Consider the following 72,089-nt stretch of genomic DNA (forward strand, 5'->3'; position numbering starts at 1 on the left):
GCTTCTTATCGATTGTTGAGCTTTGCACTTTGCTGTAGCATAAAACAGTGAACGTTTCTTTGCCCACCCAGAAACTTAATGCTTTAATATCCATTTTACAGAGACAGTTTTTCAAACTTAGCAAATAGGAACTTTTGAGATGAATATGTACTGAATTTATATAGCTTTAAACTGAGAGTAGGCTGAGATTAGATATTAGGAAGAAATTCTTTACTGTGAAGGTGGTGAGTCCCTGGCACAGGTTGCCCAGAGAAGTTGTGGATGCCCCATCCCTGGAATTGTTCAAGGCCAGGTTGGACGGGGCTTGGAGCAACCTGGGATAGTGGAAGGTGTTCCTGCCCATGACAGAGGGTTGGAACTGGATGGTCTTTAGGGTCCTTTCCAACCCAAACCATTCCATGATTCTATGAATACACACATGCATATGGATATATAAATTTATCATGATTTGAAAGTCAGTATCTCTCATCTTTCAAGTTTTTTCCCCATCTTAAGTGGTCCATAGTAGTGCTGTTCCAGGGGATAGACTTGTTTATATATGTGCACGAGGAGGGAATAAAATTTTCCAAAGAGTGAAAGAGATGCTGTGGTGGTGATACTCTTACTTTCTGAAGCTGGAATAAGGCAGTGTGTTATCTCCCAAAATCACCAGAAAACAGAGAGGGGACACTCTCTCCATTGAAGAAATATTTGCTGGAGGTTTCAAAACACCAGCAGTATCAGCTCCTTGGGGATGCAGGCAAAGGCAGGTTCAGAATAGCTCTTCATAAACCACCAAGAGGAAATTTAAAGCAGCTGCTACACTACTTCCAGGTAACATGTAAAATAAACTCTACAAGGAACGCAGGCAAAACATTTTTGGCTGTTTTGCAGACGAGCAATAATGATTTGTTCTTTGTGTGTTTCGAAGACTTCCTGAATGAGGTTCTCATGTAACAATAATAAAGCAAAAGAGCGATGTGCTATCATTGTGCCTGCAGAAATTCCTCGGCATCCCTGTGTTTGCAGTGGCTGTGGATGCTGTTTGCCTGTCTCTCCTCAAGCTGCCACTTCCAAGGGTGCAATTCCTGGACAGTATGTGCTTGTAGGGCAGACAAAATGAGGTACAGCTTTAAACTCAGTCTCTCATATTCCCTCTTGTTCCAGGTGTTGGGGAGCATTCAGTTCCCCGATTGTGCTCCCTCAGATCTCTGCCTGCCCCTTCTCTTTGCTTTGGTACCTCCAGCTGCTTGGTACCAGTCCCAGGTGCCATTATCACCTCACTGGTGTCCTTCCTGCTGCCATCTTCTCTATAGTTTGATAGTGAATTTGACCAATTTAATGACCAATTTGACCAAACAAATTCTTTGTTTACAGCAGTTTGGATGGTGAAAGGCCTTGCACGTCAGTGTGTCTCAGCCTTGTAGTTAGATCATGATCATTTTTATCTACGAAATTATGAGGAACATGAGAAAAATTCTGTCAGGCCTTTCATGACAGGCATAAACAAAGTCTGAAGGTTTGCATTCACACACCATCCCTTCCCTTCATGAACTCAGTTGTTTCCTACCAGCTGCCTCTGAGCCTCAGGAGGCTCATATGACATTTGGATTAAGCTCTGCAATAACAATATTGACTGAAGTGTCTTACTGGTCAGAGAATCAAGGCTGTCCTGTTCTGTAAATACTATATCAGCATGTTGTTATTATCTTATATTTTAAACCCTCCTGATATAAAGTGGATTTGTCTTTCTGTTGCATATTAGACACTCACAGTCTTTCCTTTATCTGAGTGAGGGCTGTCAGATGCTCTTTCCTCTGTGCCATGTTCACCTTCCTGTGGAGCAAGCTGGGAGCATGCTGCCACCTCATGGCAGGCCACAGTTTAATTAGAAATGACAAACACTACAGGACAAATTAGGATTGTTATGTAAATTTGACCCACCCAAAGATAAGTCAAAAACCAATAATATTTCGTCCTGTGTTTTAAAACTAAGAACTTTCTTTGCTTTCCATGTAACAGATAACGAGGCTGTAAGTGGTAGAATTGTGGCTGAACCTACTGTATATCCCTCTACATGTACAATTTTTTGTACTTTTAGAAAAATAAAGGACTTGACTACTCAGTATTAATATTAAAGATGTCTGGGATATTGCAGCAAATCCCACTGAACATTACTATCAGTACAGTTCACTCCCCAGAAAAATATCTTTCTTTGCTTTCAGCAGCAGATATTAGTATACATGGTAGAGAAAACCATAATTAAATCTATTAAGGTGACTCGTTACAGAGCACAAATGTCTGAACACTTGAGAGAAAAAGGAAACATTTTGTCTTTCTCCTCTGAGGGTAGATAACACTCTGTCTTTCTATTCTTATTTAAGAATTCTCAGTCTGTGAGTCTGTTCAACCATCTGACGTTCTGGTGTTCAGCTGGGATTTGATCCTGCACCCAGCTCTAGGATATCCACCTGCCATCATGACAGATTACTCCTTAAAATCGTGATCCCTTGGAGTCTTGTTGTCATTGGGGGTATTTCAGCTCAGGACCCGAGGTGGGGAAAAAATGTCTTCATAATCCCTGTTTTGCTTTGGAGATGTTTATTTTGAGACAGTGCTTTGGCCCTGTGTTCCTGGTGGCACCGTTCAGCAGACTGGAAATTTGGGACATCACTCCAAAGCACCATCAAACTCAGGGTCCTGCCTCCAGCAGCAGCCACGGGCTGAGCTGGTGGCAGCCCTAGAAAATATCTACCCAACTTCCTTGTGTTTTGGGAATGTGCTGGTGCTTTAGAGACTGTGCCAGCCACAGGGGAGTTCTTTCTGCTTTGGATGGAATCAACATCCCTGGAAGTGTTCAAAAACCATGTGGATATGGCACTTGAGGACATGGTTTAATAGTAAACATGGTTGTGGTGCTGGGTTGATGGTTGGGCTTGATGATCTTGAAGGTCTTTTCCAGCCTCTGTTATTCTATAATTGTCTGTAGTGTGTATCTGCTAACCTGAGAAGGGAGGAAAGGCTGACTCGTGTGTCACAGTGGTCATTTTTATAAATTTTTGTGAAATAGTGTACACCTGTGTTTCCACTCTTCTTAAAGAGATAATGGATGGAGTTTGCAATATCTAAAGTGACACAAATTAACTGAAAAACCCACTTAACCTTCTTGTAATTTAAACTCTGAATGCATTGGCAAGCTGTGTTTCTGTGGCAGAAAATAACCTTGGCGTAGTCTTTCAGTCAAATATTTTACCCTTCTTATTAATATAAATTCAGCCTTTGATATGTTTGCAGGCAAGAATATATTTTCTGGAAAGGTGGTTCACTGCTCACCAGCAGTTTGTAGCTGTGTATTAATCCTTCCAATTCCAGGCTGAGCTACTCAGATTTGCACCTACCATTCTTCTGCACCTTCCTCAATGGATTCAGTGCTGTCTGGCAAAGGAAACACTCAGAAACAGCACGAATTTTCTCATAGTACATTGGCAGGTGAGGACCTTGTGTGCTCTTTCTGATGAATATTGTGGATGGAAGAAGGATTCTGATGCTGAAATCCTCTGTAATGTCAAGAACTGTCTGGGACTGGAAGCATCGTGGGGGGTTTTCTCCTTAAATTTGTGTTCTCTGTTTGTTCAACATTTTATTCTTCCTTCCCTTCATCCTCTTATTTTTTTATTCCCAGACTATCATATAGTACAAAAGTGCTAAAAAACTTTACATTCCCCTTTCTCATGGAGAACCTCAGTTTTAAGGCTTAGTGTTCATCCCTTGGCACCTAAATGTCCTCTGCATGCTCTAGTATTGTATGAAACACACATCAGAAATAGCATTTTCTGTATGTATATGCTGCTATATTTATCATCTTTCAATGACTTCTAGTTCTTCTCAGAGGTCACAATGACATCATTTCATACAGAGTAGACTTGATGTGGACAGTGGTTGTTCTAAATAGTTTTTCCTTACCACGAGCCTCTTTGTATCAATTTTAGGACATCGTGCTGTCACAGTCATTCAAATAGAATGTTCCTGCAGCTTGACTTAGTCTTTTTATACTTTCTACAATAAAAATTACTGGAGGTTTTTCATTATAGCTGAGGAGAGGAGAAAGCATTGCGGGAGGCAGTGGTTGTTCCCCCAGGATTCTGCCATATGAATAAAAGATTTGGGTGCATTTCCATACGATGCTCTGTCTTTCTGTTAGCTACTTAAAGAAAATCTATTCTGATTCTGATGTAGTGAATGAAGATGTTGGCATTTCCCAATCCAGCTTGAGGGCTGAAGAGCAGGAGTTCTTAATGGCTTACTGTCAGAGTTGTTGGCTCTGCTGGATCTATGGCTCCGGAGGCCCCGGCCTGGCGCTGTAATTGTGGATCAGACATGGAAGATTAGAGATTGCAGCAGATTCATGGGCTTTATTGCTTCACCATTACCCACAGTGATTCAGCAGGTACCAGGAAGACCTGCACATCAATCCTTTTAATAGATGCCAGCTCTTTCTCCAAAGCTCTGCTTGGCTCAACTGAAAAAAAAAAAATAAATAAAAGAGGCTAAATTAGCACTGTTAGGGGTTTTTTTCTACTGAGACAATCTGGAACTAGATTGTCCTCTGTGTGGATCACAATGTTGTTAGGATAGCTCCACATTTTCCTTTAACAACTGACATCAGTGGAATATTCCAGATGGCAGGAATGGTACAGTGGCAGTGGAACAGTGCACAACATGACACCAGTCCCTCCACACTTTGGTTGGACCTGTCACCCTCATGTTGTTGATCTAAACATAGTGAGTTGGGTTATAACCCACATAACTCCTACAACATATATAAATTTTAGTCTGTTTTTTCTTCAATGGGACTTTGAGAATTCTAGTGAAGTGGAGGTGCTCAGGACCTCTGAAACCTGGAAGCCATTGCTCTGTGGAAAAGTGATATAACAAATTTTAAAAAAGGAAGACTGATGTAACTTCTCTGTGCAGCATTTTTAGAAGGAATATAATTTGTCCTATTAGAACGCGAGGCTTTTAAGAGTTATGAAGCTGAACATAACATTTGAAAAAATTGGGTAAATGCTGTCATTATTATATCCCTGATACTTTGAGATTCATTGTATAAAAAAGATTGTACAGAAATAAAAGGAATATAATATTCATTTTACTCTTTCCCATTTTAAGGGGACTGTATCGTACTGCTTAGAAAATGGACATGTAACAGAACTGCTACAATGAATACAGGCCAAGATGTGGGGTATTGTAAAAATGTGGGGAAAATGGGAACTTGTTTTAAATAATGTTTTTATCCGCAGGACTGATTCTTACAGCTTTCTAAAATGGTGTGTTTTATTTTGTGAGCAATTTTTCTCATCTTCACTGATGTTAAGTCTGGGGAAGACTTTTCTTTTGTAGAGGTAAGGAACCTGCTGTGAACAAAGCTGTCAAAGGATGTTTTTTTACGAGGTATTGAAATAATTTGGAAACCCAAGTGTGAACAAATCTCTCCCTTCCCTTTTTTTATTCTGTTTTGTTACAGAGCTGGCTCTAAGATTGCATATGGTAAACAGTAGAGGTTGACCTGATGGCAGCCAATAACCAAACTCTTACTGATTTCATTATGGTCGTGATTTCAACTGAGATGTTACTCTAAAGCCTCTGGGTTCTTCTCTTTCCTACTGACCTAGGTTGGATCTTTTTTGATGTTTTGAAGGCTGGTTGGTGTATTCTTGAGTATGTGCCACAGCACAAGATATTGAAGTGTGTTGTAGCTGAAAAATCTCCTTCCCTAAATAGAGGATGAGAAGAATTTTGAAATTCTGTGAAGTATTAGATAAAAGACATGGAAAACTAACAAAAAAAAGAAGGTGAAAGGCTGTGGGTCTCCCTCCTTTCCCTCTGTTTCTAGTGCTGTTGAAGTCTCAGAGAGACAGTTGAGCAGGGTTTGCTTAGCTCCTTGCTGGGTGCCAGGGTGGAGCAAAAGCAGAAAACAGAACAACTTTTAAATATGTTGATCCCAAGGTAAATTACGCCTTGATAATTTTGCAGGACTTGTGTGTTATAATTCTTTAATATCATGTGTATATTCACGTCAGGCCAATGGCATCAGGATATCAACTGTTTGCAACTACTTCCACTGACTTCACTATCAGCTGAGTGAACAGAATGTGGAGCATTTTGCTTCTTATCTCACCCATCTCCTGCATTTCCTGCAATTTTTATAGTGGAAACAAGACTGCCCGAGGGCAGCTTGCAGCTGAATGTAACGGTGAAAGGAAGGGGAGATGCTGATAATTCATCCACACTTGACAATATTCTGTCTATACCTCCTGCAATATGTATCACACAAGTGATTCCTTTTCTGGAGCTCTGTGGTGAGGGGGGCTCAGTGGGGTTGTTATCCACAACCTGACTTTTTCCAATGCCTGACTGTCTACTTCTGGTAGTAGCTACTTGCCCATGTCAGAGTTTGTTCTTGCAATCCTCGCATTTTCAATCTCATCTCCCTGACATCTTTTTTTTTGTTAAATTTACTGAAGAAAATAACCATTCCATTTATCTTGTTGTCCCTGTTGAATCGTTTAATTAACTTACTAAAGAGTGAAAAATTAAGTTTCTTCATTTGTGGTGGACCAGTGATCAAAGTTCAGGTTGCTAATGAAATTAGCTGTGTGGCTGTGGCTTGGGCAAGATAATAAAATGGGTGAATCTGCACAGTTTCCATGAAATCTTAACTTGGTACCCAATTTAACACAAATATAAAGTATTTGCCCTCTCTAAGTATTTACCTTTCAGTGTTTACTCATCTCTACTGTGAGCTTCCTCAGTTTCATTCAGTCCTACCTGGGAAAATCTAGCAAGTCACTGCCAGATTTTTTAAGGCTCTGAAGTCTTCAACAGACACAGAGCAGGCTCTACTGTTTTAATCCAATTTTTCCTGTAAGCACGACAAGCTTTCTTCTCCTTTACCTTTAAAGGAAAAATTGCTGAGATATGTGTATTGGGAATCAGTTATTCACCAACTTTTGCTGATGATGCAATTTACCAATTGCCTACAATTAGTCCTAAATTTTCTCTTTCCCCTGACACTACTGTCCTATAAATTTTCATCATAAATTCTGAATAAACACTACTAAAATCCCCTTGATAATAAGCGGGATTAATAGCAGCAAAACCCAAATTACTGTTGTGTGCTTTATAAATTAGCACAAAGGGGAAAGACAGCTGAAAACTGCTTATTTGTACACTGGGGCTGGTTCTCCACTGCTTTGCAATTTATCTGGCCATTTTTAGTTGTATAGTGTTGTAAGTAGACCTGAATGGTGGCTATTCCAGTAGCACAACTTGTTAATTAATACCAGGACCCTGTTGTGTGGATGCTGTACAAATGCTTCATGAAGAGCAGGCCAAATTGCAAAAAGCTTGTGAGAAGAGACAAAGCTGTGTCAGATCAACAACAAAGTTGTGGGGAAAGTCTGTTTTGCTGCTCCCTGTAATGGGCACAGGGGATCAAGGCACAAAGCTAAGTCATCTTTGGGTGTTGGGAAAGAGTTTTATGTGGTCATGCTGGACAGCAAGCTTGAACATTTCTGCAAGAAAGAGCTTCTACAAAGCTATTTTAGAGGAGTCTTTCACAACCGTGCCCAATTCAGCAATTCCATCTTCACTAGCAATTTCTTTCAGACCATCTTGCAGAAGCCTCACTGACATTCATTTCACTGAGCAGTTATTTCAGGCATTCCTTAGTCAGAACATTGTCAAGTGCCCTCATTCTATCCAGAAAAGAATTTAGAAAGGCCTTTTTTTAATTATGTTCTGAAGTCAAACACTTTCTCCGAAAGGTGTTTTTTTTTTGTTTAATGAATGCAGCATTATTATAAAATCTTTTAAGTTGAAAGGGACCCCCAAGGATCATGGAGTCCCACTCTTAAGTGAATGGCCCATAAAGGGATCAAAACCACAACCTTGGCATTTTTAGCACCATGCTCTGACCAACTGAGCTGATCTCAGGGTCAAAACCAAGATATTTTTTTTCCTTGACCAAGTCGTCAAAACTTTGAGAAACTTCGCAGTTGCTACTCGTGAGGATAGTAGTGTTTGGCTTTATAAAAAAAAAAAAATAACAAAGACCTAAAGAAATTCCTCCAAATCAAATGCTTTGGGGACTGATTTTGTGGAATGATTCCCCACTATAAATAGCTTGTATGATATGCTGGGTTGAAGAAAGATAATGTAGGGAAAAATAATTTCTCAGTGTAATTTTCTTTGTGGATTCCTCTCCTGGCAGTTTAAGGATACCCTTGGTCATATTTTCACCTGATATAGCTGCTGCATTTCTAATAGAATGTTGAATTATTGTGTTAAGATCTCACAAGCCCAAAGTTTTGACTTACAGTGCCTTCTACCCACCTTAATAAGAATGTGTTGGCAGCAGCATCCCAAGAGTGTCCATAAGAGAGATTCCTCTCTGTTTGCCTCCTGGGAACAAAATTCATGTGGACTTTTAGAATTTTTGTTGAGTTTGTAAAGCACAGCAGGTCTACTCTTCCAAAGAGCTCTGGAATCTCTCATACAAACTGTTCTCTTTTGCTATTCTCTTTTGCTGCTTATGAATAACAATCTTTAATAATACTACGAATTCACGATACGTACAAAGTATTCCCTGGGGTCTCAAGATTTCAGTCTGAATCCTGCTTGTCTGAAAAAGTTATCCTAGTTACTGGTCTAGAGTACTTTTGTGGGGGCTGGTGAAGAGAATTTGGTCTGCTGAAGTTTGGTGGTTCTTTTCCAGTTGTGCTCTGGGATAGTGTTTCTGGAAGTGATGAATATTTTCTTTAGTCCATTTCTTGGAGGAAATGGAAATATCACTGTTGATTTCAGAGGAAGCAGGTCAGCTGATGTTGAACATTTGGGAATATTCCTCTGCCTCTTTCCAGATGGTCTGGTATTTCATTCTCCTTGCCTATGCCGGGTTGTTTACATGACGTTTATGTACCGTGTCAGAGCACCTTGCAATCACTAATACCTCTCAACCAGCTTCTGTTTGAACACCAGTGGTGTTTGGTCATTCCTACCCTTGACCAAATGTTGTATCTGTGGGCGAGAGAGCCCCAGTGTGTGACCTGAATATAACTATTGAATGAATGAGGTAAATAAGAAGGATATCTAGTCACATTTGAAATAATATCTTCACTATATTCAGGGCCTCTTTAAGCACTTCTCTTTTTCTTGAAATTGAAGTCTGTTGCTAGAACAAGATAATTCTCTATATTTCAAAGGAAGCTGTGGATTCTGATTTCTGTGGTGGTTATCTACAAAATATTACCATGAAGGACTGACTGTTTCATATTAGAGCTTGAAGTTACACCAAATGTGACAGCAAGAATGGTTTCTTCTACTTAAACATGACTCTAAGGGCTTGACAGTACTGATTGTTGTTCTTGGATAGCTTTTCTGAAATAAGTATGAAGCCTTCAGTTGCTGTTTGAAGGCTAATTCTCCATGAAGTGTTTTTCTTTTAGTTAGAAAGCAGAATTCAATTTTTAAATCCTTCTCTGTGAGAGGTTTCCAGTCAATGAACTCCAGCCTGTGGACTCCCTGTATGAGGCAGAACTGCACGCAGAGAACTTGCTGAATTGGGTCTGTTGTGTCAAACTTCCTTCCTCTCACCTTTCAGAGTGATTCTGAAAACTCACTTAGTGCACAGAGCTTGTTGGCTGCAGAGCCCACCCCACGCCGTGTGCTCGCTCTCTCTGCAATCTGCTGCTCTCTATTGGAACAGCAGCCTCCCATTAACAGCCTTCTGGGGCAGGGACATCTTTTGTCACTTGTTTTGCTCAGCTCATCTACCGCAGAGTTCCTTGTCCCTCTCTTTGGAACACAGGCTGTGGATTTATTTATTTCTGAAAGGACCATAGTTACTATAAACCAAGGAGGTGTCGTGGCGAAAGAACTCAAAGTTTTGTACAAGCAGACAAAGAGCTTTGGTTTTCTCATTTCCTTATGTTTTGCCTCAGCCTGTGTCTTACAGCCCAAAACATGTGTGTCCAGTGAGAAGGTCTCAACTATGGCTCTTCCACGAGTTCAGGGTTAAAGTCTCTTGTATTGCCTCAGGCTCAGCTGGTAATCAATCAAACACCAACAATCATCAATCAAACACTGTGTTTGATCATCAATCAAACACTAACATGGCTTTGGCTACATCAGGCAATGTAATGGTTATAACACACAACATCTTGGTGGCCTTACCCTTTCTGGTGAGAAGGACACACAGTTATTTGGAGAGTCTGCCTTAATAGACTCTCACTCACATTGTGGTCAGTTGTTACAAGAAAATAAGATAGAGGAATGTGTTCTATTACCCCACAGTATCTTGGGTCATGATTTTGTCTGTATGTGTTGCCACTTCACTTCTGAGTTAAGTGACTGTGGGGTAGTTTTTTTTAAGTGTATTTTCTTTGTTTTCATGCTGGAGAAATAGTGTGACTCTTCTGTCTATGAAAGAGCCCAGTAGCATACAGAATGTTTTTTGACACAAGAACTACCCTCACATGTAATTTTATATTCTGAGGGATCACTCCTTTACTCTAATGTGACACATTTCAGGTGAGAGGCTTTGGTTGGATGAGATTTTTTTCTCTTCTTGTATATTGAATACATACAGCCAGACAAAGTTGGTATGGTTTACACATAGTAATATCTTCAAATATTTAAACCTCCAAACTTCTGAAACATTTGTATTTCTGTAAAGTCACCCACAATGATCTGAAATATTTTTCTGCTATATAGAAGGTAACAAGATGTAATTATGTATAGCTGAGCTCAGAATAGTTTGCCCATTGTCCATTGTGCTAAAAATGTGAATTCTTTTCCCCTTTGTACGCGTTCTCATTCTTTTTAAATTATTGAATAAACTATTTTTATTATCTTTTTAAGCTCTTTATCTAATCCTATTCACTGGCTTTACTGTGGCCATTGCCTAGTCTTTTCTAGGATGGATCCCTTTTTCTCTTAAGTCTTTTATTAATGCAGCACATATGTGTATTCTTTAATTTCCTTTCCTTGGGTTGCATTTTTTCTTGCTGTCCCCTTTTTCTCATCTCCCACTCATTGTGATAAATACCATTTTTGCATTCTGTTTGTAAATCCCAGTCTTCACAAAAGGCAAAGATACCCATTTGACATCATGAAGAGAATGTCGGTGTTTAAACATCAAGGGCTTCATTTTGTAAAGGTTGAGAGTGCTTAATTCTCCAATAGTTCCACACTGCAATAGAGGTGCTCACTTCTGCAAATTTGGTCTTATCTTCTGTCTTTCTAGCTGATAATAAACTGATAATGAATGCAGGATTTTGCTGGATAAATATATTAATCATTTAACCATTGTGCAAGTCTCCAAAACTTGAAAATATCAAATGGAATATGAAATCTTGCATCCTTCTTGGGACATATTTTCTCTGAGTCAGGTACTAGTCCTACAAAAACACATATAAATGTCACCCTTCATTTTAAAATGAGTGGATGTGAGCTGTGAACACCATTAGCACAGCAGTTAGTCTTTCTAGAATTAGCAGTATTATCCTCTCCTAATACACAGAAATCAGCAAACTCCTCAGATTAGGGAAATACTGTGCCTGTTTTTTGGGAATGCTGTTGGTGTTGGGTAAATAGAATTTGTCTGGCTGTGAGCACAGGGCTTCCATGCCCTTGGAGTAGGACTTGATTAAAACTCCATCATGTAGTGTATTCACAGGAGTGATAATCAGGCAGCCCTGGACCTCAGTGACACAGCTCCAATATTTGTTTTGATTGTTTTTTATCCTTTCCACTTTAGCTGCTTTGCCCTCCAGTTATTTATTTTTGATCCTGAAAAATCATGGATTTCTGACATTGCTCCAGCAAAAGACTTTTTAGCATATGCTGGACTTCAAGCATATCAGTGGAATTTGATATCAGTGTGTACTTACCAGCCGATTTTTAGCTGCAATACAGTAATTTCCAGTGTTACATTCTGGTAGGACCCATAACAAGGCCAAGACTCTGATAAATGTAAATACCATAATAGATACCAGCAGATGTTTGGGAGTTAGAGGGAATGGAGAGTTGGGACATTATCATTAAAATATATCTCCAGCTTTATTCCTGCTGAAATGTTCTTTGTCTGAAACGAGCATTTGCTGTGGCAATCTCTGCTGCTGAGCTCTGCCAAAACCCTTCATTCTCCTGCTCCTCAGTGCCCGTGTTCTCCTTCCAGATCTATCTTTTCTTGAGCAGAGTGATTAGTTATATCAGTAATAACACATTTTTTTCCTCAGCCTCGTAGGTCACACTCAGGTGACACTCCCATTCTGTGTGGTTTTATTTGCTTACTGAAATAAAGGAGATTTATTTATTTCTGAAAGGACAATAGTTACTATAAATCTCTCCAAACAGCTTTTTTCCCCCCGCTCTTAATGATACCTGGATTAATGAAATATTTGTTTTGTGTATTTTTAACTTCGTAAATGCATTAGCAATTAAGGTTTTTTACCTCACATTCCCTCCCTGTCACACACTTCATTAATTCCACACACCACATTCTTTCCAGCTTTATTCTAAATTGCTGTATCATTTACTCAGATAAGTTAAGTTGCCATAGAAGCTTTGTAAAGTGTTTGGTCTTTTCATACCCTTTGGCAACATGCTTTTGCTTTTAAATAACAGCTTATTTTTCTCTTGTGTTCTCTGTCTCCTCTTCTGATAGATCAGCTTGAACTAGTTGTCATGGTATGAATAGGTTTGTATAACAGGTACTGAGACATGTGGAGACATAAAACAAGCCCCCAGTCTGAAACTACTTAGCAGCAGCATCTAGGGTCAAGTAGTGAGGGGAAAATAGGATTTGCAAGCACTTTGAATTTATGAAATTAATTTTCCCTGGTCCTCTCAGTTGTCTGTTTAACCTGTTCTCTACAGCTATTAAAATAATGATATTTTTGCTGTTGACAGAAAAGGAATCTTGTAAATATTTGAGCAAATAGGATTATGTGGAGATTTAAATAGCCATCTTTCAAGGCTTTTTGATTTTTAGTCTTCTTGTTTCAAAAGGTTTTCCATCTGTTAAGCTCTGCTTCAGAAAAGCACTTAAGCACATGCTTAAATCCATCAGTAGGAGGAAGACCCATAAGCCTGGATTTAACTAGATGCATATTTCTAAATCGAGGCATTAAGCTCTTTGCTCAACATGCAGAAAATTCCATCTTTTTAATCACAGTGCTAGTGTGCTTCTCTGCCAAAATGCACCACCATATGTAAATATTTACTATGGAATGAGCTGTAGTTCAGAGGGGAAGGTATGTTTTTTTCATGGAAAATAACAATTTGGGATGTACAGCCTGACATAACCCATGTTGATTAGGGGGGTGGAGCACCTCTCCTATGAGGAAAGGCTGAGAGAATTGGGATTGTTCAACCTGGAGAAGAGAAGGCTTTGGGGTGATTGAATTGGGGCCTTCCAGGGCATGAAGGGAGCTACAAGAAAGGTGGAGACTACTTACAAGAGTGTGTAGTGACAGGATAAGAGGGAATGGCTTCAAACAGAGAGTGGGTTTAGATGAGAGGAAGAAATTCTTCCCTGGGAGGGTGGTGGGACCCTGGTACAGGTTGCCCAGAGAAGCTGTGGCTGCCCCATCCCTGGAGGTGTCCAAGGCCAGGTTGGATGGGGCTCTGACCAACCTGGGCTACAGAAGGTGTCCCTGCCCAGGGCAGGGGTGGACTGGATGATCTCTAAGGTCCCTTCCAACCCAAACCCTTCACTGATTCTCTGATTCTGTGATATCTGATGGTGGCACCTTATAAATATTAGAACAAAAGGCTTTGCAGAACAAACAGATCTGAAACCACAGAAATATCCAACAATGATGCATTTCTTGTATCAGTCATCCAATACATTATTAACTTCCCTCTGAGCAGGAGGAGAGGTACCATGTCTGTGCCCAGGGAGCAAAAGTCAAAATATTCCCAGAGCAGCAGAGGAATGTATTTTCCAGGTACTGGTATTGCCTCTATTTGCAAAGTGTCTAAATGAAGAAATCTGAATGTATCTGTATTCAAATCTAGAATTAGAGCCAACAATACACCCTATTAGGTCTTCCTGTGAGGTTGCTTTCAGTTTATAGCTTAGCAACTTTACAGGGTCTTTTCACCGCGAGCCCAAGAGGAGTCATCACAAAACCCCACAGGCCTGGAATAGCAGAGCAGTAAGATATTTATTTTTTCATTATGAAAAGGAGAAATTGTTTCTAATAATCCGGTGTGTACTCAATTTCTTTTATTTTTATTTTTTTAAATTCAGTATGGAGCTAAAAAAACCAGCTATGTGACAATTTAATGGCACAATTCACTCCTGCTTGTACTTTTATAGGATTAATTAGCATCTAAACAATATTTTTTTTCTTGTTGCAGCCCTAAGCTCAGCTTATATAGAGCCAATTATATCTCTGCATTTCAGTGTGTTAGAAGCTCTTGGCACAGCAGTGTTCTCATGGAGGTCAGCAATGGTAATAAGCTGTTCTTAAGGACTTTTTCCACTATTTGCATTTTGACAGTTACTGTGCATTGTATTTATGCTGACAGGTCCTGTCAGCACCCACAGATATTAAACCACCTGTGTCCTTATTTTGCCTGTGCTTGGTTGCCATAGTTGAGACATTCATGGGGACCTGTGTAACCAAAAGCACAGTTGTTTGTATTAGTACTAAATAAGCAACATTATGGAGGTAGTGCCACTTAAATCAGGCTCTTGTCTTGCCTCAGTAGAAATCCAGGAACGCTTGAGGTGACTCTCTTTTGCTCTGAATGATGCTCAGTTTTGTAAAGTGCAGATAACATTTGATATTAGAGTGGTTGGTGTTCATGTGTGCTGGAATAGACCAAAGGTGGACTGTTAATTGGGACTCTGATTTTCAAATCCTGACACAATAATATATGTTACCTCTATGTTCTTCATCTCTGAAAGTGCCCACAGTATGAGTTAGGCAGGGGTAAGACCAGGTGCTGTGATACTCTCTGACCCATAGAGCTCTAAAATGTAGTGTTGGTTCTGTTCCTTGTGAGCTGTAGCAGCGTCCTTAAGCAATTTAGAAGTTACACTGGAGATCATAAGAAATACCAATTCTAATAGTGATTTAAAGAAATCTACAGTTTTGGGTGAAATGGATATTTGGCAAAACAGTCATTCAGTAGTTGGGGAACTCAGAGTTCATTCTGAAGAGCCAGTCCACAGTAATGGTCTGAGTGAGGAAATTATTTATTTAGAGTGAGGATCTTCAGAGCATGGGATGATCTGCTTTCTTGCTTTATATGCCTTAATAATAAATTCCACTTGAAGTGATCATCAATAATTACGCTAGATGAGAATTTTTCCACTCTTTAGTTATAAGATGTCACAGTTTCTTAACAGATACCATGTTTAATTACAGACAAGTTAATTACTCCCTGGTCATGATTTACTGTGGCTACTGGCTGCTATTTCCACTTGATTGCTGCCACATCTCAGAATGACAATGAAAAATTATGTTCCAAATTGGATGTGAAAGGAAAGAGAAATCCAGTTTAAAACTCAAAACTGGAAGAGCAGCATACCTTGGTAAACTCCAGAATGGAAAGGCTGGAGTAAAATTGTACTCTCTACACACCCCACCCCATTCTGATGAGTAATTGAAACTGCACTAATTACCAAGCCCATGAATTCAGAGAACCACATTCATATTTGTCCACCTGCTGACCTGTTTATCTGGTATCAAGCTACTGCATCCTGTCGTAGATTATGAATTCCCTGAAACAGGGTCTACATTTGTATCCATTCCTACCATGCCAGCATCACTCTCAAGTGTCGAGCCAATTATTCAGCAACTGCTCTTGGGCCTCTGCCACCACAACCAGAATCACAGTTTCAGATTTCCCTACCTTTGGGAGCTGATAAAAACGCTTTTGGGAAAGCAAGGAACAAACATTTGTGCTGTAACTCAACCTAACGTGGCTACTGGAGAGTTTCCACCCGTGGTCAACTGTTGGTGCTGAAATCCTGGCTCTGCTCCATTTCTGTGCCTGTTCCCTCAGCTCTGTACATGCTTCTGGCTCACCAGAGTCTGGTTTATTCTGGTCTCTCCCTGCTGCAGACTTGAGTTTTCTCTTGATTTCCCCACGTGAGGGATCAGCATCGGTCCGTGTTAGGGTAAAAGTTTGGAAAATGCAGACAGACATTTGTTGTGTCATCAAAATTTTGCAATTCCAAGAGATTTGTCCAGTGAGACCATGTGGATACCAGTCTGTTTGACTTATTCTCTCCTCACTAGGTTTCTTGAGAATTATTTTGAAAACTTATTAATAAGAGTGTCAGCTCCAGCCATCACTGATGGTAACAATGACAAAAATGTGTCATAAAAAAAGCTGAAAACTTCCTTCACCTTGAGATTCACAAGGACGTTTATGCACACGTTCCCTCTTCTAAAACAGACCATGAATTTCATCTTCCAGATTTGTTCTCATTGCACACAAGCATTCATGGAGAAAACGTTTATACAACGCTTGGAACAACTTGGGCACATTTCACATCAAGAAGGGAAGTTGGAGCTTGTTAATCACTCCAACAATGAAGTCAATTAGAGAAATGTGTCTTGTTAGGTATCTGCTAGGATCCTACTCAATGGCTCATTACTTGTAAGAAAGCAATCTGATATCATTTATAGTGCCATGTGAAAGAGTGAGATAGAAAAGCATATGGGAGAGCAAACTGTGCTATTATTAATTTTCATTTTCTGTTTGCTTTTCGTACTATTGGTAAAATAAGTTCATTCTAAAATAAAACTGTGTTTAATCTGTCCTATATCACTACTTCTGTCCAACCAACAGATGATGTGAATGCTCTCTTTACTGTGTTTGGCCAAGTGGGTTGGATGTCAGGTTTCAAGAGCGTTGTCTGACAGCCTAACAGTGCTCACTCCCTAAATTAATCCTTGTTCCTTCAGTTATTTCACAGCCATTAAATAGAGGGATGGGCATCTGTGAATGCACTGACACCCTAAGGGCTCCTGTCTCTCCCCTTCCCTGGGGAAGGAGTGTAAGTGATGGGGGTGATTGCCTGTTAGTGTGAGGAGCAGAGGCTTTTCATTCCTGTGCAGGCACAAATGGGTCATTTAATTTGTCCAACATCAGTCTCTGGGTGATTGCTGCCTTGTTTGCTCAGGCAGGGCTGAGTAGGCAAAGGACACTGTCTTATTTGGTGGTTATTGCTGGCTAATGACTCTACAGGGATCTCAGACTTATTAAAACCCTTTTTTTCCCTTTATCACAGTCTGCCTCCACACCCCTCTGCCCGGGCACTCAGCTGCTGCCATTCCTTTGTGCTCCCTTAGATTTTGCTGTGATTTGCTGACTGGTGGATGGACGGATCCTGAGCTGCAGCCAGCAGCTGATGCTTCCCCATTGCAGGTGATGCTCAGCTCTGGCAGATCTCCCTGCTCTTGAGTTTAGCTGTCCCTCAGGGAAAAGGCAGAGCATGGGGATCCCAGGGAAGCAGCTGATGCCTCTGTGCAGGTGCAATGGTGACCTGCGGGGACAGTGCACTGGGAGGCCATTTAACAGCTGGAAACCTAAAGTCTCCTTGAGATTTGCCTCCTCTGTAATGCCTTTGTATTGCAGGTATTAAGGGATGGAGCTTAGTCAACTACCCCGGCATTTGAGCTGTAATTATCCCGAGGAGCTCGGTGATTAGGGTGCAGTGTTCACCACCATCACTGTAAAATAACACACCACTCTGTCTTGCCTTAAGAAGGGTAGTGATGCTTTAAAATGAATGGCTGCTAACAGGAGTAATCCTATAATCAGGATAATGTTTTATACACAGGACTATTTTTGTACAATGCCACTATAGTAAATGAGCCTATTCTGATAACATTGAACAAGTACCACAATTTTCCAGGTGGGCAACTTTGATTAGACACCGGTCTTTTTCTTTGGGAACTGAAGGTTCTGCTAAACAACACACTGTGCTAAATTATTTAGCGCATTGAATTTAAAATAATTCGTCTTTATAAATACTTGTCTTTCCTCTGTAACTCCAGAAAGGTTGCATTTTTTGGTTTTGTTTTTTTTTTTCTCCCTCAAAGCAGGGTTATAAATATCTAAATACGTAAGTACTCTGTCAAAATACTGCCTTCTCCAGCACTATAAAATTGAGAACATTGCAAGTTTTTGAGATTTATCTTGAGTGTAAACATATATGGTTAGTGTCATTTTTTTCACATTTTTTATTGAATTTAAGTCATTGTTTTTTTCAGTTTTGGAGCAAAACCAGCCCAGAGGTGTGATATTTAGATCTGAAAGCCATGTTCTAGTACTGTTTTCTTGACTCTGCTCATGGTGAAAAGGGTGGTTTGCTGGATATGACTCTCACACCTGGAGCAGGTTCCTTCCACCCTCTGGTACAAACCAGTTGTCTGGTGTAGGTTGTCCAGTGTCCAGAAACTCAGTCAAGCTCATCAGGCATTTAAATTCAAGACCAGTCACTTGATTTTGGCTCAAGTCTGTTTAGGAAGACACAACTTTTAAAATAAATGCTGAAGATTCCCAGTCTGGAAATGTGAGGGTGAAGAGGGTTGGCTGCTCAGCAGAGTGCAGGGAAATCAAAGGGCAAAGCATAAGAACACATATTTTTCTGTTAACGTTTGAAAGTATCTTTCCATTTTCTTCAGGAGCCATAATAGTGTTATTTGATAACGTATTAATTATTTGATAAAACTGGTTCCAGCAGTAAATTGTAGGGATTAGGAATGAGTAGGATCCTGGCCATGGGCTGATGAGCAGAGTCAGGTGCAGTGACAGCTAAACTCAGAGCAGGGAGATCTGCCAGAGCTGAGCATCACATGCAACAGGGTAGCATCAGCTGCTTTGCTTCCCACAGTTCTGCATTGCACAGATTCAACAGGACAGCGTGGATTTTGTGGGTCTTTGGGAATCCATTCCCACTGCTCTGGGCTCACTTGGTGCACGTGTTACCATTACATCTTAAAATGCACGTGTAGAGCTTGCCTGTAGTGCACTCTCCACTTTAATCACAGATATACTCAAGCTCAGATTCATCATCTTAGTTCCCTTCAAGGTGTTTTGCTGCTCTTTCTTTGTGTTTTATAAGTATCATTTTCCTGGTTCTATCTATAAGATTTTGCTTCCAGAATTAGCTTGTGAATTTGACATTTTCTTGATAATAAATAGGTCGTGCAATGATGAAAGTACCCAGGAAGGCTACATTACATTCTCTGGCAATTTATTTTAAAGACATGTGAAGTGTGTCCTTCTTCCCAGGCAGAGCTGATGCTACTCCACACAGTGGATCTCAGGGCTTTTAAATCCTCAGGGAAATTATCTTTTAAATTACTTAAGGGGCGAAAAATAAAAAGGCAGCAGGGCTTGACACCGAGGATTAACTGCTCCTACATAAGTTAATTTGGTTCAAAGATGTGATACTTTCTGGATATTGATTTGGATATTTTAGTTCTATAACATCTAAATTATAGGCAAACTTAGCACATTATGAACATACTTGACTGGATATTAAAATTTTTAAAGTACTTATGAGATAATTGCTGAAGTCATAATTGTTCTGATATTCTGGAGTTTTAAAACATTTCAAAACCAGAGAATAACACGGGAGAATTGGGAAATAAATGCATTTCTAGAAAGCCCAGCATCATTTGTTAAAGCAAACAAACAAATCCCACAGTTGGGGGACACCATCTGTGACTTTGTTATCTGTCTCCTTTGTACATGTTACACTGGGTTTCCTACCACTGATTCCAAAGAGACATGGGGATATTTGGCGTGTAGGAAGTTTAAATCTGTGGGATATTCAGCTGCAGGGAAGTAAAATAAAAGGCTTGCATCTCTTGTAGAAACATTATTAGTAATTCTTGATGCATTTTTTTTTCATTAAAGAAACTTGTGGTATTTTTAACGTGCTGTTCAGTGGAAAGAGTGTGCATTTCCAACAGATAAATAGAGAATGGGAATCAGTAATAAATTGGCAAAGTGCCTGTAGGGTAGATAGTTTCATGAAAATGGCTCTTGATAATGTTAAATAGGGACTGAAAAGGTAAAACCAGGATTCTGCTGCAAAATATATTCATGTCTCAGATCCAGCACAAGAATTTTGGCTGACTGGCAAAGCCATTTCTCTAAAAACAAAACCCACAAAACCAACCAACCAACCAAAAAATCCAACAAAAAACCCTCAAAAAGAATCAAAAAACCTGAACAGCCCCTCAGAAAAAATTAAAAAAACCTCCATAAACCACAAACAGAACAAAATATTGGGTTCTGTTGCACATACAAAGGGTAGCAGAGGCTTTGAGCAATGGGAGCTCTTACAAGGGTGTCATGGGGAGTTTGGCATCTCTAAGCTGTTGGTTGTGGGGTGCAGTGGGTTCACCAGCTCAGCTGCCACTGTCCCAGCTGGGGATCTGTCCCATCATCACTTTTAGGCCCTGCTGAGGCACATGCTGGTTGTTTGGATGTTCTACTGGGCTCAGGCAGGGCCAGAAATAGGGACTGTGTGACCCAGCTGGTGCAGGGGGATCGGGGTTTTGCCTTCTGAAGAGGATGCTGCTGCTGGCAAAGGGAGTATCCAGCCAGGACAGGGCTTTCAGGGAAGGGCTGGGAGCTGGCAGGGAACCCCAGAACTCTGTACCTATTATTTCCAACCTTTGCAATGATTCTGCTGCTTTGGCAGTGCCTGTGGAAATGAAGTCCAGCTAATTAACAGCAATGGAGACCACGCTGTGAGGGGAGGTGTCAAATGAGTGGAGATTTGCAGAACAGGTCTAAGACAAATAGTGATGTTTTTCAACAGCAACAGAACTTGGTAATCTGAGCTTTTCTCTAGTTATTAGTCTGTGTGTAGTTGCTATCCCTTCCTCCTGCCTAATATCTCTGCCACTTACACTGCAGTTCTAAACTGAGCAGTTGTAGTCGGTTTTATTTGGCAGAAATCCTTTGATCACTCGTCCTTTGTAGAGCTTACGGTGTGTTTGTGCAGAGGCTTCACATTTCAGACTGCTTTTCTGCTTTGTTTTTAATTGTCATGTGCATAAATTACTGCTGATCTGCTTTCATTTGCAGATCTTTGCCCTGCAGTTATGGAGTCTCCTACTGACGTTTTTTTTTGTTGCTTAGTTTTGAAACACCTGTCACTTCCCCAGGAATTATATCCCTGTATCTCAGGGTTGGGGTTTTTTTATTTCCCTATGGAATTAAAGCAGCTTTTTTTAATTTCTTTTTTTTTTGTAGTAAGAATAATTATTATTATTAGTGTCATGATATTTCTTTTGCTGAAGTGATTATATTAGAATTCCCTTCAAATAAGTCATAAGAGCTTTCCAGATATTATGGGTGATGTACAGATTGTACATTAATAGAATAATACTTATAAATTTCTTCTTTCTGATTTTCTCCTTCAATTGCACAATACTATGTGAGTAATTGTCAAAGATTCAGGAACTTTTCTAGATGCAGGTGCTTTATTTCTGTCACTTGTTAACATGTCCCCTTTGTAAGAGGATGGTACAAGGAGATCATGTTCAATTTTCTGGAATATGTCAGTTGACAGTTTCTAAAAGGAAATTTAACCTGAAAAACATTCAAATTCTTAACACAGAAAATCATTAATTGTTCTCAGTTATTAGGAAAACTTGCAAGTTTTTACTGCTTTTTTTTAAAGTTTCTTTTTAAGTCCAGTTGGTCTACACAATCTATTACAAACAAGTAGCAAAGATATGTTAAAGATGGTAAAATTTAAAATAAGTTCTGTAAGTGGATGTCATCTTTTCAGCACAGCACATCCTGCACTGTAGGACTTTAAGTAATTCTAATACTGAGAAACCGAAGTCTTTTTTCCAGAATTGGATTTAGTGGAGAATGAGGGAGAAGCTGGAGGCACTTAAAGCATTTTAGCTCTGACCTCTGCTCAGATTGTCAGGGTTTGGAGTCTTTGGAGTGATGATCTGGGCTGTTTTCTCCAATGAAGGAGATGGGAAGGTAAAATAATAGTTGATATGAGCCAGATTGGTCCATGAACAGTTCAACAGAACACACTAAACTGATGAACATGGAATATTTTTCTCTATAGAATCAAACCTAGTATTAGTCCAATATTTTACTTAAGTTACAATTGGATTCCCCTTGCAGTGCAATGATTAAGGCTGCATCAAATGATGTTGATCTGAGCCTAGAAATTACATCTTTCACCATTATTTTATGCTTACATTTCATTCAGTCATACTTCATGATTGTCACTAGGAAATTAGATAACATTTATGTAAGAAAAAAGAAATATAGAGAAAAATCTTTTGCTTAAATATTTATTTATTTCACTTTATTCTCCCTTAGGATCTTAATTGCAAAACTGTTGATGTAACTCCTGATGCATCTAAACGTCTTGTGGGTTTTCTGAATTCCCACCCCTCCAGAACCTTGATGATCCTCTCCACACACCCAGAGCAGGCACAGCAACATTCCCTTTCTGTTGTCTGTGCAGTCAAATATTTTGAAACAGAAATTTTCTTCTTAACAATTCTGTCATTTATTCTATTGTTTCCTACTTAAAATTATGAGTTCCTACTATAATTGATACTTTCCCCACTCAGGTTGGTTTAAGGACTTTCAAAGGCCCCTTTGTTGCCTCTTTAAGGTGTGTTGGAGTGTTCCCTGAAATAGCTCCGTTGGTTTGGATTCTTTTTCTTTTCTTCCCTGCAGTCCTATTCAGTCACTGTCAAGTTTGTAGTTTCTTACACTCTCTTCAATAATTACACCTTCATCTACCATTCTTTCATTAAAGAAGCCTGGATCAGTGTGATGATGCCATGAAGTTCAGGCGGTTTCCATATCTGTGTCTATTCCCAATTTTGTGTATTCTGTATGAATTTTCCTTCAAGGGAGATGGTATGACAGAGCTTTTCTCAATACTTTACAGTGGCCATTTTTCCCCTTCAAATGTGAGGCCCTTGACATTTTTATTCCCTTTGAGAAGGAAAATCAGATTGTTCAGAACACCATACTCCATGCTAGGATACCCAATAGCCTGCTTTATATCATTTATCTTAAAAACAGAACTTTCAAATCAACCTTCAGGTTGGTGGCTTTGTCCTCTAATAATTTAAGGATTTTGTTTTTGATTGCTGGTTGGCAAAATATCTGTCATCAGATCTATAGAAAAGACAGAAAATCCAAATTACCTTCATGAAAAGGGAAGTGTTTTTCCCCCACAACTGCCTTTAATGTCCATGATACCTGGGAAACCTCAGGTAGTTTTTCAGGCTCATGTGATTATGCACTGAAAAGTCCTATTGACCTGGCCAAATCTCCTGCAGTGTCAGCAGCATTCTGAGTAAAAGCTCAATTAATTCTGAAGGACTTCTTATAGGTCTCAATGACTGGTGGATACAGCAGGTTACAATTGCTGAGCTGTAGTCCTGCTTTTGATACTTATTGTTATATATTGATTTTTGGGTTTTTAAATAGTTATACTTTGGATTTACCCATCAGTAAAAAATGAAAAATAAAAGAAAACAAACAAAACCAACAACTATATGTAACTACTTGTCTTCCAGTTCCTAATATTTCTTAAATAATGATTCTGTGATTTCTGCTTCTCAGAGAAAGGGAAGGGAAGTGTATGCAAATTCTCTGATGTTAAATTTGAGGACCTAAATGTTAATGTCGTCTATTGGGGTCACTGAACTGCCCAAGTAGAGAACTGTGGGAAGGAGGAGCTGAATACAGTAATTACCACTCCCTGAGAAGGTGAACCACTTCAGTGTCTTCTCATTTATTAGCAGAATCCACCCTGCCTTGTGTAGGAGAATGCAAAATTCAAAAGTAATAGAAAAGCAATATAAATGTGCTACAGTGACACCACTGATAACACTGCCTGTAAAGTTTAAATATACTGTGAATGGCTTTAAATTAACAGCTCTTGGAACCGTGCCTGGTAAAACTCACTCATGTGTGACTTAATTTTTATTACATCCCTGTTGCGCACACAGGGCTGAAATTATACATGGGAAGAACATTCATAGTGGAAAACGGAATTATTGCATGTGTTTAACAGGTAAGATAATAGCGGTTAAACTCTGTAATTAGGATAGTCACGGTGTTAGAAAGCTGTGAATCACTTGCTGTCACTGCTTTGCACGTTGTTGGAATGCTTTTCCCTGGAAGTGTCAGCAGCAGAAAGGCTGATTGGAGAGGGGCAGGGAGAGGGAAGATGTACCAGGCATTGATTTCTCATTAATGCAGGTGCACTCACATGGAGGCAGGGAATATTCTTAGGATGCAAATTTAACAATCAAGGCAGGTAAACAGATATTTAACCTAACAAGGAGCAGGACTACTGCTTTAGGAAGGTCAGGGAGTCCTTGTAATGAACAATTATCTGAGGACAATCTCTTAAACCTCATTTAATTAGGATATGACCCAGCCTGTTTCTTTGAGAAAACATTTGGCTTTCTGCTTCCTCAATAAGACTATGTGACCTAAAAGTATTCTTAATTGTTTAACAATAATTATGTCTCTGAAGATGTGTCTACCCTTGACCAAAGTTTTATGGAAAGAGTTGCATAAATATCAACGGTGCCTCCATCAAATAGCAGAGTTTTTTACAATATAAATTATAAAAAATAAAGGGGCTCAATATTTTGGAGGTCAAAACTTCCCACGATATTGAGGTTTGAATATAAGTTTATTGATTTGAATGGCTTTTTGATTTTGCTTTATGCACCAGAAGCTTTGTGAAACTTATTGACTCCATCTTTCACTCTGCAGAAGCAGCTGGAAAGTTTTTACTTGTAAGGAAACACTTGATAAAAACTCACATATGCTCTCAATAGGATTAAAATTCCAAAATCTAGGGAGTGATTTGGGTGGGAAAGAGGAATAATTTTCTCTGGGTTCGGGGTTTTTTTTAAGGGGTGTGTGTGAAGCAGGTATAAAAAGCTGTGCAGCAGACACAGAAGTTTAATCTTTTTTTCCAGTCACATACTGCCAGCTGTAAATCTCTGCCAGGTAGGGAAGAGTCAGGTCCCTTGGGAATGCAGTTCCTGACTGAGTGGTCAGACAGTGGTGCAGGAATAGCTGGATGGATGGCTCTGCTGGCCACAGGATCTCTAAGGATCTTGTTAGTTCTTTGGAAGGAGATCACTTTGCATCCTCTCACTGCTCTCCATTGGTAGCTCCAATCTCTCTGTCTCTCTCTAGGGTTTGACTTCCAAACTGCCTAAATTGGGTACTGTGGAGATTATTCCCATCACATTATCCACATCCAGAGTGCCTGGATGTCAAGGACAGGCTTTCAATCTCAGTAAAGTCCTGCATACACTGATCACCTCCTTGGAGAATCCAGAGAACATTAACAGGGCCCATCTCCTGAGAGAGTGGAAGATATTTTTCCCTTTTCTCTTTTTTGTGGTATAGTTTTTGTATAATAGCCATAATCTTTATTGCTTTGTGGTCTATAGTCCTTGCCATAAATGCCCATCAGGATTGATTAAATGCCTGAGCTTCAGTGTGCCTCCCATAAATGCTTATCAGGATTGATTAAATGCCTCAGCTTCAATATTTAATCAAATTCAGTCAAAACCGGCCGTTGATTGCTGTATACTACAAAATCATGAGATTATTCCTCAAATGGGTTGCAATAAGGATTTTCTTCCCTCAGAATCTCACTGCCTCAAGGGAGCTTGTAGGAAGAGTTTTTCATTAGACTCTCATGTTCTTTACGTATAGATAATAACAATGGAACCAGTTGAAAAAAATACAGCACTAATGAAATTTGGACCAAGAAATATCACACAAAACAGTTTGTATGAGATAATATGAGTTGTCTGAATTAAAAAGAGAAAAAAAGATCACTTATAGATGTACTCTGTATGTTTGGGTTTGTTTTTTTGATCCACATGTCACTGCCAGGAAATAAGACTGCATTGATTTTTACAAGAATTGCTTTGTGGAGTTGATGTTACCACATGAATAAATTACTAAGTATTCATTCTTTATTTAGATCCCACTGTATTACAAATGAATTCTTAGCTCATAATTTGCACTTGCTGCAAGTACCTTGTGGCTGAGCATCAAAATACGTTCAGCAAATCCTCCAGGCTAATTGGTAAACAAGAAAAGCTAATTGTAGTTTATATGAACATAATTAGGCTGGAAGGAGAAGCACGATCCCTGAATTAGGGGGAAAACATGCCTACATGGCTTTACACCTAAGTTGTCTTGGAGCTGTGCTTCTTGAGGGACCAAGTGATGCCTAAATAAGTGGGGGAAAAAAAGGTATCTATTCATATGTCCTGCTGGCCTGATCTGCTGCTAAGGCTCCATCCAAGAGTAATTCAGCAACAGGCGAGTTGGGAGCTCCACTGGGGATTTGATCCTGGAACACTCTGTTGGCCTCTTTTTTATTTGAGACTTATTAGAGGCCATAAAGCATGTTTTTCAACAGGGTCAGAGCAGAGGCCTCTGTTAAAGGAGAAGAAATTGAATAAAAAATTATTACAGTTCATGATCTTCAGAGAGAAATAGATGTTTAGCGTGTGGGTGTTACTGGGATGCAATAAAAACTACATGGGCAGTAGGCAATATCTAAAAATAATAACGGGATAATGAAAAAATGAATACAAAGAAATCTGTCAGTGAACACATTAAACAATAGCATAAACTTCTTAATACTAAATTAGCAGCTTTCTGGATTAAATACTAAAATAATGGTGTACTTTGTGAGATTGGAAGGATGTGTGTGTAAATTATAGGAGTGGGATTCAATATAGTTTGTACTTTCAAACTGAAATTGGAATATCCCAGCAAGACACCAGGGATTGAAGTTGTAAATGACAGAAGAGTTCAAATACCTTGGTATTTGTGTAGATCTAATCTCAGCTAATAACTATACCCCATTTAGGGAATTGCTAAATTCAAACAAAAGTCATCCTGATTAACTGACGTTCTGTTGTCGTGGAGCTGAGACAAAGAGGAGAGAAAAATGAAGAGTTATGTCAGCTTTAAGAAAAAAAGCAGCTGAAAAATATCCTGAAAGATGTTTCTTTAAGGGAGAAATGCAATCCCTTCTGCTTCTTCCAGGGAAAAGGGGCAAATGAGTAGGATGCTGTACAGCATGAGTGAAGGAAGGACTTACCTAAGGTGAGCACGAGAATCCTACAAACAAAAAAGGTGGAGAATAAAATGTCTTGACTTAATCCACGTGCCAAGGCAGCGCTGGAGCAAGGATTAATGTTCTGGATTTACAACAAAACTGTGCTCCCACAGTTCATGTACAAACACCAGAGATTCAGTAGCTGTTAATAAGGCAATTCCTTGCCCCATCTCATCCCATGATACACTGCATTTGTTAATGTTCTGGCAAGCACTGAGCCCATTAGTTCTCTGGGAGCACTGGGGGAAAGATAAGCTGAAGGTCATATTCTTCCTTCTCCCCTGTTACATCTCACAGTGGCCTGGTTTGGGTACCTGCACCCTAAAGACCTGTGTGGGCCTAAATATATCCACGGAAATGCACCTTCCTACTTGTGTGTGACTGCATTTCTTTCCCAGTTACAACCCACAGCATTATCTGACTCTGACAGGCCTCTCTCATGTATTTTCTGTAATGCAGAATGATAAGAGTGATAAGTATTAGCAAAAGTATAATTTAGAGTTAAGAAAGATGTCTGTTTACAGTGTTTTGTGACAGTCTTTCCTCCTTGAAATATTTTGTATCATGTACTGATTTTTGTCTGTTGCAGAGTTACAGAAGAGAAGTAGATTTTGTTTTAACGCATTTATTAAAGGAATTTCCTATTGAGGCAGTACTATAAATGCTCTTAGAAGTATTTTCCTACTTTTAAACTTATGGGCTATGTTAAGCAGTGCAGTCACTGTTTATTCTGAGTACTAGTTGTGTACTCTTTGGGCTTCATTTTATTCTTTTTGTGTGAAAAACTGAGGTTTTCTGGTATTGTAATCCAGGAGAAAGGAGAAGTGTAAGTAACATTTAGTAATGTGCTTTTCTACACCAAGTTCTCATTAGGTAATAAGGCCAGCTTGTTCTCCTGAAAATTTAATTTAAGGAATATAAAAGCATCGTTTGATTGACTCTATCTCACCAAAGTGTAACTGCTTTTCAAGTGCTTGTCTTCTTTAAAAATAAAGACTTTCTCTGATTTTTTTTTCTGTGGAACTTAAACTTTTTGTTTAAAGGAAAGTTTAAAGTGCAGGTGACATTTAAGGTTTTGTGTTAATATAACTATTTTAAGCCATTATTGAGTTTTCCCTACACCTGTTGACAGGCAGGTGAGTGTTTAAGGTAAACACATAAGTCACAATCACTCTGCAAGGTTTCTTAAGTAAGAAAAACCCACAAACATTAGTTAGAGGATATAATATATTACATTTATCAGTATATGGTTGGACTCAACCTGGGGAGCAGGGGGAAAATGGAGTTCAACAGCCTATTTTTATTAGTCTGAAGTTCAACAATATATTTTTTATTAGCCCAATGTCAGTGAGTGGTGTTTGAAGTAAGAGCTGTAAATCCTAAACTTTCCCTGGGCAGAAACAAGTCTGGCTGTGCCATAAATACCCTGGTCCTCACCAAAGGCCTAAACCCCACCCAACCCTGAAATACCTGTAGCATTGCAGCACTTCCTAGATTGTATTCATTTTTTAAAAATATTGGTGAAAAGTATCTGTATCTTTATGAAAGTGTGGTTTAAGAAAATATATGAATAGTTTCTTAGCCACAAATGTGGTTTATTAGTGTTTAGTTTAAGATGGATTTTACTTGATATCATTATTTTGTTGCTGTCCAAATCCAGAAGCTAATTAGGTGTAGCCCACTGCTGTTTCCAAGAGAAACGCTACAGATAAAATCAATTAGAACAAATTGTTGACTAGTTTTGCTAAGCAAACAAGTTTAATATCTCCATGTTTATTAGTTAAAAAAAAAAAAAAACAACAAACCAACCAAACAAAAACCCCCCAGTTAAGATACATTTAGTTCAAAAATATGCAGCACCATTCAGGAAGATTTTTCAAAATTCCAGAGATGAACTCTGTGCCTGAAGGTATTATAAAGTGGAGAAAGCCTGTTTCCACATCATGTGATCCTGTAGAGATAATTTGCTTTACTATTACATTTCCCCACTATAATTCTCTTACATTTAGGGGCTCATTTAATAACACTTATCTGTCTGATGTTAAACTGGGCATGACACAGCTCGCCCTGCACGACTGTGATGTTGGAGTGCAGTTTACCATCAGGGCTTGGAAAACACCAGGAGGAACAGACAGGAACTAGTAGGAACAGGTCCTCTTTCCTGTGAATTCCTCAGGCATCAGAAGCACCTTGTTTAAAAATATCAAGGCAAAATAATAAGGGACTGTCCAACAATTGTTATGGGAATAAGTGCAGTATCTATAAAAAGAGAGGAGAATCATTATATCCTATAGAATAGTTGCCTCTCACTTGTCTAGAGCAAAAGGGATGAAGTATTAAGGTTGTCTTCTGCCAGTGTTGGGAGCTGTGAAAAGTGTGTAGTCTCCATTTACAGCTGGAAAACTACAAAAGAGAAAATAGTCCCTGGCAAAACTCCTTTCCTTTTCTTTTCCATCCTTTTTTTTCCACCAGTTCTATAGAAAAGCAGGTCTGAAGGCCTGGGGACAAAGTGGTGCCTCAGCAGCTCCCGAGAAAAGGTCTTGTCAGAGCAGCATCTCATCCCCACCTGTCCAGTGGGGAGATGTCAAGAAAGAGGGATAAGAGTGGACTCTGCCAGGCAAGGACCAATTTAATAAATTAATTTAATAAAAATTAAATAATTTATCCAGTCTAGGTAAAGCTGAGCAGGGAACCATTCTTGAGTTGCTAAATTCTATGTCAAAAAGGCGCTTTTGGTGTTTGGTTTTGGCAATAAAAACATCAACACTACAAATACTTATGGCAAGAGAAAGATTAATAATACTGCTTCACTGGTGACACTGGATATCTGGATCTAAGCAACATCCACTTCATAACAGCTGTAAAATTTTGGGTGCTTCCAGAACTTGCTGCCATAATAATGGTCTGTAGAAGCAGAGATGCACACTCCACTGTGCAAATTCCTGCTCAAACTAACAAGTTATTTCCAGTTAAGAAATCTTATATAAAATATATGCAGCTTTATTTCAAAAACCTGGGACCGGGGTTCATTTTTGTGAAACAATATTTTTACAGAGATATTTAGGCCATAATTCTGCAGTAGACAGGAGAAGCTTGGGTTTGGCACACAGGACTTCACACATTCCATTTGCTTCATGGATTCAGAGGGTGGGTTTTTTTTAATAATGCAAAATGAATATATGTTTAGTGTTTTAAAACCTGGCCCCTATTGGGATTTGTCTTAATATTTATTCTAATATGTTGATTACCTTTTTGTTTATGCATGTATTACCTTGCTAATAATGGTGGTACTAGATTGATTAAATTGAATGAATTATTGAAGTACACCTGTTGTGTTTTACATAGTTGAGCTCAAGAGGTGAACAGTTTTAGAGCTTTACTATTAACTGTTGGAGCTGGGATAAACACCCACCTAAAAGAGAGGTAAAGGGGCATTTTTAAAGTTCTGGGAACATGAAGGGTTGACAATGCCCAAGGATAGACGGGATCCCTTATCTCCAGTGTGGATCCCCTTATCTCAGCTTTTTACTTGAATGTATCTGTTGAGATATGAAAGTTACCCATTGCTGAGATATTTTTCTTCATATGATGTTTTGGAGTATTATTAATTCAGCTTCTCATCTGAAGCACCTGTAACTTATGGGACATGCCAGCATTGGTACAGCCTGCTCTGTTGGCATTAGATAGCTGAATCCCTGCAATTCCTATGAATTCCCAGTCTAGAGTATTCCCTCACTCTTCTCTTACCCAAGCATGATGCAGAATTCCCTTTCTCCCCCATTCCTTCCTTCATCCAGCTTTTCTTCTTCCTCTGCCCTCCCTCTTAGAAAGCATCCTCCCTTCAGTGAGGGACATAAGGCAACCTCTTCTCCTTGCTTTTTGTGAACTGTCTTCCCTGTAGCTCTCCTTAAGCCCAGACCTTTAGGGCTGAAAGTAAAAAGAATAATTTATATTTCCAAAGGTGGAAGAGTCCCTGGCGAAACTCCTTTCCTTTTTTTTCCATCCTTTTTTTTCCACCAGTTCTATAGAAAAGCAGGTCTGAAGGCCTGGGGACAAAGTGGTGCCTCAGCAGCTCCCGAGAAAAGGTTTTGTCAGAGCAGCATCTCATCCCCCCCTGTCCAGTGGGGAGATGTCAAGAAAGAGGGATAAGAGTGGACTCTGCCAGGCAAGGACCAAATTTAACCACTTAAATCACCGTGTTTAATAACGTTTTTGTGTCCTTATTTAAAATTTGGAGCACTGGAGGCATTTCACAAGCTCTGTAAATAATGTCATTTCTCTCAGCACTGTGTGATAAAGGGATGACTGATTTGAGTGTATTTTCTTATGACTGAACCTTGGCTATATGGAGAAATACTCAGAGAAATCAGATAAGTTTCCTCTGTTTTCCTCCTTTTCTTCTCACTAATGAGAGGAGCTGTAGAGAAGGGAAGAGATCCCTCAGTTAAAAGATAGTTTTCCAGCCAACAGTCAGACCAAAGTCCCTGTTGTGAAATGCCAGGGGAAAAAAATTCTGAGAAAAAAGTAAAAAATTAATAATAGTAGAAATTAGCTGTATTTTGCTAGATAACTTAGCACTAGGATTTAGGATCTACAGTTTGTATCTCCAAAAAATATCAAACAAATAATTATGATGTATCTTGTGCCACATCTGAAAAGAATAAAAGGTGCCACAAGGCTGCTTCTGCCAGAGTTTTCCCAGGCAAATGGAAAGGAAAATAAAACTGAACCTTTTAGACAAGTAAAGAACCAAATCTTCAGATGGCATTGCTTTAAGTCATCACTTTAACTTCCAGGCAGCTACAGTGGGGTAAATATTTTGCCTGTTCACTCTGTGAGCTGTTAAATTTTCGGATTTTTGCTTCTTCCCTGAAGCATCATCAGTTCAGAATTCACCCAGTAGACCAAGAAACATCCTTCTGAGTGAGTTGGGAGGATTTCCCAGTTCACACTTGATAAATTATGGCAAATGGTGTAAAAAAATTATTAGACACAGCAAGTTTCATTAGCAATGTTTCTACACAGAATCATTTACACATGATTGCAGAGACGTTTTTATTTTCACTGATAAAAATCTGTGATCTGTTAAAATTTTTTTCCACTCACTATTTGCAGCTGATTTTAGCATGTTAATATGACTTTAGATGATGGAGGTTAAAGACAACATAATGCTGCTTGTACTTGTATAACAGTTGTTTTATATTGAGGTATAAAATGACCTGACTCCACAGTCTTGAAAATGGGAGTTTAAACTTAATAACCAGGGGCTGAATTTCCTTTCTTTGGCTGAAATGTCACCTCCAGACCCTCAGACATAGGCTTAAAATTCCAGAATCAAATATTACTCTTGCTTTTCCGCCACCTCCCCTTTAAATTTAATGTGGATTAAAGTGTTAGAAATTCAGTGCAAATTCCTCCTCCTGGGATTGTGCTGGATGGTGATATTCAGCTACTGTACCTTGATGTCAGCCTGACTTTGGGAGAATCTGCTCTGTCTCCGTGCTCAGAATGCCCAACTCAGCCATTACCAGGAGGATCTGAGGAGGAAATTCTGCCTCCAATGCCTGGGTGCCACTGGGGTTTCTCCTGAGATCTATAATACATGATGCAAGTTGCTGCAGGTTTTTTTTTCCCCCTCTCTTTAGTCAATAGCTTTAATCCTTCTGGGCACATTTCTGCAGCACAAATACCTGTGTCCCAGCATTTAGTGGTTGCTAATGAACGAGTTATTTTTTAATTTTGTGGTGGAGGTGCTACAATGAAAACACATCCCTGTAAATAAAAAGCCAGTTCTAATGGAGTTTGGACTGTTGGGCAAATGTGGTCTCAAAGATTTAGCCTGCTGTGAGCAGCTAATTAGAGTCCAGAAACCTTATTTATTATTTATTGGGTATTCTTTGAGCAAATCATGGCACTTTAACAGCAGCTCACGCTTGTAAAGGACACTGAGTAATTTTATTCAGTTTAATGACAGATTCCAGATTCTGCCTTGGAAAAGATGAGCCAATTTTTTCTGAGTAAATATCAAATTTTGTATGTATCAAGACAGCAAAAGTAAATATCTTTCAACAAAAGACAAATTGCCATCTTTATGCAGGCACAGACCTTGAGGATGTCAGGCTGGTTCTGGTATTTCTGTAGATGGCTTCGTTGGGGATCTTGGTCCTGGGTTAGGGAGGTGACTGGATAAAAGGGAGTTATTTACTTGTTTGTGTCCTGATTTGGAGCAGAAAGTGGCAGTCATTTCAACAAAAACAAGTTAGCATCAAAAATGACAAAATTGAGTCAGATTTTTGTAACATTCAAAGTCTGTGCATATTTCAGGATAAAACACTGCCTAAGGAAGAGTTGGCTGGAAAATAACATCAAGGTTTTCAGTCTACAAATGTGATACCTGAAGAGAATAACCTCATTCCTGTCTGGAAAGAAGAAAAAAAGCCCTTAAGGATGTGTACATCTTACTGATTAAAGTATATAAGACTAGTTAATATCCAGGTGCAGCACAGCCTTAATTCTGGCCCAGTTTTATACACTGGAATCAATCCCATTCCAGGTAATGGCACTACTCACGATGCATTTTCAAGCACATAGTGATGTGTCTGCAAAAACAGGACAGGAATGAGGGAACTGCTCTCAGATGCTTGTGAGTTGGGCAGCTGTCTCTCCCTAATTTGACAAAGCCTCAGTTTATTTAAAAAAAAAAAAATCACTAGTGAAATTTAAATTTTTCTGAATTTCACAACTGATTTGCGGTCCAAAGGTGGTAATAAGGTAAATTAAACTGTGAAGTGTAAGTACCAGCAATTCCTGGCACAGCTTGAATAATGTAGCCCTGGAAACACAGCTTAATTCTTTTGAGAATTGTTGCTGAAACACATGTAATTTTAGTCTAAAAGATTTTTGGTTGTTGATTACAGTGCCCTGGGGGTGGTGGTGCTTTGGTTAGGTTTGTGCTGAGAACACCAAGGAAGCTGTGAGGTTTCTGGGGTTTCAGCTTAAGAAAGTGTTAGTAATTATAGCAGAGGGATGTGCCAAACCAGCTGTAAGGCAGCTGAATTAAGGAAAGGAAAGGAGATTCCTCTGCTTTTGCTTCAGCCAAGTCTGATCAGTATCTGCAAACCAGGATTTCCCCTGTTGAGTCTGTTTTTGAAGAACTGTTTAGTATAAATGGAGGTGTGAAGGTAAGAGGCAGGAGTTTGATAAACTGAAAGACATTGAGATGATCTTTAAGGTCCCTTTCAACACAAACAGCTCTATATGGTCAGGGGTTTTTCCTCCTACTACACAAGCAAATAGTGAGGTAAGAGAGCCAGAAATCCCAATATAAATATTGCTATTAATTGTGACTTATGAATCCTGCTAAACAGTGAACAGTATCATTCATAATATTAAGAATTTAAACAGGACACGTCTTGGGTTAAAGCAAACAAAGGGTGTGCTTAACTTCTTGGGGGGAAAAAAGCAGCTTGGAGAGAGTCTGAAGGAAGGGAGTGAGCTGGGAATTGGCTTGAATCTTTTCGTAAGACTCGGAGCAGATTTGAGTAAAATGTTTGAGTAAATGTTTGGCAGAATATTTATTTTCAAAGGGTATTTAAATATTTGGTTTGCATGCTGAGAGCTACTAATTTTTACACTTCCAATTTCTCTTTTTTAAAAGCACTGACTAATGTTTCTCTTACACAAAATCTAAGAGCTAAATGTTGTCATTAAGTCTCTGCAAGCTGACAACTTCAGTAGCTGAAGCCAGGGCTCGTAAAATAATCCAGATATTAAATAAGGAGAGGGAGGAAGAAAGGCTTATTTGGAAAATGCCAAGTCATGTTCCTTCACATTCTGGCCAAATAAATAAATATTGTCAAACGAGCACTCGGTAGGTGCCACATGGAGTGGTCACTGATTTAACTGCTCCTACTGAGCTCTGCACTTAGGACCTGTAAATATGTTCAGTAACGGTGTATGGTGGGTTGTTTGAAATAATTGTTGAGGAATACCTTTGGTGCAGGTAGCTCAGGCTGAGCTCTGAGTCACAGGAGCCTGAGGCTCTGAAGGGTTGACTCTGCACAACAAAAGGCACAGGCACCTATGGCACAGACAGGTGAGGCACATCCAGGGACACAGCAGGAGCTGAGGGCTCAGGAGGAAGAGATGAGGCTTTCACGTTCTTGGACTGTGAGGATGTGGAGGCCCAGGGTGTCCTTTGTTGGGGTCCCTCCTTGGAGGCACCAGCTTGGGCTGTTTCTGTGTTAGTGCATCACGAATAAATTGATTTATGGAATGAGACATGTGAGGCTCTGCTAAGGGAAACCTGGGGTTGAACTGGTGAGGAAACCTGGTCTGACTGAGTGAGTGGGATGTGTAGGGAGTCAAGGAGGGACCTGTCAGGTCAACAGATCCACTGTTGCTTGGGGGCTTCAGTCCCAGCAGTTCAAGTGTCTCTGTTGGGAGTGTGGCTGCCAGAGGGGTGTGAATGGTCCGACTGGGAAGTTTCCTTAACATAAGTACAAATATAGTTCACCTGGAGTGAATCAGCTCCGCTCTGGGGTGGTGAATTATTATTATTTAACCTCACAGAGTTCAGAGTTCATTATTATTTAATCTCACAGAGTTCAGAGTTCAGGTGCTACCCAGGTGTAAGTATAGATGTGTTCCCTTGGCCTGGCCTGCAGAAAACCTGAGTTCTTCAGTCTCTGACTGCCTCCTTAGGAGATCAAGTAGTTGAAAATGTTTAAGCTCTTCCTGTATCTGGTTCTGTCCTGAGTGCTGGTCAGCCTCACACACAGGGGGAGTTCTTGGGTTTATTTTGGACTAGATTGTGGTAGGGAAAATAGCAAGAGTTTTGATGTGCGTGTGTGTCTTCCTATTGATGCCCTTGAGAGGGAGAAAGGAGAGAGGCTCCTGAAAGTCAAAGCAAATATGGTGAATGTCTCTGATGACTGAAATCTTCAGACTGGGATATGATGCATAGAGCAGCTCATGAGCATATATTCTTGTCTGTGATTGAAGAGACAACTAAGTGTTGCTCTTGTTCTTTCACACCTACATCTTCTATCTCTGCCAAGATATGTTTCCTTCATTTGTGCCCTTATTTAGCATGCTGTCCACCTACTATCTGCATTTTCATTATGTATTTTAAATGAGCAATAAAATAACCATTTACATAATGAATACACTTATATTGATATTATGTTATATAATTTAGAGATGGTACTTAATTATAACTTGCTTATAATTAGGTCTCTTGCTATGCCAGCTAGCTTTTATGTTATTTATAAAACTTCTGGAACACAGAAAAACATGAGTATGTGAATGTGAAAATAATGTTTTGGCATTTTTGTAACCCTTTTGTGCCCATTTCCATTTATCCTGGGGTTCTTCTTTTACTGGATACTAATGGCAAACAGAATATTTTCTTGTGAACCATTTCAGCCCTTTATCCCTTCTAAAAACTTAAGACTGAAATGTGCACATGCTCCAAAAAGATTCAAGCATCCAAGTATCTTCTAAGTTTCTTTGACAATCCAGTTGGTTTCTTTCATGGCACCACTGATGGTCACTTTGTAAAATCTTCCTTGTGATGCATCAAAACAGGTAGAGACTGAACTGTCCTGGATGAATTGGGATAGTCTTCAAACAAAGATTTTGGCTTTAGAGATAACTGATAAATTTGAATATCTCACTGTTTTTAAGAAATAACTTGAGATCTCTGAAGGAATCATTCCTCGGTTCACTGCCTTAAAAAATTAAGACTTTCTAAAATTCTGAAAAGATGCCTCCCAAATTAGTAAAAAACTAATGGAGTGTTCTGTGCTTTCTCTGCATGTGCTGCTCCTTAAGCAGAGCTATGACTGAGGGCAAACAGCACTTTTGTTTCGAGGGGAAGGTAATTTGAGGTTTCACACATTGGCTGTTCCCGGTTTCTCTCTGGTTGGAGCAGTGACCCTCCATCTCTGTGTCACTGAGTGTGGTTTCCACAGGAACCAGCTGATCTGTAGCACGTTTATGTTCTGGCAGCAGGCTGAGATGGTCTTTAACCACATAGTGTGGTAGGAAGAGCAGTGGATTTGCTAAACCAGGAAAGATGTGGATGGTCCAATAGTGAGAGTCTGAGAACTGCTGGGCTCTCTTGCTCAACCCCTGACTGGTGTGTCCTGTGGAAATGATCCCTGTGAGATGTGCATACACACAGAAAGTTGAGTTTGGGCTTATATGGGGAAGGTAAGACCCTTTTTCCAAAGGTCATAAACATAATCAACAATGAGAGAGCACATCAGTAAGTGCAGCCTTCAGGAGCTGTTAGCAATGAAAAATGGCATTTTGTTAAACTGAGAGGCAGCTGGTTTGCACTGAAAGGTGAGTTCTGTTTGCTTTGCCATGTGAGGTTCCCTCCCTTGGGGAAAATGGCAATTCAGAAAACACATTTTGGAATTAATTGTGGTCTGGCTCTGTAATTCTTCTTTTAAAGTTTAATAAAGCAGGCTGGTCCCTCCAGGGTTCCCTTGGGAAAACTAAGGCACAGATGCACAGTGTGGTGTCTGTGACTTCTCTGGCAAAGCTCTGGTCCTACAGAGAGAGGCTGAAGGAGACATAGCATGGAGAGCAACCACCCATCTGGAGAGCGTGTTGCAGAAAGGAGATGAAAACATTTCTGCTCTCTGAAGTAATTTTCGGTTTAAAAATTTATGTCGTATAATCATGGAAGAATTTTTAGATCATTTCACAGTCTGATCAATGGGCCTCCATGTTTTAAGAATGTCAAAAACCAGCAGATATTTATTAATGAATCGGCTCAGGATGAAACAACTGAAGCAGCAGGTTGCTCTAATTCCTAAAGCATTTTTCTTTAATTTTAATTCCAAGTAATTAATTGGCTTTTGGATTATCACAGTTCGTTTTCTGCTCCAATGCAGAGCTGTATTTCAGAAGAGGCTGTGCTGTGCTCTTCATAGGGTACAGACTGTCCTTACCTTTTCTTTCATTATGCAGTGTTTAGCTTATCTCTTTTAGTAACTTAAAGGCCTTTCTAGTTTTTGGCTTTTTTGTTTGTTTTTTGACTGGAACAGGTTTCCCGTTATTTATTTTTTAATTATTAATAATTTTCTATGTGGATGAGTCTTTAGACTGCCCTTTATTTCTCAATTGATTGTTTTCACAAATGTTCCTTCTTGAAAAGGATACTTTTTTTTTCTTTCTCCTTTTTTCTAACCACACTGATGAAATAGAATAAGAAAATAGACTAATGAAAGGAGTAAAAGTATTTTTTGCTTTACTTTGAAGCACAGAATCAGAGAATTGTTGGTTGTAAGGGGTCTCTGGAGGTCTCTTATCAAACCTCCTGCTCGAAGGACTACCAGGTCAGCTGGAGTTTTGTCTAACAAGTCTTTTAATCCTGCAAGGATGGAAGACATTCATAGTAGACCAGTGAAGGCTACATACATATCTTATTCACTATATTTAGAAGTCCAGTTCAGTTCTTTTTGAAGTATATAAATCCTAGTTGTTGATTCTGTGCTTTTTCTCCATTCATCTTGTTCAAAGTCATTCACAGGAAAAAAATGGAAAGACTTGTTGTATAGAAGCTCTTAGAGAGGTTTAGATTTCTGAACGTTGTAGCAGAAAGACATTTTTATTCTGTCCTTGAAGTGGAAAGAAAGGATTCCTTCACTGCTAACTGAAGATCTGTATTTTGTTTCTAAGGCTTAAATTTGAATACAAATTCAATAGAAATCAACTTCTTTCTCTGCCTAAACGTGCTCTGGAGAATTATGACCAAAATCCACAGCTAAGATATGCCTAACTTGGCAGCTTATTTATTGCTTTATTGATTAACATTCAGACAACAGCAGCACCAGTGAAACACTCCCTTCAGTTTTCCATCTCTTTAGTCTTATTTTTCTCTCTGTGGATTACCCTGTGTGTAATCAGTAGAAAATGTCAATTGTTCTGATAACTGGTGTCTCAAAAAACAAAATCAGGATTTTAAGCTCCTTAAGTGTACTTGGAACATATCATTTCTATAACAAACAAACAAGAAGGAAAACACAAGAAAAACTATCATATTATTTTGGTTTATTTGAAAGGTTTTTTTTTTTAATTATTATTCATACAAAATGTCAAGTGTATGGCACTCTAAAGAATAAAAGCATGGAAACAAACTGCCAGACAAAAGTGCTGTTTTGAACAGATTGTAAAGTTTGGATTTGGTGCAGTAGTTTTACAGGTGTTGGTCTGTTAGAGCCAGCACGAGTAAGAAATTGTGTAGGACGTGTTCTCCATAGGGATAATTTTTAAGAACAGAAGAAGGCACTTGGTTAATCATACTCTCTCCCTTAAGTCTAGCAGTCCAGAAAGTGTTTTGTAGCTGAATGTAAGCGGGAAAGACAAATTCTTTTGAGAAGTTTGTAAGAAAAGTGCAAACACAACAAGTTGGAAATGTGAGGTGGAACCACCATTTTGGTTTCTTCTGTGTAGCACCGTAATGCAACAAATTATATCTGGGTATCACATCTATCTGTCTGTCTGTCTGTCTGTCTATCTATCTATCTATCTGTCTATAAATTTGAAGTTAAAATGTGTCACAGAATGGAGCTTCTGCTACCCTTATGGTTCCTGCCCTGCATCAGAGTTCCTATCCCATATGCATTTTGTGGATAAAGTCAGGGGACTCTTAAGAGGCAGCAGCCTCTTATTCTCTCTTTGGGAGAGCCGTAGATGCTAAGACCACCAGCTTATATACAAAACTGTTTGATGGGTAATCTTCTATTTAGCATAAAAGGCACAAACTCCATTTGTAGCCTTTGTATAACTTGTGCAAGGTCTCACTCCAGGTGAGCTCCATGAGAAGTCACCAAGTGACAACGTAAAGCTGTCACTGATGAAAGCTGTGCAGGTTCAGGCTGACTTCAGGACTTATTTTCTACTGTTGATCATGGTATATTTAGCAGTAATGGGAACACAAAATCTTTACCTATATGCCATGTTGCAGGCCAGGTCCTACAAAGCAATTCCTGGGTTTTCAGAAGTTCATTTCTAAGACTGGTTTCTGCAGAGCCGATTCTCGTGTTCCTGTTGCTGTATCCATTTCAGTAAGAAAGGATCTGTAATCCTGGATGTTTTAAGATGGATTGCCATGCTGGCTTTTTGATCAGTGGGAATACATCCAGGACTTAGCATGAGAACTAAGGGCAGCACTGAGAAAAGCCTGGAGCATAACAATAAATGTGTGACTACATGAATAAACACTCCAAGTCCTTGTTAGCAGGTATGTCAGAAAGACTCAACTCATTTGAGCAGCACAGGCACATCACTCGAGTGGGACTGCAGTGGAGCCAGAGCAGTTGTTAAATGGAACAAATTATACACTGGGCTTGAAAGGGGAGATGCTGTGTTACCCCCACATAGGAAGGGAAAGGTACAACCAGTCTATTGGTTAACATGTCCCAGAAGTATTTAAACAGGAAGACCAGAGGAAGCTCTCCTTGTCATCCAGAAAGTCTAGTGTGGAAGGGAAGAGATCAAAGTGTCTCCCTGGCTTGTTTTAAAGGCTGTGAATTAGCTCTGAGCAAGGTGTTAATTAAAAAACAATCTGGAAGAAAGTTCAGGATTTGCATTTTGCAACGAAACTTGACTCAAGTCAATTGAGAAGTTTGTCTCAGGTTAAGAGCATTTTCCTATAAGCCTGGCTTGGTGTGTATTTCAAATAAATGATGCAAAACAACTATCAGCAAGGATCAATGCATTTGCCACATCAAAACTGCACCATGTGATTTCCCTTACCTGGGACTGGCACTAGTCTGATTTATCACAGTAGCCCAGACATAAAAGCCTCATTCTGGAGTTCCATTTACAGTTTTTCTAAACCATCTGTGGAGAATATTTTGTACCTTTTCCTCCCTGTCACACTGTCTTTTAAAAATATAAAAAGCAAAAGACGAATAGACTGAATTGTCAGGGAAGTTTTAAGATCTGGTGGGTCCTAATTTGATGGTCTCTGTGCTGTCCCTGCTTTTTGCTGTTTCTGTGGTTGGTCTGTTGAGTACGTGGAGCTCTCAGCTGTGTTGGTATGAATAGAGATACACTTCAAGAAAACCTAAGAACTTCATCTTCTTTTGAAATCCAGGGCCATTTAATTACAAGTATTTTCATTTTCATCCGATTCAATTATAAAAAACACTGGTAGTGTGCTGGGGTGGCAGGAGGGGCATCTGGTTTGCATTGTGTTCCCCACAAATTTCCAGTGAGGTGCTGAAGGATTCACTGGGTTCCTGTGTGCTGTGCTCTCTGTAAGGATGAAAACCCTCTTTTCTGTTCTCTCTGTATTTTTCTTTTAAAGCCACTAGTAATTAGTTGAAAGGAGAAGCAGGGAGGCACCGTGTGCTGAATTTTTGAGAAATGAATAATAAAGCACTTACAAATGTTCAGAGTGTGGTGCAGTAAATATATTGGAAAAGACAAGCTAGTAAGGACTGCAGATAATTAATACAGTTGTGCTTTTTTACTGTTGTTTTTACAGTGTATCCATGCTGAATCTCACAGGAGGCACCTCTTTTCTATTAGCTGAATTTTAACTAGCCTGGCTTCCCAACACTCTGAGATTTATGAGCTCATCTCTCTTCCAGGGTGTCTATAATTAAGCAAACCTAAGGGTAAGATTTAGTCAAATGATGCTGAAATTAAACCCATTTCACATCTTCTGAAAGACTCCAAACTTTATTGATGCCAGGATATTGAATGTAAACGTGCTGTATTTTACTCTGGTTTATTCTTCTTTTAAAGCTGATGGAAGGGAATTATTTTTAGCACTTCTGAAAAGTAACAGATCCACAGCAGTAGAAACCAGCTCCCTCCATATGAAACCTCCTATGTATTATTTAGGATCCAGAGATGCTATTACATCTTTCCATCTATTGCTATGCTTATCTGAGCATGATATGAATGCATTCTGCTATAAAAGACTATGATGTAAAGCACTAGATTAACTTCAGAGCTGGTAATCTCCTCACATGTTTTATTGCTCGAGTTTGAAGTGGCTCTAGAGCTTCTCTGCATGAGGAACCTGTTATTTTGCAGCTTTTTTGGAGTGCAAGTTGGAGTTCTTTTTCCTGCTGCTTCAACATGTAAAATGGTTGCTGTTACTGCTGGTTTTATTGCCACCTTTATTATTGTTAGGATAACAATGGTACCTGATGAAAGGGAGTACATTGTGATGGGCTAAAAATTGTGCCTCTTAGCAAATGAGTAAATGGCACTGTTCTCTCTCTCTCTCTTGTGAAGGAAGTGGGGAAAATGTCCTTTGCAAAATGCTTTGAGATCTGCAAACACAGTGTGAATTGTACATGCAAATTGCTATTTATAAATATCAAAAAATGCAGGTAACTCGGAGTTAAGCACAGAATTGCTGTAGATATTAGAATAAAGCCCACATTTCATTAAGTGAGTCACAAGATAAAAGTTCTGGAGGAGGCTCATCAGTCCACCAATACCAGCAGTGATATGTGAGTCACCCCGTGCTGGAGAAGAATGTTTTAAGGTGCTGATGGGTGATATCACATTTTGGCATCAACTGGACAGAGTTAACAGCAAAATTCAGCTGATCTTCCAGAGTGGCCACTGTGGAGCTCACATTCCTACTGTAATTAGGAGATACAATGTAATTTCTCTGATTGACTTTGAAATTCTTGGTTTCTCAGAATATATATTCCCTTCTTAGACGTCGTTTTAGCTGTGCTGCTTTTATTTTTCCTTTTTATCTTGTTCTTACCTTGCAGTGATGCTGAGTGGCTGTGAAACACTATTTCAGATTAGCAATTCGAGGCAAGTCCAGTTTATGCAAGATGCTGAGGCCAGAATGTTACCAGTAACTCACTAGAAGAACGAGTCTTTTGGCAATGGTAGAAAATATTTAAAATAAGCACTGTGGTGTATCCCAGTACCCCTCTGAGACTGACTTCTACTGTAACAGCAGGCAGCAAGGTTTGACTCTCTTCTTAGGAAAAAATTGCAATGACTCTAAGTCTGAAACCAAGTGGAAATCTTAATTTGGCTTCACTTGGCTTAAGGAAGTTTCTGTGGTTAAAGGCTGCGAGTTTCAGACAAGGAACCCCAAAACCATCACAAACCTGGGATAAATAATGGCTGGAAATAGTAGCCAGGCTTGACTCAGTGCACAAGATGTGACAGCTTTGAGTGAATGCTGTGTTCAGAGCTCCTTGTGGCTTTCCATTCAATTTGGTAGAGGCACCAAAGGGAGAGCAGAGCAGTCCCCATCCCCTGCAAAGCTCCACTGCAGTGGATGAAGGATGCCCAAAGTTAACCAGGTACTTCAGATTTAAGTTCCTTGGGGACTTGGTTCTGTGTGTTTCCACACAGCAGTCAATAATTGACTTGCAATAAAAACAGCATCTATGAGTTATTCCAGTCTTTCAAGGGGAAGTAGAAAGTATGAAAAACCAGCAGCATGTCTCAGGTACTGGTGGTGCTGCATGGAATAACCTGATGGTTGTCCCTCAGGTGAGAGTTAGTTGCTAAAGTATAAAAACAGCAGATAAAAAAAAAAAAAGAACAGGTAGTGAAAGTCATGGATATAAATGAATCAAATATTATCATCTAAATAGCAAAATTGTGAAAGAGATCTGAGACCAGACAATATAAACCTGAAAACTTTCAGCTCCACATTTCCTTGTAATATGGAGCTGGCTGCTAAAGGAAGCAGTGGCAATAAAAAATTCCAGTTCTGGGATGTGTCTATAGCATGCTCAGATTTCTCTATTAATATTAGACTGGTCTAAACATAGGGCATTGCTTCCAGAATCGAGAAGACTAGTGCATCACACAGGTTTTTTTCTTGTTCTCCAGGATTCTGCAGCACAAGGTTTAAGAGGGACACACTAATTGAAACTTAACTGTAGATTTTATGAGAGCAAAACCACCAGTGAGGGGTTGCATCTTGCTCCAGTTGGGCATCTTACCTTCAAATACCCACAGGGTTGTGTTAGGAAAAGGGTGATTGATTTTTGTATTACAATGACAGCCAGCAATCCCAGGGATGTTTGGTGGTGCAGCAACTCTTTTTCATGCTCCCAGTCCTCCCTTTCTGCTTTTCAGGGAGCTCTCAGAGCTGTTGCAGAGCAGAGCTGGGCTCTGTGTGAGAGTCTGGAGGGCAGCAGCAGTGGTGCTGCCCTCTCCCTGCTCCCACCACAGCTTCTCACCCCCCCTCAGAATGGTTCCCACACTCTCCATTTGGAGGAAAGGCAGGATGAATGTGTTAGTTTTAAAGTGATTATTGCCATGAACAGCATAATTGGAAAACCAGTTATCAGTTCACAGGCACAGACAGTCGCGGCACCGCACTGAACGGAAATTAAATTATTGTAAACATGATGTTTCCAGAATTATATGAAAATTACTTTACAACTTTCTGCACAATTTTCAGCACATTGTTGTCCAAGCAACTGCATCATTCTGTAGCACTCTATCAGGAACTCTCTGTCCTGAGGTGATGCTTCCTGAGGTGATGAGTTGGAGTTTGCTGCCTCAGAAGTGGGCAGAGTGGGAATTAACAGGGCAAAAGCTTCAGGGAAAACTACTCCAACTTCTGCCCTTGTGAGGGTATGGGTAGAAAATTGCCTCTGTTTTGACCTGCTGCTGCTGTCTGAAAGGCATGACAAACTGAAATGGACACTCTGATCATATAGGGAAGGAAAGCAATTTTTCATGCAAGGGAAACACCATAAATGATTCATAGTCCCCATATTTCTCATGGTTATTTCCTGTGGGTGTAGGGAAGCAGGGATTAGAAATGAATGGCAGTGTGCTTACTGCTCATAAGGGGTTTGCCTGGAGGTGATTTTACTTTTTTAAGCTTTAAAATTAACTCTCTGGATGCCAGTCCCAAGAGCTAAAATCTGAAAACCCTCCACAAACTTCAGATATCTGAGACAGAAAAAAAAACACAACAGGAGGGAATTGAACATGATGCGAAAGTATTTTGTTTGTCTTCCCCACATCTCTCTGCAGGATCAGGGCCAGTACACAAATGATATTCTGCCATTCATGTGGGAACAGAAATTTTAAATGATTTTTCCCCGTTGTTCTGTACAGTCTGTGACACAACACTAAAACCCAAGTCTCCTGAGACTCACTCACACACTTCAGACACAAGATGAGTCCTATTTCTCTGTAGTGCAAGTAGAGTTTAAATGCAAAACAATACATATGGGGATGGGTGGAAACTCTGTCCTTAATTTTAATGGGGATTTATGTGGTATAATATAGCTGATATTGGACTATCTCCTGAGGGAAAGGAAATATTGCCAAGAACAAAAATGTGCAATAAAAAGATCATAGATTCTATCAGTGAGCAATTAGGAGCTTTGCAGCCTCTGTATGTCCTGCTTATATATTTGAATGAGAACATGTGATATATCAGTTAGAGCTGCCCAACCTCCATAATCTCTGGAAAATGGGTTCTGCAACCCACTGTTTGTTTAAAAATATTTTGATGTCAGCTTCCACCGTTTAAAAGAATTTACATCTGTCAAGTAATGAGAAAGTATTGGAAAGTGTTGGAAAATGGACTTGTTTTGATAATTTAACGTGTTGGTGAGTTTGATATTTGTAATCAAAGCCTTTATCAAAGGATCCCTCATCCCCCCCCTCCCCTTTACACTGTGTCAGCACCACAAACCAGTTTGTGCAGTATCACAGCTCTGAAAGCCCCTCTTTTCCCGGGAATGTTTCAGCATTACCTGCAGGGTGCACGTTCACCAATCAATATCTGTCACTTGCTCTTCAGAATGGCTTTGGTAATGTCTTCAAACTGTCCAAGCAGCTGACATTAAGTGCCTTTTATTGTGCTAAAAAGATTTAATTGCTATAATTCTCGGTAAAACCCCCTGGTAGATGAGGATTGGGTTGTGATGCACCTTGATATGGTGGATGTACTCACACCCCATGGAGTCCCAATGCAGGTGTTGCACAAATGCCTTTCTTTTTTTAGACCTAGATTTCCTCATGCCTGCATTTTCAAAAAAGGATTCTGCTGGTACTGGATAACTCTCTCCCATTCAGGAATAGCTCAGGTTCAGGCAGGGGTGAGATGTCCGTATGTTTAAAGTTCTGTTAATCATAAAGCAGATTAGGTTGCCTTTAATGTCTAATTTAAATTGCCTCTGCTGAGCAGCTGCTGAGCTGCTCCACAATGGTTGCACATCACTAACTATCAATGTACTGCAAAATTGAAGGATTATATATGTTTATAAGCTGTCCTGGTTATATCTGCTGCACAGGCACTGTAGCATTGGAAAACCCATCTCAAAGCAAAGCTTAAAGCTGAAATTCTCCTCTGTGGAAAAAGAAATAAACAATTCCTTTTGATATTCCCTTATACTGTCATAATTCTTGAAAGAATAGCCCTTTTTTCAGCAAATTGAATTCTAACAGGATGAACCAGACTGCTTTTCTTGTAATTGTAGGAAATGTGTTTTTAGTATGACTTAAAAATGAAACAAAATTTCAGAACACTTGCCCATGTGAAATTCTAGTATGTACTTTTTACATTCTCATATGCCATGGTAATTTCCCCTAGAGAATAAGAAAAAAAACAGTTCAAATATTTTGTTTTATTACCAAATGTTCAGTGGGTTTTGTTATTTACTAGTCCCCACAATATGGTGATTTCCAAGATTCTGAGAGCACTGCCAAAATAATTAGAGAAGTGCTGAAGTATCTCTTGTAGGTGTATGTGATCCCCTCGTTCATGTTTTCCAGAACCTGAAGAGAGCTCTGAATATTGGTCCTTTAGGGAAATAAATATGGGCTTCCTCAAGACATCTGTGTGTTGATAAGTTGTATTTACAAGTAATGAAGACTTTCTGGGTAGAATTTCTGTCCCAGTAAAGGGTGTCCTAGGGTCTTTAATAACCACAAAGAGCTGAGAGATCTTTCTGGATTTTAATCCATTTCCTTTAGGAAAGAAGACTTCTCTTTTGTTTTTTAAGATTGGTTGGGTAAATAATTGCTTTATGTCAAACTTCATATGATTGTAATACAAAAGGTGATGTTTATTGTTTCATATGATATTTGGCTGCTGGATTTAAATGAACAAATGTCAGTTTATTTGTAAGGGGGTTTCCCCAGCATGGGAGAGTCCTTGTGTAAAATAAGTCATACCTTTGAGTGATTTGATCCAATGCAGAAACCCTGAATGAAACCACACGTTCCCCTGAGTTTGTTTTCATCTTTGTAGACCTTGATCTTAAAAAGGCTTAACTTCACATGCTGTGCTGGTACTTAAATATAAATAATCCTGTGATTTACTGTGCTTATGTATGTGCTTAGAGTCTGGAAAATTAGGGCATTAATGGTAACACATGCTTAAGATAGGATTTAATCAAAGAGCTGTAACTATGTACCAGGAGAAAATTTTCCAAAACCACAACACATGCAGGTAGAGGAGAATGGGTATTTCTTTTTCTTTTTAGCTCATGCCAAGCAGCAACATCCTCTGCAAAACTTCCATTTGTTTAGTGCCATACTTTTACTTCCTTTCTAATTTATATTTTTATACATATTTATATCTTTTAAATGGTTTTGATTTGTTTAGTGCCATACTTTTGCTTCCTTTCTAATTTATATTTTTATATACTTTTTTTAAATGATTTTGATTTGTTTAGTGCCATACTTTTGCTTCCTTTCTAATTTATATTTTTACATATATTTTTTAAAATGGCTTTGCTTTAGAGTTGAGAAAGAGAAAGGCTGGTTGAGGTGTGGAGCCCCAAGGGCTGTAGTGGTGAGTTACCCACAAACACAGCAATGAAGTCAGGGAGCTCCAGGTAAACTTAGTGGATGCAAATATATGAAACTGCTGTGCCCGTCTTTCAACTGCTGGGCTTTTCTTTCTTCTAATACAGGTTATCTGTGGTCACCCAGAAACCACAGGAGGCGTTTTTGAATAGCTCAGAGTGACAATAGAAATGACTGCAAAGAAGCCCAGATGTTCACAAATTACATCTTGCTGGGACTGCCACTTCCGAGCTAATAGAACTGTCAGTCATGAGAGCTGCCAGGATGGCTTCTATTTAGGGAAATTAGGATTTCTGAAGTCTGTTGGTTTTTCCACTCCTGCTCTAGTCAAACTTCACCAAAAAACCCCTGTAATTAAAAGAAACGAAGTATTTAGGACTATGGGTCATGTACACCCGTGTGTTGACTGGATATTCTAAGTGATGATCCTGCTCCAAAATCAGGGATCTCCCTTTTTCTCTTTCCTGTTTCCCATTTGTATGTCAGTGCACAATTTCTGTTCACAAGAGACTGGCAAATTTTTGATGGTTTGTTATTCCTGTTTTGGGGATCTGGCTCATCCTCAGACTGCAAAGGGAGCTTGCTTTGTGATTTGGTTTTGCCTTTTTGATTTAGGCCCAGGAGAGCAGATCTTTTCTGGCCAGTTGAGATTTGCCCTTAGTTAGACTAAAATGTCACTTGCTTGAATTTTGAGATTTAAATAGCTTCTAAAATAAAAGTAACAAATGGCTTATCTGTTTCAAACCTGTCCAAACCCCCACTGAATTACTCTGATTCTGGATTCCAGTGCTGCATTTACAGCCTTTATCTAATTACACTTTAAACGCATAAACAATTTGAAGGGAAATACACAGCTAAGGAAGAAGATATCTGTGCAATATGCTCCTCAGTAATGAAATTCAATGAAGTATTGCTGCCAATGAGTTTTATTTTTAAATGCATTTGCCATGTTTAACTGCATTTATTTAGCTTTCCAATATCTTATCCTAGCCAGCATTTACTCTTTTTTTTCTTTTCCAGTGGTGTCATTATCCTGTGTAAACAAAATAGAAATCTGAAAAACTTTGGAAGTTAGATCTGTGTATGCAGGAAAAATAACAACTTGTCCGTTGTTCAGTTGAATAATCCATTGAAATTGCAAAGGCTTTTCAAATGTTCTGGTTGAATCTCCAGATGTTCCTCTAATTGCATCCAGCAAAGTTCTACTCAGTCACATATAAATCTCAAAGCTCATTTGAGAAGCTTAGGTAATTTATTAATTTACCTGAATTGTTTCTTCCCCCTCTGAATTTAATCTGATGGAAGTTCATCTGTTTTAAATGTGCCTTTATTTTTGTCCTCTAGGAAAACAAATATCTGCCTGCACCAAAAAGCTGCACTTAGCTGTGGTAAATGGCTTCTTTGAATCATGGACAGAAGCTTTATGGGACTCCTTGTGATTCCACAGGAGTCTTATTTTTATTTACTACCCTACTAATCATAAAAAGTTGGCAGTCACTGGAAAGCAAAGTGACAAATGTCATCTTGCTGTTCTTCACACTAGGGCAAGAAGCATATTCCTTTGATCCAAATTGCCATTAGAATTGCTATTCAGATAATAACAGTGGGAGACTCAGCTTAGATACTGGGAAGGAACTCCATCTCTAGGGATACATGAGGACCTGCAGAAATAATGCAGAAAGCTCGTTATGTTTCTTATGTTGGACTTTTAAAAAGAGGTTAGACAAATATTTGAGCAAAGGGTCTGGTTGGCCTGGTTTTGTGGTAGCAGCGACTGCCAAGATGACTCTGGGAGCTCTGTATTTGCGTGGGTTAGTGCTGGGTGTGACATGGATTGGGCTCCAGGAAATAATTATATGATGTTCAAACCTGAGGGACTTCATGTCATAGACTGTTTTGGCTCATTTCTTCTGTCTGTGCCTGTGCTCCTGCAGCTTTCCCAGATGCTGAGACTGCAATAGGATGGCATTTGTGTACAACACACACTTCAGAGTGTGTACTGCCAGTCCAGAATCACCCCAAGATTAGGAAATGACAACTCGGAATTCGAATATCCCTTCAGCTGGGGTTGTGCTGTGGCTCAAGCTGTTTATAGGAGTGGTAGAGGCCACAATTCTTGGTCAGGGGAACTCAGATTTAACATTCAGAAACAACTGAAACTATTCACATGCTTGTTCCATCAGTTTAGAACAGAATAATGTTTGCCTTGCCTGTCTTATAGAGGCTACTTGCACAGTACCAGCACATTGAAGCTTCAGTTTAATCCATTTGTCCTCGAGAGGAGCATAAAAACCTATAAACTGAGAAACCGAATTTGAAGTGCTCTCCAATCCAAAGATATCTGATTTTTTTATGCTTGGGTGTTACACTGATATACATTCAGCAAAAATACTGTAATTTCAGATGCATCTAATGAGAATAAACCACTGGAAACAGTCACAGACATAACAATCACTTTCTCACACTTTCTGACTTGAGCATTGGTATTGAGGATTAAAGCTCTTGGTGGTTGTGCTTTCAGTAACGGTAACTTGTACTTTAGATAATGCACTATCTGATGATTTATTTACCTAGAGAAACAAAAACCAAACAACAAAACCTCTGAGCATTATTTTGAGAGGCAAAAAGAAAACTGAAGTTATTGATTCCCAATCTGAAATGGCCACCTCTACACTGTGATGCTGAGGAAAGAAATCATGAACCTGTGTTCAGAAAAGGAGTGTTTCAGCCCATTTAAATACAAAATGTTCAGACAAGGTTTTTAAATAGGATTCTAGGAGCCAATGGAAGCAGACAGGTGTGTAATTAAGGCTAAAGTTGCTTCCAGCAGCTTTGAAAAGAGATAATGCTGCTGAGATCCCAATAAAAAATGTAAATCTGTGTGTCAAAAATAACCTCTCCTAGTTCCATTCGCCCAACAAGGTTTGGAGATTAGAGTCTGGCTGCTTCTGAGAAAGCTGCCTATGTAAATAAGGTAAAGGCATGAAGTTTCCTTAAGGTTTTGAAAGAAATGAGAGGCATATTTAATCAACGTTTTTATGTCATTTTCATGATTATTTATTTTTAAAGAGAGCTTATCTAAATATTATCCTGACTTCTGAACTACCCTTATCACAAGATAGTACAGCTGCACAGGTGATGGTGTGTGTCAAATCTATTTTTGCTGCACACAGTCTATATTCTTTAGTCAGTAATTTGCAGCAATGGAGGTAGGATTTTAAGCTACTTTCAATAAAATATATTCTTTGGCATCTTGCTGCTGGCCCATTTGTCTCATTACAAAAGGTCTGTTAAAAAAAAAAAAAAGTCAAGATAATGAAATACCAGCTAAAAGGGCTGCATTTAAATCAGTCTATATTTAGCATTGCTACATTTCAGAATGGCATTAGAGAAGCAAGGACAGTTACCTGCTGACATTTTGTTTGACAGAGAAATGATTGAAAAAAAAGTAGTCTGTGCTGCTAGGAGCTGATATCAGAGTCGCTGGGGGCTTGTGGATGTATCTGAGGAAATAAGAGCACATCAACAGTATGAATTTTGGGGTCCTTAGGGCAGCCACCAGAACATGGACACCACAGGGAAAACAGTGGTGAACACAAGTTGGGGTCACGAGAAGTTGCCTTTTAGTCACACCTTTGACTGAGTTACAAGGATGAAACGAGCCACAAGGCCACACAATCCCACCAGAGAGGGAGATGGGGAAGGGAATCAGCTTTTCAGTGTGAGTGTAGGCAGCCAACAGGCAGTTGGGCTGTGATGGAGAACTGCTGAGCCCCAGGGCTTGGGGTAACCCAGTCACAGGGATGCTGATGGCCCACGAGCACCCACTGGCCATGGAGAGGCTCTGAGATCCTTGTGAGCTGATTGAATGCTGTTTGCACCTTGGTTTTGTTTGAAAATCCATATTATATTAAGAAGGGGTAGGGGGAGAGTTGAAGAGGAATTAGCTGGAAGCGATAGAAGGTGGTGGCTGTGCTGTGAAAGGACTTGGGTTAAATGATGCTGATCTGATGGGATTTGCTCTTGGAATTCAGGTTGCAGCCAGGCTAATACCCTGTCTCCCAGGCTGGAGTATCTGCCTGCTCTGCTCACCTGTAACCTCCCATCCTGCAAAGCTGAGGGATGTGTTAAAAGACCCCTGCCTGCTGGCACACTGACTTGTAGAAATCTTGGATAAATAGCTCCTGTAGGTGCATGCAGTGGTTTATATAGCACAGAAGGTATTCCATCCTGAGAGGATTCTCCCTACCAGCTTTTCTGGGCTGGACTCATACTGGTTTTTGGTGAAATTGGTGGACAGGACAAGGGGAGAAGGCTTCAAACTGAAAAAGTACAGGTTTAGAATAGATATACAGAAGAAATTCTTCCCAATGAGGGTGCTGAGGCCCTGGCACAGGTTGCCCAGAGAAGCTGTGGCTGCCCCATCGCTCGAAGTGTCCAAGGCCAGGTTGGACAGGGCTTGGAGCAACCTGGGCTAGTGGAAGGTGTCCCTGCTCATAGGAGGGGGGGGACTGGATGAGCTTTAAGGTCCTTCCAGCCCAAACCATTCTTTGATTCTATGATTCTAACTAGCAGCAGAGCTGGGTGGAGCTCTAGTTCCCACTTTCTAGGGCTTCCTCTGAGTTGTAGATCTGTCTCAGAACTGCAGGGGCACATGGTGTGGGTGTGCTGTTCCTGCCCAGAGCACAGGCACATATTCCCTCTCTTTTGCCATTTTCACATAGTATCCCTTTTTTGGTTCAGTCATCAGATCTTTGGCTCTTAGCCTGAAGACTTTCATCACAGCTTTAATAAATATAATCTGAGGAGTTTAGAGCATACGAACTAACATGGGAAATAAAGGGTAATTCATCTTGTAGTCAGAAATGAGCTAAACGTCCCCTTGCAGCCAGTTTGATCTCTCTTTCTGGCTAACCCACAGGTTTCATTGCTCCCAAACACGAGGTAAGACAGATGGCAGGCAGGAACAAACTCCAACATGGAGCATCCCAACCCTGCCATCCCGGCAGGATCTCGCACAGCCACGTCCCCGGGAGCACCCGCTCTGTGCCTCTGTGTGCTGGCTGGGCAGGGCAGGGCAGGGCTGATGTGCCTCTGGATTTTTACTGCAGGAATTGGTGATTTTATTTTCCACAACAGCAACCATTTTAAGTAATTAATTTTCTCCTTATACCCCCCTGAGATTTGTGTCCTTTCCAAGTTGCCATCACATTTTATTTCAATGACCGTGATCTATGTTATATGTTACAATCTCTAAGTTTCCAGAAAGACACACTGTATACTGTCCACAGTATGTTATCAGTTGTGGAACAAATATCTTTCAAAAGGCAATATGTGTTATTGTACTGCTACCAATTTGAAATCAAAAACTTCAACAGTCTATAAATTTCAAGCCAGCAACATGCGGACATATTTTCCCCATATCATCATTGCTTGGCAAGATTCAAGGTCTGGATTCTATAATTATTATGTGTTTTAGTGTTACTTGGCATGTGCCATAAATTATTAAAAAATTAGGTATTGGCTTTAATAGAGAATAGATTAGCAGATTATTTATATTGTAAGAGTTTGCAACTACCAATAAGTGAAGAGCAAAAAAACCTAGTCTTGTTCACAGGTTAACTAAGAATAGAATCAGGATTAACTGTACTCTGTTGTGTTTTCATGTGGATATGATATAACATATCCTTGCTTGTTTTACTGCACTGAAAAAGAGGCTGTTCAGCATCTTATAAATCAACTTTTTGAGGAAAAGCTATATTTGACAACAGTTTGTCCTGAAATGTCGTTCCTTTCTCTCTCTCTCTCTGTTCTGTATTATTTTTTACTCTTAATAGAATTGTAAGTGAATGTGTCAGGAAAGAAGGTGCTTTTCAAGAGAATTTTGGTTATTCACAAAATCCAAGATTATTTGTTTCCAAACCCAGTATGAAATGTTACAGTAAAGACAAGGCAATGGGCTGAGGTGTGTGTGCACTGCTTATTTGCATTGGAGTTCATTTTGTGTATTTTTAATAATATTGGTAGGATATTTAAAAGCAATTTGGTAGCCTTTCAAAGACAGAGTGAATTCACCTCACACCCTGGGTCTGGGAGTATATATACCATACAGTGCTTGCCCTGGATTTGAGGATTTATATTTTATTTTCTTTACACAGCTTGACCAGTGCAGCCACTGCAGTCATGCACTGTGCAAAAGAAAGAAATTGGACAAATTCTTTTGATGTCTCCCTATGCTGTTATAATTCTTGACAGAATAACTATTTATCAGCAAATGAATTCCTAACGGAGAAGCAGCATATTGGATTTCTCTGCATTTTATCTTTCATGGAATATAGCAGAATCATCAGTATAAACATCAGTGGAGAGCAGGGAGGGACTTAGTGAACTGAAGCTTGGATTTATGCTCCAAAAGCCCATGAATTTATAATTAAAAGGTTTAAAAGTTTTTAAAAGCCACACAACTGATTTTTCCTGAAGAAGGAAAAATCTATTTTGTTGCACGTGGAAGATGCCTGTCTAAAGGATGTTACTGGAAGTAAAGAAACATGCCAAAATAAAGTTGGCACAGTTGCTCTACACGTGTTGGTGTTGAGGCTTTAAGGACACTGGTTGTTTTAAAAAATCTTCCCATTACATGTAAAGGAAATTGTTTGGGAGTAAAGTACTCCTGTAACTTATTTCAGGATTTCCATATGGACACAGGCTCATTCATAAAGTATTTCTCTTATCTCTTGCATGGACAGAGCAATGCAGCTGCACTTGTGCTGGACCATGTCTGGGAATGTGTGACTTGAATCCACAGCTGCCTTTTGGTTCAAGCACGTTCAGAAAGTTCTGATATCAGAAAGTAGTTCCAGATGTCTAATTATTGCCCAGGACATAGAGGGGGGCATGCTAGAGGCTTTACCAGTTTGATTTGTGCTTTGGAGAGCAAACCCTTTTGTTCTCTGTGCTGGACTTTGCAGTGACTGCTGACGGGGAGCTGAGATGGAACGAGGTGCTGGATGTCACCAACCGAAACATCACCAAGGAACAAAACATTTCCAAGACACTTCAAAATGCCGACGGTTCACACATTTTTCTGGGAAGGAAGGCTAGCAGGAATTTAGGATAAAGTAGGTTTTTTGGAGTTTAAAAACTCATTTGCACGTTTTGTACTGTTAAGGCTCTGAAAAAAAGGGAAGTCCTCATGTGCCTGTGTTGGGCTGCTGTGATGCTGTGCATAGTTATAAGCAGAAGAGGTAGCAACCAAAGTTCAAATGTTCCACAGAAATACCATTTCAAAACACTGTCAAGGAAAACTGAAGGACAGGGGAAATTTGTGACATTTTATGATACTGGCAAATTCAAAGTAGCTAGATGGTTTAGAACTATATTGTCATGTAGAATAAATCATTACTTTCAATGGTGCTCAGATTACACCAAGAGAAATCTGGTCATTGGACTCCTGGTTATTTTGCTTTGTTAACTTATAACCAAACCCAAAGAAACCCAAAATCTGTAGAGGTAAGGGTTTGGCTAAATGGAACCAAGGAACGAAAAACAAATAGGAGGAATGGAGTTCATGCTGAGTCAAAACAAGGCAGTGAAGAAGGCTGCTGAGGACAAAAAAACCATTATTCTTTTTTGCTATCTGTCAGGAAGATAAATCTTTCTCTTTGGGGCAGCATTGCAGCCTTGTTGCATCTCTCTGTTCTCATTACAGGCGCAAAGCCTCCACTCAGCACGGGGGTTCAGCACATCCTCTCCTCATCCTCATGGGCTGTTGGCTCCAGGTCAGAGCCAGAACAGCACTTGGATATAAACAGGCGAGTCTGAAAGTACCAGCAGAGATTCCAAGTTCAGTTCACCCTAAGCCTGAGCCCACCCAGGGTCAGGGGGGCTCTGAAATGCTGCCTGCAGGGCTGCCATTCTATGTCTGCATCCAGAACTCACTTTCCCTGTTTGTTGCTCCTTCTCATGTCCTCCACTGATTTATATCAACCTGCTGCTTGCATGTATTTAATTCATTTTCTATTTTTCACGTGTACTTTAAGAGAGAGGATACTTTGGCAATAAGCAGAGGGAACCAGCATCAAAGCCCCTTTTACTGAGACAGCCTGGTTTTTATTCCCTGCAAAACTGCAAATGTGGAGTTTGGGCATACTTGTTGGATAGCTTTCCTCATGTGCACTGCAGGTGCACAATATATTTGCAGTGCCTCCTGCACATGCTGATGCACACCTACGTCTGTGATGTAAATGAATAAATGTATCCATGGCCCATGCAATTAAAAACGAATGGCCATATAAAAAGATAGCAGAGTTTGTTTCCATATGATGGTGATATCCATAAAAATAGATCATTGCACAGTAAATGACTGGTTTGTAGATGTAAGGGTTTTTTAACTTTAAAATGCCAGTTTGCTGAAGCACGTTCCCACCTCTACCACCTGCTTGAGTTATTATTATGGGGTTTTTCCTAATACTGAACTAACATTGAAATACAAATGTATTCTTTAGGTTTTGAAGCTCTGGCACTTGCAGGCAGTGGTTATGTGTCTGTGTGGGTGTCTGGAGGTGGACATTGCTGTGCAGCTGCTGAATTCACTCATTAAAATAGCAAGAGGGAAGTCCTGGCTTCACTAAAGGAAAGGCAAAATTACCATTACATCAACATTCATCCCACTGCCAGTGGGATGAACAGCTGAGGCAGCTTTGACTCATTTCACTATCTCTTATTTGTGCGGGTTTTTTTTAATTAATCCCAATATTCTGCCATAATAATGCACTGGTAATGCTTTGATAGGAAGTTAATATAATCTTTTTCCAAGGAGGGAGATCTATCTGCAGCTGGCTGTAGCTGCTTAGGCAAGCTGAGGGCCTTGTCCTAGTCTGCTCAGATTTTTTTCCAAGGGCTACATCAGCCATGAGATCTGGTTCAAATTTGGAAAGGAATTATCCTTTAGAAATAGACTCAAATTATTGAGTGTACTGGGACTCTCTAAGATTTTTAGGAACTTTTTAGGTTGCCAGGCAGATCCAGTTACTAATTTAACATGAGTTTTTACAAAACGACAAAACAAATCACTATTCAAATTAAATTTGTTCTCTGCTCACAAGGAGTTTCTAGTTGAATAAGCACCCCAAGGAAGAAAGGAACAGCCAGTGGAGAATAGATATTCCCAGAATTGGTCTCATTTAGTGATGCTTATTTAGTATTTTATAACAAACTCAACAGCAGCATTAGCTAGAGAAAAACATCTGACTTGAAAAATACTTATAGGGTCATGTTTATCTGGTTGACATGGATAATCATGAACTGTGCTTGTAGTGTGGAATGCTGGAGATTCCCAGGAACATTGTCAGGCAAGAGGCTGGACTTATGCTGCTCCTCTGTGAGCAGAGGGAATTCTGCACCCCAGTAGGTGCAGCCAGTGTAGGAAAAGTGGTGTAAGCAGCATTTTGAGCCTCAGCTCCACGAGCCAGTTGAGTTTGTGTCACAGCGTGTGCTGGGTTTGATGTGTTTGTGCTCATGAGTATAAGCAGTCAGTGAATATCTTAGGGGAAAAAAGGGATGTTTTTCATATCTCTGCTCTGATGCTTTCCCTGTTGTTTGTCTGGGGTGTACCAACACCAGTGTTTGTTTTGTCACAAATGTAATGGCTCAAAGGACAGAACCACCAATGGAAGGCAGCACAACAGGTCCCAGTTTTGTTGTTTGATGCTCCTCAGTCGCCAGTGTCATTTCCAGCAGACAAATGTTCTGAGCTACATGAAATAGCAAATCATTTATTTGCATCAGCGGGTATAAGCAGCTTCACTTGTTTGAAAATGTCACACACAGCTGATAGAGAGAAATCTTTAAGAATCTCACTGGCTTTTTAAGCAAGATATAAGCAGAAAAGCTGCTGGGTTCTGCCTAGTTCATCCACACAGCATCAAAATCACAATGAGTAAAAGTGTCTGGGCTCTGTCTCAATATCAGGTTTTGAGTTGTTTGTTTGGAACAGGAACCCCCACATTGCTGGAGTGATGCATCAATGCCTTTCAAATGTCCCATTAATGTGGCATAGTTATAAATGTTACAAAATAGAAAGTTCAGCATTGCAAGAGAGACTAAAATACCAGAGCAACCCTCTTATCCCCATGAAGATAAATCATGTCAGAAATTCCAACAAGTCTGCTCCTTCCTGTGAAAAGAAGCCTATCCACTGATAGCATAATTTCCAATAACATAAAATGAGAATATTTTATGTTTCAATTCTGTTTCTCCATGCATTAACATTTTATTTTCACTCAACTTCCATTCAAGAGCTATCAGTGAATAGAAGATTCTTCATTACTCGGGTGTGTGTGTATTCATACATTTACTTAATTATTCACAGTTTTCACTACATCTCATTAGTAGTGCTGGATTCACTGTAGGCATAATCCCATTAGCGTGAGTGACTTCCTGTTAGAGGACAGTTTGGAGGGTGGGTGGCTGATGTCCAGATCTGTCTGTGCTTGTCAGTGTGCAAAAAAGGCTGTTCTTGCTGCTTTTGTGCATAGTCTCTGATTTCCTCCTCCATCCAGTGACAGCCACAGACTTCAGGAGGTCTGTATCCTTCCTTTCAGATTCCACAGCAGTATTAATTTGCCAACACTCCCCTCACTGTGCATCAACTCAGAGGTGGAAAGGATGCTAAATCCCTTTACTGATTGCAGAGAATGATGATTTGAGCAAGTTCATTGTATTTCTTTCTGCAAAGATCTGAAAATTAGCTCTTAATTAAGCTGATTAGAACATTCTCATTAGAAACAATCGTATTATCACAAAGGTCTGTTTAAGAAAAACTGTTTCATTTTTGGAGATGTGTTAACCTTTTCTGCTGCTGTCATTTGCACCATGCTTTGATCCTTATCTGCTCTAGCAAATCAAATGTCTGCTTTTAACAATAAGTTCATATTTTCTTCCTTTTTTTTTTTTTATCCCTGAAGCCTCTAACAAACCACATTAGAAGTAATCTTCTCTCATTGTTTACTTCACTGATGTTTTTCTTTTGTATAGCCAGGAAGTCAAACATTGCCAAGTAGTTCTTATTCTTTCAGTACCTGTGACACTTCAGGTCCCCTGGTGTTTGGATGGTTTCAGTCACAGGACACAAGTTCTCAGGCATATATTGAAGGGCTCAGAGTGTTTGGATTTATACACTGTGTTTGTGAGATCTCTTAGTTTTTATGTACAGCAGGCTCTGAGTTGCCAGCTTTTAGAAGAGGCTCTTGGTGTCAGAAATGGGAACCACTCTAATCCTACATCTCGAGGGACATTATTGTGAGGTTTGCAAACATTGATGTGTGCACTGAAAACTGCTGGAGGACAGCAGAGAAAACCTTGGCCCTCTGTCGGCTCGTCTGGGAACAAAGCAAAGCATCTTTTCCTCATAGAACTGCTGATTGGAACATAATTCTGGAGAGCTGTAGTCCAATATCCTGAGTAAAATGGGCTTGCCTGAGCTGCATCAGATCAGACTTGCCATTTCTGAGTCTTCAAAACCCCTGATGATGCAGTTTCTGCGGCCTCTCCCTCTGACCTTTTCAAAGGCTGTGCTACCCCCTTGGTGAAATCCTCTGCAGCTCATTTCTTCCCTACAGGAGATGAGGGTGCTCCTAAAAACTGACCTTTGATTGTGGAGGATCTCTCTCAATTCAGTGGCACAGCCACCTCCTGAACAAAGGGGTTTCCAAATCCCCTGTGGTTTTTGACAGCTGTTTAACCAGGTACATCAGGCAGGTGAGCTTAACACGGGCAGGGATGGCTAAATACAGGGGGGCCCCTGCAGAAAAAGCAGCTTAGAGTCATTGCCTCTCAAGAGCTGATAAATTCTGTAGTGCTCCTTAGGAAAGCTCACTGCAGAAAATCAGAAGATTTTCGTAGCCCATTACAGCCCTGCTACAGCAATATATTATTTAGCAAACAGACTTTCATGCACAGTTTGTTCTCATATTATCATCACACGCTTTAGTTCAGCTTTGAAGGGTCCTTTTTTCTTATTTCTTTTCTTCCTTATTTAAACCTGGGTATCTCATGGTGAAGTCTGCAGCTGTTTGTAAACAGATTTGCAGGCACAGTTAAAGGGTGACTCTTTCACACAGAAGCACAGCACGTGGCTTTGCCAGAAGTTTCAGTCTCCAGTGAGGAGCATTGGCTTCCCACTGTGGCAGGTACAGATATGCAGGGAATAACCCCTTCCTGGCTCAGGGTTTCAAAAGCTCTTTGATACAGACAAGACTGGCTCCACTTTCCCGGTTTTCAGGCAGAGCATTTGAAATGTCTGCAGCAAACAGACATTGGTATTGCAGGATCTGCTTATTCCCTGTGCTTAGGAACACCAGAGAGGTCAAAACACGAGTTTGTGTGGCTGATGGATGTTTGCTACAGAATGGACAGAGACTGAATTGCTGCCACAAGACACAGAGATGGGCAAAGAACAAATGTGGTTTATTGCCTAAAGTCCTGCTGTGCCAGTTCCTCTGGATGCAGCAGTTCTCTGGTATATCCTGAATGAGAATATTATTTATTGTTGAAAGAGCTCAGCAGAAACAGTGAGGACCTGAGTTTTAGATGCAGATATGTTTTTAGAAGATGAGTCTAGGAGAAGCCCTTAGGCTGACTTATAATTTATTTTTAAAGGAAATAGTGATTAAGCCTTATCAGCCTTTTGTGTGGTGTGTTAATCTCCTCGAGCCAGATAAGTATCAAAAAAAATTAAAAAAAAAAAGCAAAAGAACACACAAACACTTCAGTGTAGAGACATCATGTGTTTGAAGACACAGGGTCAGAGCTGCTGGGCATGACCAGCACTGTCACACTGGGTTTGCCTGACCAGAAAAGTGTTGATGCTGTTCCTTGTGAAGAAAACTGGCTTATGTAGCCTTAGAAAATAAGCCTAAGAAATTATGGACAAGGTGAAGTATTTGGACAAAAAAACCCCATAATTTGAAAATAAATAACTAATCAGGGCTTGTCTAACAGTATGGCTTTGTTCATTTGTTCCCTCATTCACTTGTTCCTTTATTCATTTATTCCCTTGCGTGTTTGTTTGACTGCTTTGCTAGGAAGGATCATGACCTGCTTCTGGCCCTTGAGGGGCAGGATCCCTTCTGCAGGGTTTTACTGGGAAGGAGTTTCTGTAGCAGTGACAGGCAGCGTGTGCTGCCAAGTATTACAGTAATTGTTATCTGTGATGTCAAAGCCACTTAGCAGCAGACTTGTTGGGTGAAGAAATTTCTATTCTGTTCTTTATGGCAGCCAGATAATTGTTGTTGTGTTTCAGAGCATGACAGGATTTTCTTCTACTATCGTATATCTATGCAGAAATCTTCTCTTGGGTGCCACTTGCGTGAACTTACTTTGTATTTAAATTGTTTTACCAGGGTGCTTAGTTTGGGGAAATAAATGAAACAATGTAGCATATTGCTATGCTTTGTTCAATTTTAATTTTGACTTGAGCATTCTGTATATCTTTGGCCACAAATAAACCGGAGGCGAGTATGTTGTGATTAAGCTAACAGTAGTAACTCAGTCGTCTCAAAGCAACATCAGCTTGACAGATATGACAAGCCTGGGATTTTGACTTCTCCAGATATATTCTGGGGGGAGCTGAAAAATGAGAATCATAAGGCCTCATTTCTGAAGACAAATCACAGTGGGAACTGGTATGTTCTTGTTAGAACTGGTAAATGTGGGCTGAGGTCTGGAGATGAGAAACAAACCCGGGCTGATGTTTCAGATTAGATTCTCCTTTGCTCTGGTTGCCTCACTCTGGGAAACATTCTTGAAAGGAATAACGTTTCTTGCAATGGAGTTTAATGTTTGATATTTATGTGGATTTAAGAACTTTCACCCTAAATATGAAAGAAGAGTTTTTGTGAAGAAAATTATGTGAAATAAGGGAAAATCTATTTCTAATGCTGACTTTGGTGCAGGTTGCTCAGGAACCATTTTCTCCATAACTGACTTGCTGGAGTTTAAGGCTGGCAAGTACTGTGTTGTTAAAGTAACAAATCAGATGGGTTTCAAAACAACTATCATGCATGTGATGTTATCTAAATAATAATAATAATTGTGAGCACAATTTGTCATCTCGCTGTCACTTTGATTCTTCTAGAAATTCAAAAATTAGCACCGGGCACCAGTTCTGGCTCTGTCACGAGTGGCAGTTCACTGTTGTGCTTTGTTCACTTCTGTTGTATTTGATTTGCTTCATAAGCTTTTAAGGCATAAACTAAAAGTCTATTTGTTGACTGTTTTCCATGCCTCCCCTCAGCCTAAATCCTCTCCCCCTTGGAATGAGAGTTGTTGAATTGTATTTCAACCCAGGCAAGGTCATTTTAATGTGGTTTGGTTTTGGTGGTTTTTTTTCCCCAACTGGTTCAGATTTTTGAAGTTTCCATGAAAGTTCTAAAACATACTAAGAAGAGATGTTTCTAGAGGTATATTGTGGGTATATTTTCTAGCTGGGAGAAATATTTTCTTTGTAATGCCAGAGCAACAGGAAATATTGATATTTCTGAACATCTGTTTCTTTTTTTTCTCGGGCTTAAGTATCTCATTATTAACCTCAGGACTTTCAGTTCTTCTGGTCTAGACACACAAACAAATGGATTTCCAAGGTCTTGGAAGACATAGGATCTATTATTTCTTGAAACTTGTGATAATATCCATTAGTTGCCTTTCCTGATAGAAGAGAATAAAGGACAGGCTTGTCTAATATTCCTGTGATGGTCATTTGGCATGAGATTTACTCTGATCTTGCCGTTACACTCAGCTCTTCATTACAATGCCTGTGTAATTCAGCTTTGCCCCTTCATATATGTGTGTATGACCATATACAAATATTTGTGCATAGAAATATGCACAACCCTGTCTTATATGTATATGAGAAATGTATAAAATAGGAATATGGTTAAAATGCTGCCTGGTTATAAGGAAGAGATTAATCAAATAACAATATTAGACAACTAAACACGGATAGAGGATTAAGGTGAGCTCTTACAGAAAAACTCATCTTACCTGGCTGCCTGAAGATGTTTCTCCTCCTGCATATCACTATGTTTCAGGATGGAAAATGAATTTTCCAAACTTAGAATGAACAATTTCTAGCTAACATTTTGTTTGGGGCTGTAGATAAAATTATGCTGATAGGTTGGTATTCTTTTTTTTTTTTTCTATTGAGGGGAAAATATCTGTACAAGTGCTCTAATCTCTTGTGGCATTCTCTACAAATGTTTTTAGTCTTAATCTATTTGCTTTGAGCATGTATTACCATTTGCCAGTGATTGCAGCTTCAGTGAAAGGTCTGAGCATTGTCTATTCACCCTGCACTGTACACAGCAATTACCTTGACATATTAATAAGTTCTTGTAATTTTTCTTTTCATTTTCTTTCTCTAAACATGAAAGCAAACACTTTTGGGAAAGAAGAAAAATCCCTTTGTCAGAAGCTGTGGTAATTAACACAAATAAGCAAAGCCAGGCTCTCCTTGTTTGATAAAGATGCTTTTACAGGTGGAGTGTTTGCTCCCTTCCATAGGCAAAACTTGCAGGCTCTGTGTGGAGTTCCTGTGGTGGCAAAGCAAGGCAGAGGGGAGGTAATTCCTTTAACTGGTAGATTAACTGGCTTTTTCTCAGCACTTCATGTAGGCTGCCTATGGAGTGGGGAGTGCTGCTCAGCTCGCTCCAGAGGGAACAGAGATGAAAAAGGAAGCAAAATACAGTGGGGAAGAGGAAAAGGAGGGGTTTTATCTCTGCTGGGTTGGTCAGAAATTACCAGTGAACAGGCATGTCCTGCCCTTCTGCCATTTGGTACCTTTTTAGGAATCTAAAGTTCCACGTGGTATTATTTTAACTTCCAGGTGTATATGAGCTATTTCTCCACCCCCTGCCTGTTTTTTTATTTTGTGTTAACATTCTTTGAGTTTTTAATGGGTTATGTCCTCACAGGCTGTGCTGTGGGACTGACACAAGGCTGGCTCTGTGACCTTCCCTCCCAGGTGGGGCATTTTTCTAAGGCAGGACAGAAAACTTTATGTTGGTTGACTGGCCCATGTCTGTGGGTGGTCCTGTTTTACCCTTTTTTGTCCATTAAAAAGCCACCCTTGTGTGAAGGTGAAAAAGCTACATCTTGTGCAATTCACTGCCAGTTCAGCTGATGAATAAAAAAACGTGTTTAATTTTATGACTGAAGGGAAAAATCTAGATGTTTCCTGAGTCGTCAGTAGGGGATGAACCTGAGGAAAAGGAGATGAACCTGAGGAAGAGGAGTGCTGACCCAGGCTGAGCTTTGGAATAGGAGGAGACTTAATAAAGGAGTCCAGACACTATCACTAGTATATTCTAAAAAGAATAACCATATGTCTTGTTATCAAATGTCACACCTGCCCTGAAAGGTGCAGAGAGTTTTCTGGAGCTCTGGTGCTGTTCTGAAACAGGATGTCTTGGTTTCCAGCCTGGCCTCCCATAGGAGCCAAGTAAACTTTTGCCTCTCTGCCTTCCTGAACACACTTCCCAAGCGCTCAGGAGCTCCTGAAAAACTCCCCTGCAAAGTCAGCTTTCATTTCACCTCAGCAGGATGAGTTTTGGGACTTCTACATCGCTTTTCTTTTTTTTTATCATTATTTTTTCACTTCTATTCCCTGGACATTTCATAACTTTTGTACTAATAAACCCATCTACTTTAACAACTATTAATCTAAGCATTTTGAAATCACTGTGGATATTGCCCATTTGCTATTGAACGTTTCAGGAATCATAAATGTGACATCTTGTAAATCTATAAATGAAATATCACCTTTCACATAAAATCTGCATAGATTTTTTTGCCTTGGTTGTTTTACAGTCTGTTCTCTGTGGTCATTTTTGTATCATCAATGTCTTTCTCCTTGCCTCTCGAATATAAAAAATTCTACTAATTATTGAACAGTCTTTCTAAGTTAAGCCAAATAAGGACTTAATGACTTCTCAGATTCAAAACTTCATCCATCTAATATTTCATACACATATTTTAAATGCTGTTCATCTAGTTGAAATATCCTGAGAATGGTCATAAATTGATGTCATTTTCTCTTCCCATCTGTAATCTGGAAACAGATAAAAATAAATTACCCTATATTTTGGTTTTTCTGTTTCACTGGAACATTAGAGAATAGGTACTTTTCCCCCCCTCTCCTCTCAAGTATCAACATGCACTAGAGGTCTTTTTAAGTTGTGATAACCTTAATTCACCTCTGATTATTATGCCGAATAAACACCAAGAAGTTTAAAACTCGAGACAAGCACAGACTGCTGCAGGTGTTTCATCCAAAACATTTGAGTCTGGGGAAGATTTCTGAGATATTTTTCTCTCAGCCAGAAATTTCATAACAGGAATTTTCTGTGTGGGATAATTCACTTTACAAATTAGATGAACTGAACCATTTAGAAACTGTCATTAGTCTTGAGAGGGGAATAAAAAAAAAATTTTTAAAAAATACTTTTGCATTTTTTTTTCTTCATTGTACCTACTTCTGAAGTTCTGGGAGGAGGAACAAGATGACATAGATCACCCAAAAACCATGCTGATGTCTAGGACAGAGGTCATGATTCAGTTTACCTACTGCATGTCACAGGAATGATGACTGATGGAGTGAGCACAGCTTTGTTTTATCACTATAAACCTGGAACTGCAAATAACTGGCTCGGCAGTGACTGTGCCAGGCTCGAGACTTTGGGTGACAGAATCATGAGGCTGCTGAAGTGAATGGACCTGTGACAAATTTACACCAGTGCAAATGAGAGTAGAGCTTGACTGAGTATTTCTGAAAGACAACAACAATGATTTTCTGTCAGTGTTTTCTACCAGTCTCCTGGTCTTTTTAGTGTTGTATCCAGTTATCAGCAGAATTTGCACAGTGAATGTGTCTGTCCTGTGGTTATTTGATGAGATGGTGACAGTGTTTCTGATCAGAGCAAATGGCAATGTCCTCCACAATATCTTTTAAACAAGATCAGAAAAGTCTTTAATATACTAAATATTCTTAAAATTCTTTTGCTTTGGTTGGATAGCAAGATAACAAATGGACCATTTGTAGGTGAACTTGATGCCTCATGTGACACTGCAGTGACAGAAATGCCACCAGAGTTGTGAGAGCTTGGACTGTTCTTTCCAACAGGGAATGTTGTGATTGATGCAGTACCAGTAACACCAGTGGCTGACCTGCCCAGCTCACTCTGCAGCCATCCTAGGGAAGGAATTTTGTGGTTAGGGCTTGGTAGATTTTGGCAAACATCCCTCTCACCAAAATGTTTCAAACCCCAAACCAGCTTGCCCTTCAGCAGAAACAGAGAAAACAGGTGGTTGTATTAGGCTGGAAACAGTGTCCATTTGGGATGACAAAAATAATCAGCTGATAAGTAAAAGAACTCAAATCAAGTATGTTAAGGATCATACAATGTTTTAAATCAGAAAAAGATAAGTTGACATTTCTGAATATTTATAATTCACAATTAGAGGCACTTCTTTTAAGTCCTGCTGGTCAGATTACTTTGACAAGGCTTTATAACAATATTTTATAATATTCTTGAGATTTGAGACTATTCAGTAGTATTGCTATCAAAATTAAAAAGTTAATTAAGACAACTATGGACCTACCATAGGGAGGCTCACAATGGGAAATGAGCATCTGTTCAAATTCACAGAATTTATGTTGGAAAAGACCTCTAAGATCATCAATCCAACCTCTGTCTGATCACCACCCTGTTAACTAGACCAGAGCACTGAGTGCCACATCCAGTCATTTCTTGAGCACCTCCAAAATGGTTTAGAAAGGTTTTTATAATCTTCACTAACAATATCTAAACCAATCTGACCCTCATTACTTGTTCCATTTTAAGACTAGAAAGTCTGTTCTACTACAGAATGTCTGATTTCTGTGTTTTTTAACCCTATTGTATTTTTTCCTATTTTATTTCAGGATTCCCAAAAGAAAGAGCAGGAATGTGAGCGGCAAAACTTCCTGCAGTAAATGGGGGAGGACCCGACCATTTTGCAGTGCTGAGATTGCATCCAAACTCCTTTGCAAGTATCCAGACCCCAAGGCTTTCCTTCCATCCTTTCCAGAGGGACCTCAGGTAAGAAATAGGTTGCATGTCCTGCTCCTGTGGCTGATGGAAGGATGCAGTGTCCACCTGAGTGATCCATGGGCACAGCTTCTGCAGAGCTTAAAGTGAAGCCAAGTTAGACACTTCATTTACTACTGTCCAAACAGTTTTTTGCATTTTTGGGGGGTATCTGTCTCATCAACATCAGGGATTTGGTGACTCAGTGTTGGACCCATTTTTAATTTTTGATGCTGACAATATGTTGTAGTTTAGAAGGTGAAAGGTAGGTGAGCTCTCGTGGATAAATCTTTCTCTGGTGTGAGCTGAACAAACTTGACGTGTGGATAGAAGGTTTTTTTTGTTACTTTCTTGTGCTTTGAAGGTTTTTTTTTTCTCCCCATGTGCTTCATGACCAAAGCTGTGCTCCAGGAGTGCTCCAAAGCTCACTGCTGTGTGAGTAAAAAGAAGGGCACACTAAGAGGGCATTCTCTGTTCAAAACAGAGATTTTGACTATGTGCTAAACCAAGACATACATTTAACACAGTGATTTTTTTTGAGTATTTTTCTCTCTAAGCTGCTTTAGAATTAATTTCTTTTAATGCCACTTGAAATCCAAATAGATATTCAATGGCTTGATTGGAGCTGAAGATTTGTAGCTCTCTGCCTTCCCAGGGTATCAAAGGCATGAGAGGAAAGCGTTTGGCTCAGAGGAAGACAGGACAGGGAAGAAAGGATGCCACAGACATCAAACTACTGAAACTTTCTAAAATTAAATCCTACAGGTCAAATTAGAAACATATCTGTCAAGGTATTCTTATCACATATAGAACAGCTAATTTAAATACCATTAGAAAAAAGTTAATTAAGCATAATCTGCAAAAACCTTAAGTGTAAAACTAAAGGACTAGAATTAATAGTGCAAGAATGAGATTCATTCAGTTTTAAACTAATGGTTTTTACATGATATCTTCCATTAAACCATGGGCTCATTTGGGGACTGCAGGATGGTAAATTTTTATCAGGATTTAATTTTGTTTAATTTAGAGCAGAGTTTTATAATAACATTTACCATAGAATACTCAAATTAGGTTAATTATGTGTGTCAATTTTTGTTCATAAATCATTTTTAAAAATAGACTTGGGACTCAAGGTGGGTATCACACTGCATTAGTGATAATGTATTTCAGAGTGGTGGTTTTATTTGGATGCAGCAGAAAGTGATGGTGCTGTTCATTATGTGTTCGTAAAGACCATAAACGCATAAGAGGAAACAAGATAAGATTTGATGAGATGTCTCAGGATTCAGCAGGGCAGGTTCTCCTGAATGACTGTGAATCAAATCCATAATGCAGAAGTTAAGGTATCCCTTGGAAATGTTGGATGGAACATGACCTGACTGTGTTCTTGGCAGTGATGGCAAAGAGCTTTTGTAGGAAAGCAAACATCACCCACTTGTTATCACCTTTTCAAACCTCTGCCAAGAGTGTGGGCATTCCATGTGGTGTCTTCAGCAAGTGGGTAACTAAAGGGGACCCTTTTGAGCTGCAGTGTCCCCCACATGGACAGGGCTGTCTAACTCCTGGTTCAGACAGTGCCTTTGGAAAATGAATCAATCCACCAAAACACTCTTCCATTGGAAGGTATTTGTTTTCCTTGCTGGCACAGAGTCTGTGCTTTGCTCTCCAGTGAGGGTGTGTGCAGACACACCTTCCTCTTTTCCAAAAGCAGAGAACTTTGTTTTGAAGCTCAGTTCAGATGGCAGAGCACTTATCTGCCACATTATTTACCAATCTCGAGAACTCAACAGCTAGAAAATGAGTAGTTAAGGGACATCATAAATCTTAACCCAGCCCACGCAGTGAGCACGTTGGCTGGAGTCCAACCCTTGCAGCTGGCCAAAACACAATTTAATGTGACCCAGAAAAGGAGAATTTAAATGCCTTTTACATTCTCTCAGTGTGGAAAAGTCACCAGTTCCACCCATGGAGGGCAGGTTGAAAGCACCCTGCCTTGCAGCTTTGTAGCCTCAGGGGCTGCTCCAGAAGAAAAGGAACCCCAGGACACTCTGGTCAAACAGCAACTTTGCCAGGCCAGATGCTGGGCCTGGGAGGAGGGCTGCTGATTAGCCTGGCAGTGTTTCACCAGGGAATAAGCTCATCCTGCTAAACAAGTCAGGATGTTTGATAGAAAGGGGTAATAAAGCCAATTTAATGACCTGTAGTAGAAGCAAGAGATCTGATATATTTTTCTGATCAAACACAAAGGAATATTTATTTCCTCACAGGACCTTCTCTGGCCTCTATAGCTATGAGAGTGAGGGGTGTTGTTTGTCAGCATGAGTACTACAGTGGAGTGGATTTTTTCCAAGAGTAGCATTAGAGTAGGTGCATCTGGATTGGGGGTCCAACAGTTGGCAAATGCAGTGTAATTTTGTCAGATCTGGCAGCTTCTGAGAAATCCCCAATGTACATTCAAATGGTAATAGAAGAAGCTCAGTGGATCCCCCAGACAGTAAATTTGGTATCTGACTTATTCATTTTTCCATTGATTTATCTGTCTAGTTTATCTCATCAGCTTTTAGCACCTGAATCTTTTAAAATCTAATTTTATTTAATCCACCTATGTTTTTTCTAACAATCTTACTGCGGTGCTATTTGAGTGGGGGCTCTGGAATCAATAAACGAAATGGCAAAAAGGAAGAAAGATTGATTTTTTTCATGTTATTTTATTTATTTTTAATTTCACATACTTTTCATTTCATTCTTTGTCTTCTACATTCTTTATTCTTAATACACTAGGGAGAGCTTGTTGATTTTTTTTTTCTTCTGCATAAATCTGGAATTGGTAAATGCTTGTACTTAATGAGAGAATTGCCAACACCCAGCAGAGGCCTGATTTGTCTGTGCTTTGTGGTAACTCCATTAACTGCAGCGAGATTGCAACACCCCTTTAGGAGTTATGGCTCTTAAGTGGAACAGGCTTTTGATCAGAGAATAAAAATTTGCCTGGGTTGGATAATATTTGATAAGCAGAGCACATGTGCATAAATACCTACACATGCATACAGAGAAAAATCAATATTTTCAGTGGAGTAAATGGACACAGGGCAATAAAGAGAGAAAACCAGGATGCTGGTGTAATTGCAAAGGATCCTGTGTTGGGAATACAGGGACCCCACCATTTCATGATGGGAAGCCAGAAAAGTGGGTGTATAGGGAACTTTTGTCCCATTCCCACCACACAGGGTCGTGTAGGGAAACAGATTGTGACACAAATGTGGCTACTGTTGATTAATTCTGAATAGGGTGAACTTCTGTGTTTTTTTCATTCTCAAACGACCTGAAAGTCGCCCTCTTGGGGTAAGACTGTGCTGAAATTTGAAGATGTGGTTGTGTCACAGGGACAGTGCTCAGATACACTTCAATCTGGTGATGAGTAAGAGCGGTTGACTCTCCCCTCCATTCTGAATTCCTGGAGAGCTTGCTCAGCTCCTGCCCAGCTCCTTGTCGTGGTTGCTGTTATTTCCTGAGCTGGTTCATTTGAAGTCTGTGCAGCTGTGCCTACACAAACTGCACTGAAGGATGTGCACACACCCTGAGGCTCCGAGGAAGATCTGGTTAATTATGTTTATTCCACTCAAAGACTCTTCAGTTTAGCCAGCAATGGCATAACATGTTCCAGTCTCTGAAAATGAGAGTTAAAAGCATTCAAATTGGAAATAAAAGGCCAGCTTTTTAACAGTGAGGGTAATTAATCATTGACATAGTTCGTCCAAATGGTGATTTCTGTTTTCTTGTAGCTTTTAAGAAGGGCGAGTGATTCTCACTTAAAATATGGGAATGTCTCACTGGTAAAACTCCTCTGTATTAAAGGAACTATTACCTAAGAAACATCAGGCCTGTTTTCCACTCCAACCACACCCTCAGGCTTTGTGCAGGGTGCACACACAGCTGTAAGTGGCTTGTGTCAGACCAGAAGATGGGCCACATTCTGCTCTCTGTCCCTTTTAGTTGTTTACAAACAAGTGGCAGTTTCTCTCAGATCCCAACAACCTGTGCAGTTGGATTTTCATTCCTCAAAACCCCCAATCTCAACACTTTTGTGCAGAATCCCTGAAGCCCTGCTATTTGTTAAAGTTTTCATTGTGGGAGACAGGGAGGTGTGTGCTCCTCTCAGTTTTTGCCATCACAGATTTATGTTTGTGTTTATTGAAAAACTCTTCACTAATATGAAGTGAAAGATGCAGTATAAAAGAAAAATCTAGTGCCAAAAGTTTTCTGCCTTCCTAATGCCACTTCAGAACTGATACATTAATGTATTTATTTAAGAAACAAATCACTATTTATGTTGTTTCTCACCTTTCCTTACCCAAACCTTTCTATTTTCCATTCATTCTCTCCCCCGTAGCACAATGCTGGCTGTTTGTCAGGTACAAGGCTTTGCTGCTGAAATAATACACTATTCATTGCTAGTAGCCAGATAATGGGTAAAAGATTAGCCAAGATGAAAGTGGGCTTGGCCTTGGAGAGTTGTGATCCTCTGTAATGAATGCTTTTTATGTTATTTCTGAGAAAGGACAAAAAATTAATTTGAAGAAAAATATTCCTTGGATACTTGCACAGGTGTTTTCTTGAGAACAGAAAATTCTGGAACAGTGCTGACATCCCAAGAAGGATCTCCAAAGGTTCTATGCAGCTGCTGTTCTCCTCCTCCCCACTGCCCCTTCTTGTTGCTCACATTGAAACTCCTTATTCAGCCTTCTGAGCATTGTTCATGTCTCACACATCCTTTTTGCTCTTACTTTTTCAGTAATCTACTTACCATTCTCTTCTTTTTTAATTTTGGAGCTGGTTTCAAGTTGTTCCTTCCTTTTGAAGAGTAAACATAATTACACCTAAGTTTGGTTGCCTTCTCCCTCACAATACTTGCCCAATACATTCGCATTTTGTACCTACCAAGAGAAATTGGATTTTATCTTTTC

This window comes from Neopelma chrysocephalum, unplaced genomic scaffold, assembly GCF_003984885.1.
Source record: "Neopelma chrysocephalum unplaced genomic scaffold, ASM398488v2 Primary Assembly neopelma1_84, whole genome shotgun sequence".
Lineage (NCBI taxonomy): Eukaryota > Metazoa > Chordata > Aves > Passeriformes > Pipridae > Neopelma > Neopelma chrysocephalum.